A 66150-nucleotide genomic window follows, 5' to 3' on the forward strand; every position below is an offset into this window, starting at 1 on the left:
CCCAATATTGTTGCTACCAACATTGACTTTTTGGAGGTTTTGTTTATCACCAAGAGAATGTAAGTGTGTCATCAAGTTATTTGACAAATACAACTCCTCCAGATTTGTCATGTTTACAAAAAGTCCTTCAGGTAGTGTGTTCAAGCTGTTGCTAGTAATTGACCTGTTCATTAAGAATTTAGTTTTATTATGTATAGACGTATTTACAGCAATGTAATAAATTTGATTATTTGAGTTTATTGTAAAATGTGTTAACAAAATATAAGGTAATGTATTAATTATACATAACGAAGTACATAACGAAATTATTTTTTTTATTTTTATTATTATTTTTATTATGAACAAACACATTAATTGTTTAATTTGTAATAAGGCATGACTCTCCAAATTTTCTAAAATTATTTATATAATTATCTAATACAAGAATAATGCAAAAAAAATAACATTCAAATCTGAAAGAAATGTAACAAAGTTTCAATCTGATAATAAGAGCGCCGTTAACAAAATAACTCACAGAATACGCATTGCCACCAAATCACCAAACACACCATCTTCTAGGTATTCTAGTTGATTATTAGCCAAATATAGTTCTCCAAGAAAAGTTTGTCCAGCAAGATAGCCTGTCGGAATCTCTGTTATATCGTTATCTGTCAAATCTCTTCGAAACAAAACAAATGCAAGGCATTTATTAGACTTTATTATTTATAGACAACTCGTTGTATACATTAATGCGTATTTGATGGTTTTTTAGGTAGTTCCATCAAACATTTTTAATTTTCAGTCCTATGGCAATAGCGCAAACACAAGTATATTCATTTTTTTGATTATTTGATATGTATGGTATTTGTGATTCGATTATTCTATGTCGTTCCCTCATTTGCATGACGGACACACTTTTGTTTTGAATCGTTGTTTATCCGTGTTTAGACAAATGCTGTTAAAAAGTGCTTTTTCTCTTGTTTTTTGACTTTTGTTTAAAAAAGCTGCTGTTTTTCCAAAAGCTTAAAGCATGCTGTTTTAAAATGGGGCTCTTTGTCCTTGGGTTTTAAAGTGGGGGTTTTTTCTTGTTTTTGGGAAATGTTTTTTTTTCCGTATTTTAAAAGGGCAAACAACACGTTTTAAAAACACACACCCGCATGTTTTGAACAGGAAAACCCAAATTTCTGATTTTAAAAAGCAAAAAGCAGGTATTTTGAAAATTCTAACTTGAAGGATTAAATGTGGCCAAGAAAAAACTACAAACTGAAAGATAGGTAGAATAACAACAAAAATCAATATACCATTGATATACCGGCCGATATGGGTACAAAACCTCAACATGAATAGTATGTTGAGAATAACAATTTTTAAATTTTCAATGCAATGTGAAATTATTTCATAGATGAAACAACTAAGTTAAGGTATATTAATATGGTTTACAGTTGCCCCGTTCTTCACTTCTGGCCATTCGGGATAATTGAGTCCAGCACTTTTAAGAATTGAGTAGCGCTCAAGCCGGTGCTAGGGGGCTTGAGGGATGTTGCACTTTTTCATTATCCCTCAAGTACAGACACAATCAAACCGAGTCTGCAATTTTCATGTAATTTTGCTGTTTTTTCATGCTTCCGAGGGATCATTTTTTCCAAATATTAATATAAGTAGAGCATTAAAGTATTACATAATGTACATGTTAGGTTTTTATTTTAATGCAAGCCATTATGTAGGACATTATGTGGGATAATAAGTTATACTTACATTATCTCGAAAAGCTTCGTTTGAATCACTTGTGGGAACAATGTGAAAGCGTTGTTTCCGAGATAAATATCTTTCATGCCACAGTTCTCAAATGCGTCGTAACTTATACCGTACATATTGTTCCCGTTCAAATAGAAATTGTCGGATACGTACGAAGTTCCTCCAAATATGGGATTTCCAATGATGGATAACTGATTGCCACTAATGTCCCTAAAAATGTTTACATAAAACGAATATAAAGTATTGGCATGGTAAAATATTTCTTACATAGCTGTTGAAACAAAAAAAATATCACAATTTCAAAGGAGTGGTGTAAACTGACGTTACTGTTATTATTAGAAATATAGTTCATATCTTAAATGGATATATATTTAAGTTGTGAGCAAGCAGGTTACCTCTTATCTCTATAATCAAACTCTTTTCTGACAGGCGATATCAAGACCGAAAAGAAGCACTTTTAGTCGGAATATAAATTAATTACCTTTTGAGCCATTTTTTTATAAACTGGTCTTAAAAAGATTTATAACTGGTATTGTAAGATGTTTATAAAAACACAAGACTGACTGTATTCTACTCACAGATTTGTAACCTGGGAAATCGTTGAATGCAGTTTCTTCTATGTCTGATATTATACCAGAACCTAAGTAAACATTTGCGGCCGTTACCGAAGCAAATGCCATCGTTGGTATGGTTGCAAAAGATAAGCCTTGCATGTTTATATTGTTTGAAATTTGTATGTTATGCAAGGAGTACGAATTCAGTTTCCTTAAAGGATTGTCTGTAAGATGAAGATTCGAGGCCGTTAAACCGTTGAATGCATAACTCTCAATTTCTGTGATCTGGTTCCCAGATAGATCGCTAGAAATGGTAAAAATAAAACATTTTATTACCCCATTCGTATATAAAATTGATTTATTTCATCAGTTACATTGAAGGTGAACTTTGATCAGGAACGATCTGTCAACATCTCGTTTTCTTGTCCTGATTTTAATAAAGTTTGATCCATGTCGTAAGTTAATGGATTAAAGGTATAAAAATGTTAAACTTTCGATGGGTTTAAGATTATGAAAACAAAATGAATTATATTGTATATAGTTTTTGAATGTTTGAATATTCATTTGATAATATTTCCCGACTACACAAATATACTTACAACGAATCTCCAAGAACTAAGTTTTTGAAATTATCTGTTTTGAGAACATTGATTCTATTGTTGGACAGGTCCAGCCAGAGTGTGACAGTAAGGTCGTGAAAGTCACCTCCATTTGGTAATAAAGTCAGCTTATTATTTGACAGATCGCTGAAATAATTTTGTTTCAAAATTATTACATATATTATACTCTCTTTAAATGTTGCGCAATAAAATATTGTTTTAGATGTAATGTAAGAATCAATCAGTTGACGTTAAAAAGGATAATTTTGTCTTAATTTAAGAGCAGCGAAATATTTTTCCATTGTTTTTAAGTGATGTTTAGGCTAAAAAAGCGAGTTCAGGGTACAAGGAATACTTTAATAAATTATCTCACAGAAGGATATTTAAGCTCTATATAGGAATAGTTTAATAATGATCCGCTGTATGCCTTAATGATAAATGGCAAGCTAATAAACATACAAAGTTATGAAAAAGTGAATTTTTAATAACCTAAAAGCACAATTAGTATATCATTTACCACTTGCCCCTCACCGCTGTGGGTTCGAATCCCGACAGGGACTTTGGATTCTTTCATGTGAGGAAGCTATCAAGCTAGCTTACGGAATGTCGGTGGTTCTACTCAGGTGCCAGTTCGTGCTTAAAATAATGCATGAAACGGCACCTGAGGTCTTGCTCCTGAAGTAAAGCTGAAACGTCGCCATATGACCTATACTGTGTCGGTGGGACGTAAAACCCAATCAAACAAACAAACAAACAAAAGTATATCATTGATGGAAAACACGTTTTTAAGAAGTATATCATTGATGGAAAACACGTTTTTAAGACAATGAAATAAATAAGAAAAAACATACAACAATGCGGGAAAAATTATAAATTACAATATGGAAACTGGTACAATACAAAAGTTTCATGGATTGATATATGTGCAAATGTCCCATCCTCTATCCACCCGATATCATTGTTTGCGGGCAGAAAAATTGCCTTCCAAGGGTGCGTCTTCAAAGAAGTTTTTCTTCAACTGAGCTATGTTGTTATTGTTTATATATCTGTAATGCATGTAGATAAGCTAATTAACATATTTTTCTAACCAATGTTCAAAACTTAGGCCAAAAACTGAGTAAACATTTTTTGTATATGGAAAGACTCTAATGTTATGAATCATCAAAATTTACGTTTTTAAAATAATTCGACAGTTCAATTTTTTGACACCCATGGGGTTTTATAGACTTTTCCAAAACAATAATTTAAGTTATACAATTAAAATTTAATTATACCATTATAAAAAAAAAACTCTGTAAACTTTATCAGAAAAAATTGATTATAAAGTTATATTGAAAGTACAAAAATTTAATGTAAGGTTTAAGGAGAAGTGCCAAAGGACCTTTGTAAAGCAAATTCCCGGTAAAAATATTATTTAAATTAAAAAAAAAATGAGATTTTTAACATTTTAAAACATTTCTATACTTTGTTGGCATTTAATTATTTTAAAACTTTTCTAACTTTGGCAATTCAAGAATTATTTATTTCACTGAATTAGTTTGGGTCCATTTGTACAGAAATTACAAATAAAAGTAATGAAATTTAATATTAGGGTATGTTTTGTTTTCCCTTTTAGATTTAAAAAAAAAATAAAAATGATTATACTTACAAATAAAATCCAAAGATGCACATCCCATAAAATGCATAGTCTGGAATGTATTTTATTTTCCGTTACTATGGTTAGCGTTTAAAAATGTAAAATTTTTGGTTTTCAGGTTTTTGAAAAGGGATTACTTGTGAAAAAATCCGGAATTCGTTGTTGTTCAGTCTCCTGAAAATAATAATTTACATATTTATTTATTTATTTATTTATTTATTAAGAATTGATACAAATAAAAATTTCAGCAACCACTTATCTACAATGATGTCATTTTGGTGTACAAATAACTATAGTCTGTCCCAACAAATCTGAATATTCCATTTTTTATTAAATATACATGTAATAGTAAAATCATTTAAATTAATGTCATGTTAACCCTGACGCCAATATCTCTAGGCATGTTTTTCATTTTTTCCATAAAGTCAGTAATATGGTCAAAATGTTAAAATTATTTTCCCCGTTGACTTACGTTGTAACCTGACGTGACGTCCATTTCAAAATGGCGGCGCCCATACAGACGTCATTTAGGGTTCGTCACATAATTAGCGTTAAATGTACTCGGTAATTATAAAAAAATATTCTTATTTACTTACTGATCAATAGCTAAATGTTATCATTAAAATGAAAAATGAGAACAAAGTTGGTGTCAAAAAGGCAATTTTACTAGCAAACCATTATTTTAAATAATCAATTTAAAATCATTTGATGTGAAATATCAGTAACCGCTTTATAAATTATAACACACAAAGATTTATATAATTATATAATTACCATGATATCACATGTATTTTATATTCTTTTTAAGAGAAAAAGAGCAATATTATGAAGTGATCTGATTAGATAGCTTTTCAATCAAGCGCGTATGTTGAATACCGCAACGCGGAACACTAGCTAGAAGACTAAAAAATGGTTCTTCGCTAATGTTTAATTTACATAATTCTGTAGTTGTCTGAATTTTGTCCATTAGTATGTATCACGTCTATTTAAAAATAATTAAATTAACCAGGTCCGATGGGATACAAAAATATCTTACCCTTCTTATTTTGGGTGCGATGTTCGTGCGCTAAAACTTTTCGTAGGTTTTAACTTTCACAACAGAAACCTGGCGTTAAAAATCGCCAACAAATATTATATTATCATGCAAATCTGACAAGAAATATATAAAAAGGGGAACTGATTCACTGTTTGTTCAGTATTGGTTTGCACAGTGTCTACTTCAACTAGCTCATTCGCTAATGAGAGAACACAGACTCGCGTGCGAGGAAAAATGTAAATTATAAGAATATAAAAATGCTTTTTAGTTTGAGCAACCAAACGTAGGCCTATACACTTAAAGCTCGTAAACACAGATTAATTTTCCGTCTCATAATTTAACAAAATGTCCAGAAATACCGACAGTGATTTGATATTATTAAAAATAAGATTGGTTTGGAGCGTTCAACAAGGGACAATAAGTTGTTTGTCTTTTGTTGTTGTTGTTTTTTTTTGTTGTTGTTTTTTGTAGACTCAAAGTGTTCTCGATGTTCTTGTTGCTTTTTATTTTTCTTTTTTTAATTTTCTATCATGCATTGCAACGAATTTGTTACATCTTGTAGATCCAGCTTTGTAAAATAATCATGAAACGACCACGAGAACATGTACATTTTAGAAACATTGCAGGTGCTCTCCCCCGTTCATCTTCAAATGAAAAGAACTTCGGCATTGGCTACGGAAAATAAACAACAGAGACTTGCCGTAGAGAAATGGAACTTTGCTTTTACAAGAAAATTAGACACTTTAGTGAAAAATCCTTAAAAGTCTCGAGGGTGACTTTATTTAGTTTACAAAAAAGTTTTAATTTTTATTCAACGTCGTTTTGTTAATTCATACCAGGCAGTTCATTTCCATTTTTAATGGGACAGACTATAATGGATGATGCATTTATCATGTGATTTATATATTACTTTGCAATCGTTAGCAAACGCTGTTCATGTTTTTGTTGAATGTGATCACATGTTTTTGTATCTTTCATTTCTTAAACATGATTTTACATTGAATTGGATTCAAATGGTTAATATATATCTAGTAATCTAATAGATTTTTCTTCCCTTCACTGCGATTCTTGGCGAATGGCGTTACAACTGTAATAATGTGACGTCAATTATAAAGTAATTGTGTTGAAATTGCAAGTGTAACAGGCTCAATCAATCCGAGCCTGCAACATTTACGATTTCGTCGTTTCAGGTTTTCTCTATACAATACCCCATATAAATCCCTTTATGCTTCAGTCTCCGCTATATACACATGCACCTAACAAATCTTATAAGTGGGCATCATTTGTGTGCCAATTTTGGTAAGATCCTGCTGAAATTTTCAATAAATACAGGTAAAGACATGATATAATATTCCAATTATTAAATTTCATAAGAAACACAAATTTGATGAATATGCCGAATAAACGTGATATTGTGTTATAAGCAAACGTCACAAAATTGATGTATCATTGAAAATTATTCTAATAATGTATGCCTGTCCTGACTGTTGATTACAACCTGGCAGGGTTGTCGTATGGATGTGAACTAATATTTTTCATAATATTGGAGTTTATTTATTCACTATTGGACACTTTTCGCATATTTGTAGGCGATGGTTTGTGACACTGCACCGAAACTTCTTATGAGGATGTTCATTTCACCCCGTATATCTTCTATTACATTTAAGTAAAGCTAGAAATTTTGGTGATATTCCATTACGTTGATGTTAAGAAAGATTGTTGGCGCTTTGGATGTGTGTATCTGTTAAATGACATCATGTAGAAACTGCAATCATATGTTGTTCTTTAGACATTCATAAAATCTCAGTATGAGGTTCATCATATTGGTGGTGATTGACACTGGGATAACCGTTAATGAAAATATTGTTAGTGACAGCAGTCTTCCTGAACTTCCCTGTGGAGTGCAATTTTCAGACAATCGCCTAGTAACGAACCAAGATTTCTTAAAACTAAAATCTACCACAAAATCATATTTACAACGATAAATCAGACTGCAGTGTTGCTTTCAAAGCCAAGGTAGGCATACGTTGATTTAGAATAAAAATCACAGATGTAATAATGTTGCGACATTTACTTTTTACGCACCGTCACATTTATTGGGCATGTGTGTTGAATACGTGTGTGTTATGTAATTAAATAACTGGAATATCATACCATGTCTCTCTACTGTATTTGTGAAAAATTTCAGCATGATACGGTCAATATTTACTCACATTATAAGATGTTTGTACATGCACACTTATAAGATATATATAATTCGTATGATACAATTTCATTTGTCATCAAATATTAGATGTTTTTAACTTACATCGGTGCATTGCAATACACCCAAAGTTTCATCTTTTAGAAGGTCAGTAAAGATAAGAGCAAGTACCACTTACACAGTGGATGAACTAAATTCCTTTACCATGTCCATCAAGCCCACACAATTCCATACATAAATTGTCTGACAATTACAATCACCTTTTAATTTCGATCACCGTAGCTTTCTTGCGAAAACAGGATATGAACTCATACGATCACAGTTATGTTAATTGGTTTTTTTAATTATATCAGACGCGAATTTTATCGTTTAATTACGTGTTCTTAATTGATCATTCGAAAAATGGTTTATTACTTTGAAATGCCGTTTTTAAGTGCTCATGCTAAAAAAGGTGAACAATTATATACAAGTATAAATTGTCATTTTTTAGCAAAATAAAAGCACAATATAATATAATGTAAAAGCTAGAGACTTACAAATGGAATACGTTTGTTGGAAACACATCGTTTTCTATGGCAAGGATGTTGTTGTAAGTGATGTACCTGATATGTTAAATAGAAACAAAATTTGAACATGAATAAAAACTTTTATAAAGAATTACAAAAAGCATGCTCAAATGCAAACTTTGTCTTTTTTTTTATTTATCTATTTATTTATTTTTTTTTTTTTTGTATTTTAAAAAACACAAGTTATCAAAGAAAGTTTTGTTTTCTTTTTTGGTACTGTACATGCATGTAAAATTGTCAAAGCGCTTTTAACAATGTCTGTCAGTGTGCTTGATTTTAACAATTCAGACAATTTTGTTTTCTTTAGGTGACGGTGTATTTTGCAGTGAAAACAGTGTCGCACTTTTTGTGCTGCTACACTGAAGACACATTGACATTTAACCCGGTCTTGTCAAATAATACTGGCATTGGGCTGACAAGTGTTAGAAATAGATCTATTTCCATGATGCTGCTTGCATATGAAGCTTCTAGAATCATTTTAATGATTCTAGAAGCTTCATATGCAAGCAGCATTATGGAAATAGATCTATTTCTAACACTTGTCAGCCCAATGCCAGTATTATTTGACAAGACCGGGTTAAATGTCAATACGCAGATGCGCAGGCTGGTCTGGATCCATGCTGGTTGCAAACGCATTACGTTGGTTTTGTCATGACTCGGCTCCTATGCTTTCGGTATAACCAGGCAGATGTACGTGGCTTGTCTCTAAGCAAGCATTTAAGACTACTACTTCTACTACATGCAAGAACACCTATAAGTAGTCATTGCAGACGACGAGAGTCAAACTTAAGATATTTTAATTGTAAGAAAAATTCGATGGTGTCAGTTAGCAATTATGACCTGGAAATACTTAAATATTATTATGTGGTCACTTTTGTAAATAAACTATGCTATTTCCAGGTATAAGTTAATGGTTTATATACTTACAGATGTGTAACTGTGGTTAAATTCGTGAATGCACCACTTTCCAGAAATGTAATCTTGTTGTTATTGAGTATAAGTACCCCAATGAAAGGGAGCACATCTGAAGATTTGACACAATCTGGCACGTACTGTATCAAATTAGCTGCTAGTTGTCTACAATAAAATCATTCTTCTGTTATAAAGTACCGGCTAAAATTGGTCAAACTTCGCAAGATAGCTCTACCACTGAACGCATGAAGGAGTGTTAGCTTTAAACGCACTTGCTAAAGTCCATTTAAGAGAAGTCGTAGTTTAACATTATGAGGGCTGGTTAAATGATAAAGTGCGTGACAGTTACAAATTTGAATTATAAGGAGACGTTTTCAATATATAAATACTCTACTGTGGCATGATTCTGGAAATAGAGACCTCTCTAGTGCAATGAAAACAAAAGAAAATAATTGAAAATCACACACTCGGTTTTGTTGAGTGTGTACATCATAGAAAGTGAAGCATCTCAAACACTAATAAGCAGTATTCGACCTTCAAAACAAAAGTATTGGAATCAATTATCTAAAAACATACCATAAAAATAACAATACCAGATTTTCTAAAAGGCCAACCTTTTTATATGTCACACAGAAATGGCATTTGCTGTTGTGAGTATAAGACGTAAAAGACGTATGGAAATTGAAGATTAATTGATAGAGAACAGAATATTTTGTTAAATATCAGCGATGCCCCTTTTTAGTGTCACAGTTTAGAATTGGTCACCATATAGGGAAGAAGATTTTGTAAGCGACCGCATAGCTCAGACGATAGAGCCACGGAATAATATTCCGAGGGTCCCGGGTTCGAGTACCGGCCTGGTTGCACATTTTTCTCACTCTGTGACATTAGCAATACCTGTCTATTTCGTAATGCTCATTTGCAGTCTTTACAAAAAAGAGTTACCATTATAACATAAATTTACCAAATAACATATGCTATGTCTTGCTAAACTATGATAGTAAAAAATGATAATATACAAATGGAAGCCTTGTAAAAAAAACTCCTTAATACTAAACTGGAAACTCATCAGATGGGATATTATCAATAGTATCCGATATTAAGCATAATATAAACGGTACAGGCTTGGAAATTTTCGCATTGATTCACTGCGTACGTAGTTAACCAAGACTGTTGCATTATTATGTAGTTAACCAAGACTGTTGCATTATTATGAAACACGTCAACAGTACTTAGATTAATAATATAGGGTTGAGATCCGCAGCTTGGAACAAGCATTCACTTCAACACATGCACATATCATACGATATAAGGGTTCAGTATGTGTCTTTTCTCAATCATCTGAATGTAATTAAAGCCATGAATTCAGCACTAATTAAAAGTTAATAAAATATTATTCAAACATGCTGAAAAGGATATCTTACAGCCTGTAAAGTACTGGAAGACACGCAAAACAGTCAACATCCATCTTGGATTCTCGTAATAGATTGTTCTGTAAGTACAGTTCTTGTAGGCTTTGTAACTCACATAGATCAGTGGTGTTGATAGTTGTTATTAAATTGCCGTGGAGATAACTGGATAGTTAAAAACAAAATATTCTATATATTAAGAACAATAAATTAATAATTGATATTTGTCAGTGGTCTGAAGGCAACAGATAAATAAGAAAATCTTCTTTTTTTCGTAGAAATGTCCTAAATTTAAATTACCTTAAATTTAATGTGTGCCCCTTAAGAATAGATTATGGTGTCCCATACACTAATAATTACTTCATTTGACCCGCGCCATGATAAAACTAACATAATGGGTTTGCGACCAGCATCCGCGCAGTCTGATCAGGATCCATGCTGTTCGCTTACAGTCCCTATTACAAGTAGAGAAACTGAATTTATAATGTCAAAATTAATAACATTGACATACAATGTCAGTTTAATAAGAAGTTAATTTCAAGCAAACTGACAAAAAAGAAAATCATTTAATAGCAAGCCAAGTGTAAATGAAATATTGATTCAAGATTAGATAAATAAAGAAATAAAGATAAATGAATAAAACGACATGTTTTCAGTTATAAGCTGTCGCTAAACATCAATTTTATAAATAAGAAAGAAATAACAAATGAGAATAAGGATCGACCAGTCGGTAAGATAATCTAATTAAACTTCCTGTCTGATTTGATTGACAGGTCAAATTAGCCAATCAAATAACAGCATTTATTATATACCTATAAATTTTCTCCCTAAAATACACGCAAATATTGAAGCGCAAATACGCTTCAACGGATAGAAATTTCTGACAAATACGGTACCATATATGGTAGTGCCGGACTATTTTTGACGTTGGTTCCAATCTTAGCTTTGTATAACGTTGCATTTGGAAACGGGAACCAAAATTATTAAAGGCGTGGCCTATTTGCAAGAATTACATATTCATCCGTAAGTCATGAATTTATTTCTTGACAACTACATTTCATTTTCTGAATAAAACGAAAAGGTATATAATAAAAGGAAAATTATGTTGTAGTAGCTTTCTGAGACTATGTTTTTTCTACTCGCAACGTTAGAAAAATGGTATCTCGCTCGACCTTCGGTCTCGCGAGATATTAATTTTCCACCGCTGCTCGTAGCAAAATACAGAGCCTCAGAAAGCTAGCGAAGTTTGAACAAGTAAAATGGTTTCCTGCGGTGGACATTTTAATGATATAAAGATATTTCATTTAACTATTTTCAACATTATTTGGGGGGGGGGGGATAAATAAACGTTTGTAACAGGAATATAGTTGACAATAATCGAACAATATAGAAGAAGGTCTTTGGAAACTGTATGTGACCGTTGAAGACCGGAGAAGGTCGAACATAAAACAATTATTTCTTTTTAAGAAAATGATTAAATAGGCCTACCATTTTATGAATAATTCCGAGCAAAAAATAAATAAAGTACACACACAAGTTTACGCAGAAAATATCTCTATTTATTATGGCAGATGCCACTACGAATATTTTAATTTTGTAGATTTTCAGTATAAACAATTTATTGTTTGTAAAATTTGAGATAGATATTGAAGAAACATTGATAATTTTCAAAGACATCATTCAAGTTTTTCCACCTTAAACGGTAAAATAATTATAGAAAATTAGAAATATCACGTAATAGATTTTTGTTCTCAATTAGGTATAATTCGGACTAATTCCCTACAGGCAAATCCGTAACGTACCGGCAAACGGTATTTAGCTGGGTTTTCGAAAAGGTCAATTAACCAATCATATACGGTTTACAGATCACATGCTCCTCCATGTACCGAAAACAGGTCACGTGCTCCTCCATGCCTCAAAAGTTAAACGCGTACCAATACCCTGCGGTCTCCAGACCGCAGGGAATAAGAATCATTAATATGTGACGTAGATTCGGGGTATGTAAAAGCGACTTACAGATATTGTGTTGCGGGAATGGCTGTGAATGGTACAAACGTCGTGAGTCTTTGTCTGTGTAGAGAATACTGGTTTTCTGGGAACGCTTCTTCTCCATATTTTGTTATGTTTGTTATTAGATTATTATCGGCATGCCTATATTGCAAAAATAGTATAGAATTATCATGGGAGTTATATCAGAATGGTTGCTTTGATGATATTTTGTTGTATGTATGCACCTACTTTCGATACATAAATCAGGGTCTTTCATAAATTTTTATATTTATAAATTTTTATTTTATATTGTATTTTATAAATGCATCTTAGTTTATAATACATGTATTTCGTTTTTTTAAATACATCTACATCCGACACTTATTTAATGATATTTCATTTCTAAATATTTCTACATCCCACACTTAGTTTTAAAATATGTAATTGCATAATTGTTCGTACAAACGACACTTTATGCCTTGTGGAGGACGTAAATATCGCCCCGTTCTGAACATACAGTAAACTATGTTATTTTCTCAATCTTTCAAGATCTTTCACCACGACATAATTGTTGTGTTTTTGGTACTTTAGTTCCTCCAATCGGATCTTTTTCTTGTTGGCTTGTTTCAATATTCTCACTAGAATACTTTTCATTCACATTTTAATTTATCTTTTGACATGTATGATTTTTTAATCTTACAATATATGAGTAAACTATAATATTGAGCCGCGTCACGACAAAACCAACATTATGAGTTTGCGACCAGCATGGATCCAGACCAGCCTGCGCATCCGCGCAGTCTGATCAGGATCCATGCTGTTCGCTTACAAACCCTACAGCAAATAGAGAAACTGATAGCGAACAGCATGAATCCTGATCAGACTGCGCGGATCGCAAACCCATTAGGTTGGTTTTGTCATGACACGGCTCATATGATTTAGCCAAGCTACTTGATAGCAGAAAGTGACATGTCTAAATGAATCAAACTTCAAAAATACGATCATGATTAATTCAAAGAAAGTAAATGAACAAAACTTACATCTTTACTAGATTAGGATAAGTTGACTCTGAAAGAACTTGGTGTGGAAATGTCGCCAAATTGTTACTACCAACAAATCTGTAAATAAATATCTTTGCTGAATATAAATCATCAATTGTATACATATTATGATTATGATTTATATTACGATGTATAAGTTATGAAATAATGTAACTGCACCATTTCCTTCTATTGACTTGGACCGAAAGTTTAAAGGGACTACACTGGGGTTTTTTTTCACATGAAGGGACTTGAAATACCTTTATTCGAGACTTATGTAACATTTGATATAGGTCTTGAGTAGTAGTAGCTAGTGTACAGATTTAGAGATTAAAATCTCATTTCGTTTTCCAAGATTAATTGTACAAAATGACAAAAAATGAAAAGCATTACAAGGCCTTTGACTCAAACCGGGCTAAAATCGAGCCAAAATCGATTTTCAACTAACTCTTGAGTATATTTCTTATCATCTTTTGCAGATAATTCTATTTCAAGTGCATCATTTTATATACACCATGATTTTAAATTTTATGTTTGTTTAGGCATTTTGGCTTCAGTGGAGCTCCTTTAATAGCGCTTCTTCTTTTGCCCTTCGTGTTCGGTCTTTCATTTATTTTTGCCAACGAGAGTTAATTAGGAAAGTAAAGTTGAAAACACCGGTTTATATGAAACATACTCACAGCTCTATAAGATTATCAATGCCAGACCAAGCATTGTAAGCAATTGACTCCAGGGGCGTGTTCTGGGAATGCAGTCGTAGCTCTTTGAGTAATGGAATGTTCTCGATTGCTTTACTTGTAAGGTGTTGTATGTTGTTGGCGTGCAGGTCACTTTAAAAAAGATGAGCATATTTTAGAATCCTCCTTGATTTGCAGTAAATGAAACACTTTTATAAAAAATCCAAGCATTGTATATTCAACAAATACTGGGCACGTTACTACTTTGTATCATTTGTTTGTATTCTGTTCTAATGCCGATTTTTACATAAGCTTTGGTTATTCCTCGGCGGTTGATCTATCGAATTGGCGTTCCTGGATAACTAACCCGTAAAAACCAATTCTCCGCATGTGACTGGCTACTAATACCACATGATTTCTGAAACAGCGGTGAGAGACTAATGACCATTACTGTCAATGTCCGAGATCAAAGCCTCGGCTGCAGACCTGGATTTCTTATGTCATGCTTTCCTTATTAGGTTAAGCGGGCGGACATTTTGTATTAAAAAAGTGGTTGAGAGATATGGGCGTGAATGGTGGGGTTTTACTAGTATCCTAATATCTCATATAGAATTATAATATTAATTTAATTAGCGATAAGTATTGATGTTAGCTAAGTAAAAGACCAACACTGGTGTGCAAGCTATTAGAGTAAATAAATATTTATGATTATATGAACCAGTGGTTTTATGTGTTCTTTCAAAATTACAATTACAAAATTTCCACTGATAAATTTATACTATAAAACAATAAGCTTAATATTAATAAGTATGAAGCGATATTTGTATCACCCCTTTACGTACAGATGAACAAGAGCAGGTAAATCTTTGAAGATGTTAACATTAATTGTGCTCAGTGAATTCTGGTGAAGTTCTCTGAAGATAAAATAAACATAAAGATTATCTTTACACGAGTATTTTCTCACATAAAATAAAGGTACTGTAGTACGTGAATATATTTTTACAAATCATGACTAATTCTTTGATTTTTCACTTGATAAGTTCTTCTGGCATTGTTTCCTGTTTAATGCAACCGTAAAACAAAATGATATATTTTACATTGTATATTTCTTTTATAAAAAAAATATTTTGATTTAATATCTAAAGACCTTACATGGCTAGAAAAGTTAAAGTCTACATTAATATTTTTAAAATTATTTGATTATTGTAACATTTAAACGTTTGCATTGACGACAAATTATATAGAAACAAAATACATTCTGTCATACCTTATCAAATCTAAACTCGTTAAATACTTTGTGACATGATTACTTTTCTTTAAGTAGCTGAATAGGAAATGTAACTTACAATATTTTCAATGTTGGAAATTGACTAAATGAGCCTCCTTGAATGTAAGACAATTGATTATTACTCAAGTTCCTGGAAGACAAAATGAACGTAGTTTAATATTAGTCTACCTAGTTTGTTACCAATATTTTTAAGTAAAGAACAAAATATTACATCTTATTCATGCTTATTTCGAAAGACGAATCTATTCATAATATCCATGATAACTTGTAACACCTAAACATTCAACGACACGACTACTCAACGCACATCATCAGCAACATAAATTATTTTATATATCTGATGACAGGCGATTCTATATCCAAACTCTATCCTAAATATTTAATGACACGGCTACTTTTCGCACATCTTCAGCACCATCGGCTCTTTAAAGGTGTTCAATTTACGATACTACATCTATTGTATGGACAAAATGAAGAATTAACTGTGACACTTAATGTCATTTTAAACATTTACGCCATTAAAATATTTATAGAATTAATAGTGTAATACGGGTAAGTACCGAGTCGGCACAGAAAAACAGGAACGATGCTCTAAAAAAGATCCATTTTCACCTTGACACTGCTGATACCAAACTTGATTTGTTATTGCCATCAGTATAGAACATTCCCAGGCTGCACAACTGTGCAATCATTAAATTTTTATCTTCACTTCCCCAAATTCAATAATGGACAATTCCAAAAATGGAAGCTGTACAAGCCCATTTAAGAAATTCAGCAGGTTAAGGGCTATAGTCAAGTCAAGTCAAGTCAATTTGTTTATTTAAGTCTCACTTTTGTACATACATTAACAAATATAACAAAGTTATAAAAGAAATACGTGTACAAAACCACTCTAAAAGAGTTATGAGAGACTAAGAACATGATCATCAATAAAAACACATTTAAAAACAATATTAAGATACTAAAATATTGTTAAAAGCTGAAATATATGGTGGCAATAAAAATTATATTACACATATAAAACAAACGCATACTAACTATTAATCTGACTTTGACTATGATACATATATGTACAGAGTAAAAATTAGCCATTATATGATAAATTGCGCCTCACACATAATATATCAAAGCAGGCTTTGGCAGAATATTTTACAATATTTTCATTTGATAGCAAATATATGAATTTCTCACTATCACTATACATTAGAAATCTGTCATTAGTTTTACATATGTCGATATAAAGCGCCTCTCTTATTTGCGAATAAAGTGGACATTTAACAAGGACATGTAGCTCATCTTCAATGCTATTGAATAAAAACATATATTCTCTCATAAATTGGTCAAGCTTCATAGCGACCAGTCTCGATTTTTAGAGGAGCAACTCCACATCTGAATTTAGATAATGCGGCCCTATAATGTCTTTTTATTATTTCAGACTGTACATAGTGTTCAGTTTTATATTCTTTCTTAAATAGTTTATATTGTCTTAGTTTGTTGCCTTTTGTTCGTCTACTAACACAAGAAGTTGAATTTATTCTCGATGACCAATCATTTTTGAAATCCAGAAACAGTTTGTCTTGCGATAAATTCATAAAATTTGATCTCTCATACTGGCTATAGTATTTGTTTAATATTAAAGATTTATCAAGACACTTTTGTGTAATTGTATCTATATCATAGCACCAATTTTTCATTTTGTTTCGTATACTATATGACCATTTAAATACATGATTATTAAGTCTTATGGATGGCATATTATTTAACATAAACCAATGTTCGAGTGTAGATCGCCATTGTCTTATCCGAGGGGGGAGCCATCCCATGTCGCCTGTAACTGCGTCGTTCGGAGTATATTTGCCTACACCAAGGAAGAATCTGCAGACACGATGGTGAACTGCGTTTATCGCTGAGTATTCTCGGGTTCCCCATATTGCTGCTCCGTAACTGATCACTGGCCACACAATACTGTCGTATAATTTAGTATAAACTGCATATGGCATTCCACCCATGAGTTTGAATTTACTGATGATTAGACCGAGAGCACGAGTAGCTGATTGAGCAACGTATTTTGCTATTTTGGCGTAATCTAAAGTTTCATTGAGCATCAATCCGAGATATTTATATTGCGCTACACAGTTTATTTCGTTGCCATTTAAGGTAAAATTATACTCTGTTTTCTGGATGGATGGATTACGGAAATGCATGACTTTAGTTTTGTCAATGTTTACACACATTCTGTTCTCAATACACCAATTTGCAAGCTCATTCATAAGCGATTGAAGTTCTATTTCATTTTCAGCAATAAGGACCAAATCATCGGCGTATAATAGGTGACATATATTTTTTCCATCGACTTTTATTCCTATATTCATATGATCAAGCTTTACACTCAAGTCATTTATGTATATGTTGAAGGCCGTCGTAGATAGGAGACATCCCTGTTTTAGACCAATATCAACGTTGAACCAGTCTGTGGTATAATTATTGACACGTAAGGCGCATTTCACATTTTTTTATATAATGATTTAAACGCGTTTAGCATATTTACTCTGATTCCAATATTTTCTATTTTGTTCCACAATATTTGTCTATCGATTTTATCATAGGCTTTACTGAAAGCGACGTAACACACAAAAGTTCATTTCTTCATTTTTTTTCCTACAACTGATAATGCTTGTTAAGGTAGATAATTGATCAATTGTACTCCTTTTTTGTCTGAATCCGTTTTGTGAGTCTGATATAACCTCATTTCTTTCACACCATTCAACGAGCCTATTATTCAACACCGAACAATATGCCTTATATACTGCTGAGGTAACTGTAATTCCGCGATAATTGATTGGATTACTTTTGTCTGCGGATGGGTTTTTAAGCACAGGAGTGATAAGACCAATGGTCCACGCGTTTGGTATTTTTCCTGACGCAAAACACGCACAAAACAGCTTGTGTAGGAAATCGATGCAGGGCAAATTTCGTATGGTCTCTGCGGGGACATTGTCGTGTCCAACAGCTTTGTTTTTGTTGAGTGACTTAATAGCATTTTCAACTTCTGTTATTGTTATTCCTTCATTAAGACATTGTCGGTCATTATTTTTTGAATGTGTATTTGTAAATGAATATTCATTTGGAGAATAGTTAGTAGGCTGATTTTCGCCACTAAATAAGTCTTTAAACGCATTTTTCCATTTGTTTAGGACTTCTTGAGTCGATGTACTGTATGTTCCATCAGTTCTTTCAATTTCCATAGGAATCGTATTTGTTCTTTCTGACGCGATTCCAACCTTGCCAATCGTTTTCCAAAAGTCTTTTGAGCTTTTACTTTTGCTAGATTCTAATATTTTTTCCTGCGTTTCATACCAATATTCCCTTTTTCTTTTCTGCACATTTTTATCGAATAATTTTCTTGATTGAACATATTCTTGTTTCAATAATTTTCGTTTATCCTTATTTTTGTATTTAGTGCCCATTTTTTCTTTCATGCACATATTATTCCAAAGCGAACTTAAGTATTCACTCCACCATGGTTTCTTTTTACGACGTTTCTTGTTAGATTTAGGATTTATAGTCACTGTCTTGGGGTTTAAGTGCTTTTACATCTGTTCATCCATTATTTCAACAAACTCTTCGTATGATTTGTCGATGCACTTCTGTTCATTCTGATCTCGTTCAAGAGCGCGAATGGTGTCTAATAATTTCATATGTGTTTCGTGTTCATTCATAAATATGTCCGGTATATTTGATCTATTGTATTTCACAAAGGTTGTTTTTTCTTCAATTTTGCACTGTTCTGCTAAGTGAATCTTTTCTTTCAATTTTATTTCCCACGTTAGCACCGAATGGTCAGGTATTTTAAAATTTTCAATTGTTGAGATGTCAACTGCTTCACTTATCAAATCACTAGTTCTTATAATCTTCATGTCTTTGAAGCGGTGTAATTGTTCATATGGCACGATACAATAATCGACTACCGACAATCCTTTTGAAGATACACTTGTAAAATCATTTCGGGTAAAGTTTCTGCCATTTAATATGCACATATTACTGCTAAGAAGAAAATCAATTAGCGCGTCACTGTACTGGCTCGAGTAATAATCAACAACATCTCGTTCGGAAATATTGTCAACTCCGGGTATGTAGTCTTCATGCTCGCCAATACGAATATTAAAGTCACCTACAATTGTCAATAAAGCACCATCTTGATATTCATATGTTTGGCTTAGTAATGTGTCGAAAAATTCATTTACATTCACTGCTCTTGTCGAGTTGGACGGAGGAAGATAACATACACATATTCGCATGTTTTCATTCGACATTTTGTCTTTCAAATTTAACCAAAGTATATCTTCAGTTTCATTGTCAAGTATATTAATGTTATAATTCTCATATAAAGCTTTCTTCACAAAAATTCCTACGCCGCCACTACCTTTTGGTGCTCGTTTGTGTATTGATTTCCGGTTATTTCCGTACCATTTATAGCCGTCAATATGTAAGATGTCATTATTCTTTAAATGCGATTCAGCGATGCATACGATGTCTAGTTTCAGATAATCAAGACACTGTTTTCTCAATGTATAGTTTTCTGAGTTCATATCTTTGCTAAAACTATTCGGGTTCCAAAACCCGCACCTGACCTAGTATCTATCATAAAAGCCATCTGGTCTGCGGGAGTCATAATTGTTTATATCTCTTCCAAATCTACCATTTCGCTGACTATTGGTATCGCGTGATCTCCTGTCACGTGACTCGTCGTATCCTCGATAATATCTTCCATAATCTATGTGCTCGTTTAATCTGTCTTGTTGTGTCAGACGACGGTTACGGTACCTAACATCTTGCCAATCATCCTCACGGTAGTTATTTGATCTTACACTTTCATATGCGTAGATCCTATCACCCTTCACATACAACCTATCTCTACCTACAACGCTTGCGATCGCCTAAAGATTTGAGATTCTTTTTCTTTCTTCAATCGATCTGAACTCATCAATGTACACATTTTTGTATTTTCTATTGTTTCGCAGACTTTTCTTAGTTTTCATAACTGCCATTTTGTCTTCCTCTGAACCTAATTGCACCATAACTACTCCAGTATCTCTCATTGACTTTGGGGCTTTACGCTCGGCATTTTCTACGTTGATTCTAAGATTCATTCGAACATGTCTTCAACGAGTTCTTTTGTATTTTCGGGCGTTCTTTCTGGAAGATTTCTTATAACAATATCCAGTGATTTGTCGTGAGGGACAGTTGTTGGGTCTATTTCCATTTCGTGTTCGGAACTTGTTTTATTTTTAAGGTTGGATGTTTTGAGCATGTATTTCATTTCAGATCTAACTTTTTGAATTTCTTTATTGAATTCTTTCTTAACTTTCTCTATTTCGGGAGACATTGTTTTGTGTACACACTCTTTGATTGTCTGCTCAAAACTAGATTCCATCTTTGTCATTCTTTCAGAGTGTTCACACACTCCTTTTGTCATTTTTTTGACATTTCGTTCGCGAGTAGATTTATCGCCTTGACAACACACTCATTTTCATTTTCATTGACATTCACGCATTGTGATTTGGAACTATCCGCCGATAAACGCCGTTTTCTGCCTTTATTCTCCTTTGTGGTTTGTGATTGTGATTGTTGATTCACTTTTGTTTGTTTGCCTTTTGTTGATTTAAGTGCTTTGACTGTGCGGCGTTTTTTAGTATGCGGTATCCCGGACGTTGGTGATTCGCCGGATATCAATGACTGCGACTGCGCAGCACTCTCCGCGCCGGTATCTTTAGCAACGCTCTGGTTACTCATATCCGAAACATAGTCCCGACTAGCCATGTCCTGGGGTGGTTGTGTCTCGTCATCTTTCGGTTTCTGGGTCAAATCGTCATCAATTAACACAGATATAGAATTGTCTAATGTCTGAGCCATTGTGAACCAGTTATGATTGCCGGATCGAAATCCCTTTATAATATAGATCTATTATAGTTTGTTCTAGATTTCGCTTTGAATATCACTATAGTATAAAATCATTCAAGCGTGACGAATCCACCGGACAGAGGGAGGTGAGCGATAATCAAATTTGTCCAATTATTCATAAAATAACTAAGGCCGAAGGGCGATGTTAGTATGGACACAATAAATCAATCAGTCAGTCAATTTATCAAAATTGATATACCATTTACTGCGAAATAAATCCACAAATCTGACTTAATCCTATATATTAAGTCTATTATCCACTTATAACCACTTCAATACTAGTATATGCGCCAATGCGACTGAAGCTATAAATCCCTTTGTCTTTGCTACTATTGTCTTTGCTATATGTTTGCGCGATCTACAAACTGTACTGATTTGATAGTTCCTTATAAATGTGTTAAAGTTTTGTGTCTGTACAAGAAAATATTAACTTATCATAACACTTTAGTTGTAAACGATTTAATTACGAATTCTTATTTATACGCAAAATAATGTAATGATATATTGTCGGAGAATAACTGCACAAAATATAACATAAATCATACAATGAATGTATAACAAAGTTATGAAATACCCAATGATATTATGATTTCGAAAAAAAGAAGGAAATATATCAAAATCATGGACAATGTCATGTCACAAAAATATCCACGCATTGTTTATCGGAAATAAGTCAAAATGTTTCTGTACTTATATATTAAACGATATACGACGCTTATGGTACCAAGGTGAAAAAAATGATAAAATAGTAAAATTAAGAATGGTTATTACGATTTATTTGACAGATGTAATAGTAGTTATAACTATTTTTTTTATACTTACAGATGAAGAAAATTGTTTGTTGCTAAGGGAGCAATACTGTTTTTCGATATTCTCTCTATCGAGTTGCCATCCATACCTCTACAATATAAATTAGACGGTTCAACATTATCTCAATGGAAAATACATAAAAATAATGATACATGATGCCATTTTCTCTCGAATGCATTTATTTACAATAAATAGTGCATTGTATAAAATCATTCAGCAAACTAGAGCTTAAATAAACAAATTTATGTATCATATCACCAGTGTCCCATTTTATTAGGACATAAATATGAAATTAAAGATTGAAAAAAAATAAAGGGAAAATGCAGAAAGGAAATATTTCCCGCGTAAATAACAAAATGTAAACCAGTAGATCAGTGATTTCTACAAAGCAGTATGTGTATTGGTTGCATAAAATGTGTGCACGTGACATAAGACATACACATTTAGCTGGTCGACTTTAACAATAAGTTGTGATGAGTGTATTAATATTGCGGAATTCAGCATAACTAGATGTTTCATTCTTTTTTTGACTTGATATCAAGTCTGATGTAATAACTGAACAATAATATAGTTAACACAGGCAAAAATGATACTATTACAGGCAAAAATGATACCAAATAAAATAGTGAAATCAGGGGGGGAAATAAAAATGCTATGTTAAACATGTACATTGGTAAATCAAACAGGAACAAAATGATTATTAAAGATAAATGTACTTACAAGTAAACAAGGGCCGAAGTATCGCCAAATATCTTTTGCTGAATTTGTGTCAATCTGTTATTTCCAAAACTCCTACAAATACAAAATAAGACATGTTGGTAAAGTCGATGAATGCTCTTTGACACCACACTTTTGTCAATATATTACAATGCTAAATTTGAAAATGTAAGAAAATGTGAAAATTGATTTAATCATTATCGTCTTTGACCACTCAATTTATGTTCAAACCAAAAATGAAAGACATTTTCTTTAAATATAAAGACTGAAACAGTTAATATGTAACAAGAAGTACCTTTAAAAAAATACTCGGCCAAATTCAAACTTGCATAAGATAAGCTACTACTAACCATGCTTACCGTAAACATAACATTTTATTCGTACTCAATAGTTTTATTTCAGTTCATTTTTGCCCTCAATGTTTTTCGCCATTAATCGTCATCTTAGATTTAAACAATATTACAAACATTATTTGATTTTAATCAAAATGGAATTTGATTTGCATAGGAATTTGTAATAAAACAAAAAATTAGTAGATACTGTACGAGAATTTTGCAACTGTAAATTAGCAAAAAAATTGGTTTCAATCGTCTTATGCACAGTTCGAGAAGAGATTTCGTATATATCGTATTTATTAAATAGCTGTTAGAAACATCTAGAAAATATCATTATTGTGTTTTATATATTTATTCTGATTTATATCTTTTTCCAACACTTCTTGCCATCGCGCAATCAAACAGACCGCTACCTATAACGGAAGCTCTTCTTAAGTATCAATCGAACAGGTTGTTAGTGTTAAAATGACCAATGAAAATTCTGCCTATATTCATTTCTATACATTTAATTTTAGCTGAAGTCAAGTTGAAATCAGACGGCCTTCAGCCGAAAAATCCATATTAATTCATTAAACATTGATTCAAGTGACCCTAAACTTCACCAAATCTTAAAGACTAACGAAGGAATCCTCCAACCAAATATCAGTTTATTAAATATAAAAAATCTGCCTTCTAATAAAATATAAACATGGTAACAAAATTTAAAACTTACACAATTCGTAGATTTGGTCCAGAAATCATGTTATCTGGTATCCAATAGATTAGGTTGTCCATTAGAGCTCTGAATGACAGACAAATGTTGTAAAAACAAAACAAAATAATAAATCTTAATATCTGAATAAGAAAGAAAAGTAAGTTCTTACATTTAATTAAGATTTGTAAAGTAACTATTCATACATGTGTATAGAATGCTGAAAAGCCCGTCATATTTTCTATTTCAGTTTTTTGAGAAACACCAGGTTGAAGCACAAAATCAATAATATATACATTTTTATCACTGTTAATTTCCGCTATGTCATATGGGAGTTATTCTTATCGTTACTGTAAGTGTACCATCTGACTAAGAACATATGAAGTAATACTTTTTTGAAATATATCTAGCCACGTGGTTTATTTTCTAGATCCATCCGCTAGCAACGGAAGTTAGTTGAATATTTATCAAATGGAACAGGCAAACGATAAAAGCATGAAACAAGAATTAAAAACGTGTGGTAGTCAGATCTGAATACTTTTCAGATGTAAGAAATCGTAGTTGCATATTGTAATAAAGGAAAGGTATAAAAGTTGATAAGAAATAATCTTGAAATGATCACCCTGCTCATAACCTTGGCGTTACAGTGTTTTCCCCATGATATTATAATACTGTTACCATTGGCGTTACAGTGTTTTCCCCATGATATTATAATACTGTTACCATTGGCGTTACAGTGTTTTCCCCATGATATTAGTACTGTTACCATTGGCGTAACAATGTTTTCATCGTGATGATGTTATTACTATCACAAACAATGGACCAGATTTTCGATATACCTAAACATTATATTAATGCACTTACATCCTCAAAGAATATATAATAAAACTTACATTCGTTCAATAGTGGTCGGAAACTGCCAGCCCTGGTGTGTATTAGTATCAATTGATACTTTATTCCCTGCTATGTTACTGTAAATAAAACAACAGATCTTAAGTAATCTTAATTTATTCTTAATTTATTATGAATTCAGAATCATAATTACTATTATTGTTTTAGTATTGAAACTATATCGTCAAAGATCCGTGCGCTCTGATCATGGTGTGCTGTAATCGCTACCTACTCAAAACTCCCTTAAATTGATAAATGGTTATGTTCAGACTGAAAGCTGCACAAGTCCGTGTGATAAACTTAAATATTTCTATTAAACGTGTACATTGTAAATCAACTACAATAAAATTTGTTCGCGTATATATTCAAAAATAGCATCTGCATAAAGATGCGAGTGATGTATATATATAAAAAGGGGTGGTCGCACTTACAGGGTTACAATCGCTGTGTTGGAAAGATCTGGTATATGATTCAAGCTTGTACCTTGGACTTTCCTGAATAAATAATAAAATACATTCCAATTTTAGACATAGCATTGATTCCATATCATATACTGAGCTGTTATCGTAAACTAAGAAATTATTTTACTAGATTTCATTTTATGTATTTTAGATAATGTTTCTGACAATTATAATACACCGTATACGACTAATTAAATATCATTCAAGTACTAAAAGCATGCAGCATAAACAACAAAAGACCATTTGCATATTCATTTATCATGTTTTATTTATCTTTCCTACGCAAATATTGTATAACTGATTTGTTTATTTGCTGAAGATGTAGAGATAAATTGAAATATAAAATAAAATTATAAAAATCTACTTTCGTATTAGTTAAAATTAAATAAAAGACATGTTTAAGCACAATTAGGTAATTGCATGTCAGTATTTGGCCAGGTTTTACAAAAAAAAAATACATCATTTATTACTTACAGATAGTTAAGTTGTGTTAAATTCTCAAAAGTCCTGTCTTCGAACAATGTAAAACTTCCACAGTTCCAAATTTGTCTGACAAAAAAGGAAAATAAATCATTTTTTAAAAATATTTAGCACATTATTCTCATGAAAATTTATTATACTGTACAGTCTAGTGCTTAACAACTGAATATTTTTCACATTTGTTTTAATTTTTTGCAACGTTCCGCATGTCGACAGCATACATATATATAAAAAAATATTAGCTTCAACAATAATCCACATGATCAACGAAAATTTCTAAAAATATCCTTGAGAGTGTTGTTATACAGGTAGGTTTTATATTTTTACATTTTTCATCAATTATTGGTAAATCACCATTAATATAATAGCCTATCTTTTGAATTTTAATACTTATTTAACTCAGCGAAAAGTGAGCACAATGTCACTTTAAGTGACACAGCGAGCAATGAGACATCATCTTTGTTTAAATATCAACTTTTTTTCACATTTGCAGATCATTTTACGTTAAAGTGACATTATGCTCATTTTTGTCATTGTCAAGTTGACCTGAATAGACTATACATTTCAAAAGATTGTCTGTTATAATAGTGATTGACCAACAGTTGATACTGGAAAATGTTTGAGAAAAAATATAAATCTGCCTAAAATATAAAAAGACTGCCAGACTCTTTATTAGGTGTGACATTTACATGTATAATAAAAAAATATTTCAGAAACTTCACAATTTTACTTAAGTACTATTGTACAAGGTCTTTGGACAGTTCGGCCTTGAAATAAGGGGTTTACATTGAATTAGTGTCATTTTTCGCGACATGTCACATTTTTATGTAAACATAATATTGTTATATACAGTAAAGAGAATTAAAAAGTTGTCTCTTTTTCAAAATATAATTTTAAGTTATTATATCTGAATAAACATATTTATCTTCTGGTATCCAGCGCAATTTATGTCATTTCCGACTGCCCGGAATAAAATCAGCCATATGGACTTTAATGTTAATCTTATGTCTGGAATATTAAATGTCCTTTTACAGCCATGGACAAAAATACTGTCAAACCTAATTTCCCTCAGTTAAACGTTTTCAATCTAAGATAGAGTTGTTGTTATTGTTCCCACTGCTAACAATGAGAATGAAAAATTACATTGATGTAGTTGACTCCGAGAATGTCCCCGCTGTGATGTTCGGGATGGGAAGGTTTGCTAACACTCTGAAATTTAGAAAAAAAATGATTGCTTTTACTTTATATCATACAATATATCCAACGTGATATCCCGATCAACAGCAAGAAATCATTTGAGTAATATTCAAACATATATACAAGGATGGGTCAATATGGAATGCAACATGGTCAAAAAAAATAACAAAAGAGCAAATATTTTACAATTTTCCATTTCATCCCTTCGAAATGATCTCCTACAGAAATACAATGTTCAGAAATCTTTAATTAATAGATCACTTAGTTCTTCATTTTTGGTTTTGTTATGGGGGCGTTCTAAAATGACAATTCCTAGCTTAGTTTCAGCGCTCACTTCGCATGGTTAATATAATAGCTAAAACTGATAATACATACACGGAATTTCCGGAACATGACGTAATTAGTCCAGCTGTTTTGTCATATGAACATCCGGAATGAACTTCAGATGTATAGGGACTATCAGGGAGATATCCATCGGTGTCAGAATATAGGCCATGGTCACTATCATCTGTAAATTGATAAATGTGTAAATAGAGACATGTTTAGTATTTACCTTGGCAACAAACTTTATTTTGTTCAAAAATGTAAAACGTTTATTTGCTTGTAAGCCAGGATGTAAAATGAGCTGATAAGGTCATTATGGGAGTTTGGTCACTGCCAAAATGTGTCTTGCTCCGAGCACGGAACAAATTAATTGACACATAAATTTATTAATACCGTTTTGCCTTCTTGTATTTTGACATTGAGCTCCATTAAACTTTTGACTGACTTTTTAAAATTCAAACCTAGGCAAAAACACTAAGAAATGGAACAGGTTAATGGACAAAACTTTGAGGATAATAAAACAATAAACAGAAAAAAAGTTTACAGTGAATAATATTATCTATTTTTATGTTACTTAACAATCAATTTATCATTTATTTATTTATTTATTTATTTATTTATTTATTTATTTATTTATTTCAATGACAATAATACATTAACGTTATAATTTATCGTTAGTCTGATAAACATGTAGTAAATAAATGGTTTGTCAACTTTTCAAATTTTGAAGTTATTGATAATTTGTTTATAATTTGAATATTGATATAACGATAGAGATACTAATTACAAAATTACTCGGATAGAATTGACAATGAAAATTAGGACCATGTTGACATTGTAAATTTAAAAATCAATGTGTCTCAAGAGTTTATGAAAGGAACAAAAAAAAGTTATCGTACGGTGACAGTATTAGTGACAGTTAAGATTTATTTTTAGGTTTTTTTTATATATGTCATGTCATTTATAAATTTAGTTTATACGAATTTATTTTAGTTCGATTGTCCTGGAAGCTATAAGCTCGAATCCGTTCCTGGAACCAACCAGTACTTAGCAATGAATGTAAAGTTATTTGCTCTGAAAGGAAACACCGGATTGCCCCTACCCACGCGGTCAGCAATCCTTAGATTTATAGTCCGACGCGTTAAGTAGTTTAGATCTAACATAACTTTATTAAAGTTTAAAAATGAACAATTTGTAGATTTGTATTTTAACTACTGTTATCACAGGTATAAAATTCAATTTAAAAGGTATCAAAGTCATACTTAAAACACACATAAAACACTTGTAAGCAAGCTATCAGAGAAAAAAATCAATTCAAAGATGAAATACTAGCTGAGATATGTGACTAACTTCTTTTAACTTTTTAATTGTGATTTTCTCATATCTAATGTACATTTGAGTCAGACAAATTAGACTCAAATTTCACTGGCGTCACTCGTCCATACCGTCCGATGAAAATAAATGCTTTACTTTTAGAAGAAAAAAAAATACTTTAATAACCTCTAAATATTAGCGTATTTTTCATTATGGATAACATCGATTAAAGTAATAGGCAAACTGAATGATTGAAAAAGAATTGCAGACTCGGTTTGATTGATTCTGCTCACGAAAGACTATGAACTCACAACATAGAAACCTAGAAAAAAAATCAGTTACCAGTATTTTATGTACTGGCATCTATGAATTCGGATGACTATTAAAGTAAGACAGCTCTGAAATGATGCAACATGTATGCTGCATAAATTACAATTACTCGTCACTCATATTTTTTTGTAAAAATAAAGTGTTTTATACTAAGTCCTCAAATTTTACGTTTTCATAATTGTCATTTTGTGTTCTCTTGTGTATTTTATAAATTAGTGGAGTGTTAGCGATATTTTTTTAAGTTATTCAGATCACGAAATACGTACATGTACAATTAGCAATGGTTTGATATGGTTACAATGTATTTAGTATTATTGCAATATATTTAGAATTGCAGTATTAGTGACAACCAAAAAGAGTTGGTGAACAAGCAATTTACTTACAGAAAATTAAACTTTTTTATATTGAAAAATTCCACTAAAATTTAAGGGAATTATTTGTAGTAAGTCTTAGTCCGGAATGAAATTCGTTGAATGATGATGAATTCTATCAGTCCCAATACTTTTCTTATAAAACAAAATCGAAATTTCGTCGGTGAGATATATTCGTATCATCTATTGATAAATATAACGCAAGTTGAAAACTCATCATTAAATCAAATAAAAATGCATGTAATAACGAATAATGGAAATAATTTGCAAAGTGAATCATATTCAGTTATTGTATAATATTATAATAAAAACCATAGTAATATTAATGAATGTAAAAATAATAAAATTGTTGTTTAATTTGTGTTTATTTTATATTATTTTTTACGTGGGTGTGATTATTTTTCAGATAAGCATGACTTAAAAACTCAAACATGTTCTATACATGAATGTGTTTCGTGAATTTTATATAAATAATTTGATACATGTTATTGATATGAACAATACATACGTTTGATATAGAATGCTTTTGACATTTAAGAAACTAACCTGCAGTATAGCTTATACCATCTACCCCGTATCTGTTATTGTAGTAGGTGTGACCTTTCCAAGCACGTGCACAACCAAAAAGCACGTGCAATATGATATATTTCACGATCGTATGCATATTTGTGTTTCTATGAAAGATATATCTATAAAAATCGACACACACACTCCCTCTTTACAGTAATTCAATACTTTTTAACAAACTATTTCCATTTGAAGCGTCTTTAATAGTATTACAAAGATTTATACACAAATCGCCTGCTTATTAAATCTTTGATTGTTTTTTAAGTAATAAATTCACAATCAGAAACAAAACGTGTACATTTCTATAACAAATATATACTAAAATTCATTTCATGCGCGGAATTCACTTTAAAATGCCAGTAAGAAGAAAACATTTAAATTACATGTAATCAATTATTACCATAATTATGCAGATTCGTTTGTTCTTTTTATTACGAATTCTTCACTTTATAAAAGGATTTTCGATATATATTTCAACAATAGTCCCTCATTATATTTTACTAATTTTATGAATATAATGAGAGAAAAATTCAATAGTCTTATGACATGCGTTTGAAAAAAAAAATGATTATACAAAATTGCTACGATAAATAAAGTATAATGTATCGAAAAAAAAAAGTAAATTAAGTTTACATATGTAGATATTGTTTTTTAACTGTGATGATTCATTTGCTACTACGCAAACTAAATTATCAGGACAGGCTCAATTGAATTTTTTTAAATTAAATTAGTATAGAACAATATAAGTCTGAATATTTTAAATCTAGACATAACCTGGCGTTATTTATTAAACAAAAGTGAAGGGGCCCCTTCATCACATAAGCATGTGATCGATACGGCCTCATATGGCTGGCACTGCATGAGGCGACTCAAACATATATCTTAATAATATCGAAACTATTTATTGAGATATCAAATATATGGCAAGCAGTTATTTGGTCTTTGGAAGAAAAAAAATATATGAGCCGCGTCACGACAAAACCAACATAATGGGTTTGCGACCAGCATGGATCAAGACCAGCCTGCGCATCCGCGCAGTCTGATCAGGATCCATGCTGTCCGCTATCAGTTTCTCTACTTGTAATAGAAATGGTAAGCGGACAGCACTATGTTGGTTTTGTCATGACGCGGCTCATATATGATTGTAAATATGTTTTGGTAAATAGTATAACAAATTAAAACTCAAATAACAAAAATAAGAAAGTCCGTAAATGACAGAAAAAAATGCCGTCATCTTTATACGATTTGCGCTGATATAACGGACATAAAATCATATAAGAAGCAAATTAGTATACAGTATTGAACACAAGTCGGTAGTCACCTTGTATAGGGATACGGTGCATGGCGCACCAATTATTCATTTTGTAAACGTTAAAGGACCAGTATGACTCAGAAAGCTTTTTATTCAAGGAGTTCTGGTATTATAGTTTCCAAAAGGTTAATATAATTAGCCAATTGTCTGAACCATCTTTGACTTTTGTTGCTTTTTTGCCAATTGATAAAGTTTAACATTCGTTTAGTATTTTGTATGTAAGTCAAGGTAATACGAACTTTACTTACATTTTTGTTACAAAAATGTAAGTAAAGTACATGTACGTATAACCTTGACTTACAGTCTTTTATGTACGACACACAATTTTATATTCATCGCTTCTTTCTACATGCTGTGGATTTTTTTTTGTCCCAGCTACAGGTGATAAGCACATAAGAAGCTATAAAACCAATATATTAATTTAAGAGTTATATAATCTCATATAACTGCCCTTTCTAAATAAGGAAAAACTTACTTACATAAAAACTACAGTATATTTGGACAGTAAACTAATAAAAAGTGTATTTTCATGGAAAATGTTCTAGAATTATTGTCGGCTATAATTATTGCTTTATATAATATGGCTATTGTATATTACTGCCGTGATCCAGAGTGAAATCCACCAACACCACCACCACGGCTTTAAATTCAATTACAATAATTAAAAAGAAAATGTTAATGTTTAAAATTGAAGACAGTATATAATCACAGGAACTTAAAATTCTATCAATATTAATGATAATATCCAAAATATACCCCCTATACAGTATAAATAAACATTGTTTAAAAATGTTTAAAAAATGTTTATTTATACTGTATAGGGGATATATTTTGGATATTATCATTAATAGTGATAGAATTTCAAGTTCCTGTGATATAATTCATCAAGGCTACTGGAATCAAGTTTGACTATCCCTAGACCGATCACCGGTTGTTACACGTTACGTAAATACGGATTTTAATACGTTACATTTGCATAGCATCAAGGGCAGATAATTTTGTACACAAAACTTCGAAAAAGGAAACACTGTAAGAATGAAAACTATAAATAAATATGACAATTATAATCGGTTTAGAGTAAATTTACTCTTCAAAACAGTTTTCGATGATGTTTTAGACGGTTAAGTGTAGTTTTACCTCTTGTTAAGCTGTTAGAGATTCATAATCAACAAAAAAGTTTATGAGTTGCTTTCTTTTCGGATATGTGCATTTCGTCTGAATATTTCATAATCTTCTATGTATTATAGCTGCGTTTCAAGGTCTTTTCCACCTATGTTTGTATGATAATATAACCTCTTACTCCTTTTTTTAAAAGGGCTCAATTATTAAATGCATATTAAAACTGTAAATTTGTGGATAGAAAAATCTTTAAAATTCTACAGATTTAGTCATTTTAACAATCCATGTATCTTTAGGGTGGTATCTTTATTGGCTTAATAGGTATGACTTAATACCTAATATGAATCATATCTGCGAAATGACTTTAGATACCGGATTTGACTTGTAATATTTAAACTTATTAGGTTTTTAATGTTTTTTTTTCTTGATCTGATAATTTATTATAATACAATTGCAAAAAAATATCTTTAAATTTGACCTATAAATAAAAAAGATGTAAGTCATATTTGTTGCGCATTCTATAAAAGTCATTATCCATAACGGATAAAAGATACTGATTATGACTTGTTATTTTCAAACAGACTTTTTTCCATTTTTTACTTGATCAAATAATTTATAATGAATGTTAAAATAATAAATAATACATTCAAAAAATTGTTAAATCTGACCCATAAATAAAACAGTTATATAAGTTAATTTTGTTACACATTCGATAAAAGTCATATCCATGTAAAAAAACACAAAAAAACATGTTTTGAACATGAAACTGTTTATTGATATATTATTATGTACAGATCAGGCCAGGTCGATGGAACGCTATGAAACAGTTCACAAACTGGGAAAAGGTGGATGTGGTGCTGTCTTTCTTGTCAGGCACAAGGAGTCCAGAAAGTAAGGCATAAAAAATGCAATGTTAAGATCTAACTTTTTACAGCGGGGCTTATTATACACTAGTATAGAAAGAGATCCTTCTCTTAAAGTTTAGGAAAAGTAACACAGTATATTTGCAAATATATAATGAAAAGCTTGATATATGTTGTTTAAACTAATGTTCCAACATTTGTTAAATACTTGAAATGATGATAACAGAAGGTTAAGATATATATTTTTTAGATATAGATTTTTTGCAGATGATAAAGATTTTAGCACTAAGCTATAAACTCAATCAACATAGCATACACATGACATGTGTTAGGTAAAAATAAACATTTGAGTTCTTATTAGATTTATGAAAAGAACTTGTCTTGATAGAAGTAGCTTTTATAAAAGTTTAATATTAATATCATTATGTTTGACAAACAACATGAATATCACTGTGTTATTATTGCAGGTTGTTTGCTTTGAAGACTATAGAACTGGATGAAAGAAAGAAGACCAGAACTAAAGAGGCTGTGCAGAAGGAAGCAAAGTAAAATGTCCTAATGTTTTCACAGTGTTGTTCCTATTTTTCACAGTGTTGTTTCTATTGACTATATATTTTTGTCAAACTTATAATAGGCTTGACTAAAACATGAAGTGTTCCAAGAGATAAGACTGTTTTAGTTAACTTAATATCAAGTTTTCCCTGTCTCAACAAACTTAATATCAAGTTTTCCCTGTTTCAACAAGTTTTGTTGTACCCACAGCATTTTCTCATGTGTAACATTATTTTGCATTTAAATTTGATGTTATAATGATTCAAATATTTAGAAGCTTAGCCCTTAAGCTATTATTTTATCACTTGAATTGGCATGTTTTGTCTTAGATTAAATGTTTGATGTGTATAAATATTAAAAAAAACCATAGATTACAAAAGACAGCAATTGACAGGTAGTGTCCGACTTGCTATATGCATGTGTTGCTTTTTGTTTTATACATGTATCTCTAAGGCTTTATGTTATCTAAAAGCTTGGGCAATATTGCACCACTTTATGTGTTTATCTTAACAATGCTTAATGTGTGTAATTGGTTCATTTTGATTACATTATAAAACAGTCATTTAGAAGAATTGCGAAAGTATAGAAATAAAAAAGTTCAAACTATAAGTTACCTACAGAACAGTGTTTACTGAAATTTCATGGATGTGCAGGCTGCTACACTGGTGTAATAGAGTTATTCCTATATTACTTCTTGTGATTGAATTGAATAATGTCAAAAGGAGTCACAATACATATATATATACCTTTTGTTTAAGAAATAATATATCCCAAACTGTGATTTTATTGCTCAATAAAATCACTGTTTGGAGTTCGGATGCGAAGAATTATATCATGAGGACGTAGCCCGGGTGATATAACGAACAACAAACAGTGACTTTATCAAGCAATAAATCATCGATTTGGATATATTATTTCGATTTTAACAGGACCTCAACAAATGAATACTGCCATACCGGATATTAAGGTGAATTGCGCCTGATTTGTTTCCGTACTTATTGTCTGCCTATCACATTTTTAGTGGTAACGTCAAGTTTATAATGATTTCGTCACATGTCTAAATATAGAACGTCAAACAGTGATTTTATAGCAAAATAAGACACACTTTTGGTTTAGGAAAAAATGCGGGTTGTGTTAGAATTGATGTTAGAATATATTCTACAAGGTATAAAAACAAAGTACTTTACAAGTTATTGATATAAATGTTTTGTTTTATTCACAGGATATTATCACAGTTAAAACACCCCCATATTGTCCTGTATCATGAATCCTTCTTTGATGCAGACTTTGAGTATCTACATATAATACAGGATTATTGTGATGGTGGAAGTATGGATGATAAAATCAAGGCAGCTGCTGTGGTAAGGTCATATAGTTACAGTTTGTAAGAAGTATGTGAGAGCTACTGTAATCACTTAGGCATTGGCATAACCTTAACTGTCAGATTTATTTGAGAGAATAAGAATAGGTCACTGTCCAAGGCCGGTAAATCAAAGATGGTTTTTTATTTATTGACGCTTTTTAAACGTAAAAAATTCTACATTATCCAGACTTTTGTTTTACTATTAAGCACTGAATGAAGTCAAGTAAGATATAAAAACTACATGAATTTTTCTATATACATACACATATTCTTATATTGCATGCCTTTGGCACATATAGCTTTCTGTTCATTTGAATTGCAATATCATTATCGATTTTACATGTAACTGACTCCAAATTTGTTTTATTTTCAGAAGTCAAGACATTTTGATGAAACACAAATTATGGAGGTAAATATATATAAGACACCATTTTAATTAAGGTAAAGTTAAAACACAGTTCTGCCATCAGCATAGAGTCTTTATAGGCTACACAAACCTCTGTAATCAATTCCAGTGTTCAAACTTGACAAGAAAAAGGAGAAAATTTACTTTTTTCCCTTTATACAAAGTGGAGTGATATTTTCACAAGACATGAAGAAATGGCATTAAAACTATATCAATAATTGTGAATCGATTTTGTATTGATAGTTGAATATCGATGATTTTCAGTGACAGTCCTATTATTAAATATATTTTACCGATTGTATGTTTGTATTTGTTGTATTTACAGTGGTTTATACAGATTATCATGGCTGTACAATACATACACAGTAAAAAGGTGTTACACAGGTAAGTCATTTAATTATATGAATATGCCAAAATAAAACAAACCACAAACCTGAAAGTTGTCAGTTAAAGTTTTCAGTGATCTGTAAGGAATTGAGGCATTTATGAAATCATGAAAATATTGACAATAATTTATATATCTGTGTTTGAAAAAAATCATAGTATTTTCCAAATGCACTTCTAAATAAGATTTGGCACACTGTTAACGTACCTACCTGTTCCCCGGTCCCTGTACAATGACTTACTTATAATATGATTTTTTTTATAGACAGTTAATAATAAATTGAATGATTTCATAGTGAATTTGTTAAACTTAAAGAAGTAAAATGTACATTATTATTGAAATCACAATAATATTTGTTAATTTCTTGCTAACTTGTGAACAAAATCCAAGATATTTTATGTACATGTAATTTATTTTCAATGTGAACATTGTAATGAAAGGTGCATGCCAGTAAAAAAACAAACACAAACAAACAAAAAACAAACAAAAAAAACAGTATAAGTGAAACTATTAAAGGGACTCCACTGAGGTTTTTTGACATGATGGGACTGAAAATATTTTTTTCAGATAATTGTACCATTTAATGTAGGTTTAGACCACTAATCTTTGTGCAAAATTTCAAATCATTCGCGTGCACCGTTTTACCAGAATAATTATTCAAATTGTAAAAAAATGACCCAAACTGAAAAGCGTTTAAACGCTTTTCACTCAAATTAGGCTAAAAAAAGCATAAAAATACGATTTTCAATTTATTTCAAAGTATATTTCTTAACTATCTTTGCATATATTACTGTTTAAAGTGCCCCAGCTCATTTATGTAAGAAATTCAAATGTTATGTTTTTAGACTTTTAAACCTCAGTGGAGTCCCTATAGGAAATATATTAGAATTAAAAATCTGTCTTACCTGCATCCTCAAATTGCATTTCACTTTTGAACAACATATATGTTCACTTGAGGCTATGCAACTCATGAAACAATTGCATCTTGTGTTCATTTGGTGGAATATACAGTCATGTACTTTGATCAAATATCCTCCTTATATAACATTATTCAGAGTGCTGAAACTCATACATATGCATAAAATCTGTTCCATTCTGTGCTGCCATAACCTACATAATTTGCAAATAGTAAATTCAAAATTTAAGGGACTTCAATATCAAAATACAAAAATAAAAAAATTAAGCTGCCAACAGTATAGAGCCTGGTCAAACTGGACAGATGTGCCTGCTGCCCTGGCTCTATATTAGTGGCAAAATTTAATCACTGTCTTTTCCAGCAGATCATGGGTAAAAATAAATACTATGAACTATTATAATGATAATTTTGTGTTTCAGAGATTTGAAAGCTGAGAATGTCTTCCTCACAAAGAAAAATGTTGTCAAAATAGGTAAGTATACAAAATGAAAAAAAAAAATTTATACATATTTGTTTCCTCTAAAATAGTTCACTAAGAAACAAGTTTCTTAGTGTAATGTATTGTTCAGCTGATGCATCGTCATTCTTATCAATGAAATAAAAAGAAAAACATTTATTAAAGAATGCCAGAAACAGCAAAATTAAAAAAATTGTAGGATTGGTTTGATTGAATCTGTTCATGGACAGAAGTGTCCACAAGCAGTATTCAACATTTATATTTGACAGTGCTGAAATTTGGGATCTAGAAACATCCTAAGATGTGCTCATATGGCATTGATGATGGAACTTTCAATGTAACATGTTCATGTTATTACAGGAAAGTGGCATATGGTTACCAAGTTAAAGACATTGCGCACCCTAAATGAGAAAACAATGGGAGTAACTAAATATTAATAAAATGAAATTTTGAAATGTCCTTTTCAGGCAATGCCTTTATAATACGAACCTTTCAAAAGCACTGTTTGGCATTGTCAAAAAATGCCTTATGACCTCTCGTTTGACTAAAACATCATATGACATTGATATTGTCAAAAACACAATCATTACAATGACATTATCTGAAATGCTATATCTTCTTGACATTGTCAAAAACTCCATATGACTTTAACATTGTCAAGATTGCAATATCATTTTGAGATTAACATTGTGAAGTGGAAAAACAGCAACAACAAAGCATGTTTTTATATGTCAGGTGATTTTGGAATCTCCAAGGTACTTGAGAACACTGTTGATGTTGCACAGACTATTGTTGGAACACCAAGTTACCTTAGTCCAGAGTTGTGCCAGGATATACCATATTCCTCTAAATCAGATGTGTGGGTATGTATATATTAGTACCAATTGCTTTTTAGCTCACCTGAGCTTGCTCAGGGTGAGCTTTTAGGATCGGTGAATGTCCGTCGTCCGTCGTACGTCCACAATTGCTTGTGAACACTCTAGCGATCGCATTTTTGCCACAATCATCATCAAACTTGGTCAGGATGCTTATCTAGTTAAAAGCTCGGATGAGTTCGAACATGGCTCATCTCGGATGAAAAACTAGGTCACAAGAGCTAAAAATAGAAAAACCTTGTGAACACTCTAGCGGTCACATTTTTGACCCAATCATCATCAAACTTGGTCAGGATGTTTGTCTAGGTGATAGCTCGGATGAGTTCGAACATGGGTCATCTCGGATGAAAAAGTAGGTCACCGGAGCTAAAAATAGAAAAACCTTGTGAACACTCTAGTGGTCACATTTTTGAACCAATCTTCATCAAACTTAATCAGATTGCTTGTCTAGTCAATTGCTTGGATGAGTTCGAACATGGGTCATCTCTGATGAAAAACTAGGTCACAGGAGCTAAAAATAGAAAAACCTTGTGAACACTCTAGTGGTCACATTTTTGACCCAATCATCATCAAACTTTGTCAGGATGCTTGTTTAGATAATAGCTCGGATGAGTTCGAATATGGGTCATCTCGGATGAAAAACTAGGTCACAAGAGCTATAAATAGAAAAACCTTGTTAACACTATAGCAGTCAAATTTTTGCATCAATCATTATCAAACTTGGTCAAGATGCTTGTCTAGGTGATAGCTCAGATGAGTTTGAACATGGGTCATCTCGGATGAAAAAGTAGGTCATTGGAGCTAAAAATAGAAAAACCTTGTTAACACTCCAGCGGTCACATTTTTGCATAAATCATCATCAAACTTGGTCAGGATGTTTGTCTAGTTGATAGCTCAGATGAGTTCGAACATGGCTCATCTCGGATGAAAAAGAAGGTCACCAGAGCTAAAAATAGAAAAACCTTGTTAACACTCTAGCGGTCACATTTTTGCATCAATCATCATCAAACTTGGTCAAGATGCTTGTCTAGGTGATAGCTCGGATGAGATCAAACATCGGTCATCTCGGATGAAAAAGTAGGTCACCGGAGCTAAAAATAGAAAAATCTTGTTAACACTCTAGCGGTCACATTTTTGCATCAGTCATCATCAAACTTGGTCAAGATGCTTGGCTAGTTGAAAGCTCGGATGAGTTTGAACATGGGTCATCTCGGATGAAAAACTAGGTCATTGGAGCTAAAAATAGAAAAACCTTGTTAACACTCTAGTGGTCACAATTTTGACTCAATTGTCATCAAACTTGGTCAGGAAACTTGTCTAGGTCATTGCTGGGAATAAGTCGAACATGGGTCATCTCGGATGAAAAACTAGGTCACAGGAGCTAAAAATAGAAAAATCTTGTTGACACTCTAGTGGCATCTGTTGTGATCCAAATATTCTGTTAATTGGTCTGAAAGTTTGTTTTGATGATTTCTAAGTCAAGATCGAACATGGGTCATCTTGGATGAAAAACTAGGTCACACCGCCCAAATATGGAAAAACCTTGTTAACATTCTAGTGGTCACATTTTCGACTCAATTATCATCAAACTGTCAAAATCACATGTGAAACTAGGTCACCGGAGCTAAAAATAGAAAAATCTTGTTAACACTCTAGTTGCTACTCTATTGAACCAAGTATCCTGGAAATTGGTCTGAAAGTTTGTTTTGATGATTTCTAGGTCAAGTTTGAATATGTGTTCGGTTGAATGATTCTTGGCTGAGTGATGGCCCTTTGATTAAAAGGTGTTTTTTCTGTGTGTTGCTAGATACACAAAAGCTTGTCCGGACTACTCCTCATAAACTACTGGTGCAATTTTATCCAAACTTTACAGGAATTATCAGTACAAAGTCTAGTTGTGCACTGTCCGTCTGTCCGTCTATCACAAAACTTGTCCCAACATGAAATTGGCCATCATGAGGCGACACATGTGATCACTGATCGCTCTTGTTGTTATAATTGCCTAGAACTTTTTATTTATAAATGGATTGTCTGGGACACAATAATCCTTAGGACATGACCATTATGAAGAGCAAATTCATTTTGAATGACCTTGACCTTAAAGGTAAAATTATTGAATATTGCTTGTTTTCTAGCTCACCTGTCTCAAAGTGATATAGTGAGCTTTTGTGATTACTTTTTGTCCAGCGTCTCTCATCAGTCCGGTGTCCAAACATAAGCCTTTACTTTAAATGACATTTCCTCATAAACTGCTAAGCCAATTTGATCCAAACTTCAAAGGAATGTTCCTTTGGTGGTCTCTTTTAAAGATTATTCAAAGAATTTAATTCCATGTAAAACATTGTAAACTAAAAGGAAAAAACTTGAAATATCTTCTTTTAAAAAAACACATAGAGCTAGAGCTTAGATATTTGACATGAAAAATCTTCTTGTAAGTGTCTACCAAGTTTGTTCAAATAAAAAAGCCCTGGAGTCAAAATTGGCCCGGCCCCAGGGGGTCATTGGTTTTCCTTATATGTATATAGTAAAAACTTTAAAGACATATCCTGGAGTAAGATTCTACGCAGAGAATTTTTTCTTTTTTTGTACATATGTTCTATGGGTTACATAGAACAAAAATCAGGTTTAAAAAATAGGGGTCACCATGCTCGTTTTTTCACAATGTCGCTTTTTCAAGGGCCATTACTCTGTATGTCTTTAAAAAATGATATTCAGACAATTATAATCAATAATTGTAATAAAAGACAAGAAATATACATAAAAGTCATGATTTTTTCTTCAAATTATATTTATTGAGCATTTTAAAATACAACAGATATAAAATATCAGTACATTTTGGGTAAAAAATGATGGAATTTATGTCTAAAAACTTAAACCGAAGGGTTGATAAACAGACAAAATTTTGACATTTTTGTCTGTAAAATAAATTCTAACGCAGAGAATTTGTCCATATTTCTAATTCAATTAGCTAATTATGTATGCTTACAGAAAATATAAAGATATATATGCCTTACCATGCTCGTTTCTGAGTAAAATGGCAAGGTTATTACCTCCCCTTAATAGTAAAAATGTGGCTAAATGATCATTTTCATGATTTGTAGCAATTATAAAGGGTACAGAATGTAAAGTTTTAAAATAATTAATACATTCTTAAAACTGCATAAAAATAGAAGTGGCTGTCTTTTCATACTTGTTTTGGAAGAAAACAAAACAGTTTTATTACCTCCCTTTATATGTAAAAAATAGCCATTTTATAATGTATCTATTTTCCATAATTTTTCAACACCATGAAGACTAGATTTCCTTGTCTTACATGTTTCTTTAAAAAAATTAATTATTATTCTTCATATAAGATAAATAATTAAACATGATTTTTGTTTGTTTCAGTTATTATTACATCTTTCAATGAGATGTTCACAACTTGTATTCATGAGAGAAAAAACAATATGAAATATGATATAAAGCAATTTTTTCTATTCATTACATGCTTTTATACTTTTTTTTTAAATAGTCAAATGCCACATAATATCAACAAATTATGATGTCACAAATGTTTTGGTAGAAAATAGCGAATCAAAATTTTTGATTATAATTTACACTTCAACTTATGTTTGAAAATTCTGCTGAAATTCCTTTCAGTAATATACTTTGTTTGTATATTTTCGTTTGGATTTACACAATTTTATGTGCATAATTGAAAACACTTTCAATAATACGGTCTTTTTTTGTTTACACGGTGACGTTTACTCGTCTCGACAGAATTAGAATCACAGCATATACAGTCTATATATAGCAGAGACCCTTATCCATATCTCACTTCCCTTGAAATGTTACTTAGAATAAGGTTTTCACTGCACTCAGTGCACTTTAACTTGTCTGCTAAATATCCTAGTTCAACTATTCTACGACCTTCTCTCCAAGATGGCACATCGACACCAATTTCATCCACATTGTTGTCAACAGAACACTGAAATGATTCGTCCGAATCAGCGTTGACTTCTGTTAAGCAATCATTTTCACTCTCCGGTACATGCAACTTGGCAAAAAACTTGATATTTTCAATACTTTCTGATCGTTTCTTTGAAATAAAGGAACCTGACTTACTCCTCTTTCGCAAAGACATCTTTAACGGCGATTTATATTTGATTTTAACACTTTAGCTATAATTGTATTTTTTATCCGAAGACTACTCAACTTTAATTAAACCCAACACAAAAAAACGAAATAAATAACAAGTAACGGAAAGTGACATGTGCGGTTTATGTGCGCAGTGACTACTCCCGGAAACGTCTTTAAAAAAACTTCTTTTAAAAAACCCAAAGAGCTAGAGCTAAGATATTTAGCAAGAAACATTTTCTAGTGGGTGTTTACCAAGTTTGTTCAAATAAAAGCCCTGGGATCAAAATTTACCCCGCCCAAGGGATTATTGATTTTCCTTATTGTTTATAGTAAAAACTTAAAAAATCTTCTTTTAAAAGATACTAAAGAGCTAGAGGTTATATATTAAGCTTGAAAAAATCTTCTTAGGCCGTGTTGACCAAGTTTTATTCAAATAAAAGCCCTGGGGTCAGAATTGGCCCCACCCAAGGGGGTCATTGATTATTCTTATATGTACATAGCTTTTGGAACTGTAGTTTTCCCATAGCAAAAGCAATGCACATGCACTATTTCAGATGCAAATATGAACTTTGTGATATCAGTTTTAGATTTAGATTTTATATCTGCTTTTGTTAACTTGTTCCTTGTCATGGAGAGTTTAATATTCAGGTAGAGATTTCAGGGTCATCATGATTCTGTTCATTGAGTTTTGTCAGAGTTATGGCCTTTTGGTGATTTTAAATTTTCAAGTTTTTACTCCTCTTATACCACTGATAGAATTTCACTGAAAATGTAAGGAATTAATCAGTATGTAAGGTATTAATCAGTAGCTCAAATTCTTGTGCATATTACACAAGTTTTTAGGTTGAATAATTTTTGGTCGAGTTATGGCTATCATGACGCAACACGTGATCACTGACTGCTCTTGTTTTGATTTGGTAATATTATGTGATAATAAAATGTAACAAAAAAATTATGAAAGCACATATACTGACATTTGCATCCATTTGTTAGGCACAAGAGATCAGTAGAAATTCAAGTCTTAATACTGCCTGCTTTTGACCACATCTTTTATTGGCCAGCCAATATCCTAGAAAGGAGTTTGCATATATGGATGATTGCTACATTGTTTCTTGCCCTTTGCTGAAGAGAAAGCAGGTAGCATTTAAATGCTTGTTGAGGTCTGTTTTCTTGTTCCATACATTGTCCTAAAATGTTGAGAGCTGTTTCTCTATGTCCGAGGTTTTTATCAGTTACTATGGTTCTTATAAGTTTACTTAATGCTTGTTGTTGATCTTGATGTCTTTGTAGATGACGATAGATCTTGTATTGTAGGAAGTACAGGAGAGGTAGAGAATCAACTACAGCCCAGTCCATCCAACAGTCATCATCTTCATGTCTGTGTATCATGTCATCTTGTGTAGATCTGAACATTTCATATTGTAGTTCATGAGGAACACAGTTGACCTCTTTCTGTATGAATCTGACACAAAATGCTGTAATATGTTTGTTACAATCCTCACTTTGCTCACCACATACCCTCTTGAATATTGCTGTTACTGCTGGTATCTTATCCCAGCAGCCACAGATAGGTACAATAGGATAAGAGAAATATTGTTGTTCAGTGTGTCTCAGAATTAGTTCAGCTTTCTCCATATCTCCTGTACAGTAGAACACTGAAGCCAATTTAAGTCTGCTAGATGAGATATCTGAGTTTAAACCAGCTGATAACCAAACCAATGCTTGAGGTGACACTTGATTATTTTCACCAATACTGAATGATGCTAGGATAGATCCATATGTGGTAAAAAGAGAAGGTGCTAGAAATTTGAATGCAGCCTGTTCTAATCTAATAGCATTAACATTGAAAGCAATAAGTTTACCTATACAATGCTTCATTGTTCTAATGTTTTATTTTGTAAATGGTCTAAAACAAACTGTTGAGCTTGCTTACAATGAATGCTATTCTTAAATATTCTGAGCGCGTATGAACTTCATGCATCGCAAGATAAGATGGATAATAATATGCTCCCTGTGGTACCATGTTCAGTTTAACTTGCAATCTATAGCCAAGATCATCAATATCAATTCTAAGTAACATTTGTCTGTCATTCTGTAAGAAATCACTTATATTTTTTGAAAGTTCATCTTTTTTTTTCAGCTGTAAATTGCCTGCCATCAAATTATTTTCTCCGATAATGAAATGTGAACAATAGTCATTCTGTACACAGCTATGTAATTCTAATAAGCAGTATGTTAAGCATATAAATAAATTGTTCTCTTTCCATATACTTGACTCTGTGTTTTCTATACAGTGTAATAGAACTGTTTTACACATGAAGCTTGATATGTTGATTTCCCCTTGAGGATTAAGGAAGGATTTAAGAATCATTTTCAATAATACATAGCACCTTATTTGTGTTATATTTAGATTGAACATAAGATTTTTTTCTGCCAGTGATGTAGATATTCTCCATTCAAGTTCAGGATATTCACTGACCTTACTTCCAGTTGCAACAACAAAACACCCATTACTGGCTGCATATCTTCTTATGTCTTGTGTTGGCCATCTGCTGAAACCTTGTCTCTCTAACCAACCAGATGCTGATTGAGGCCAGGATTTACATTGAAAAGCTGGCACATAGTCTAAATCACAGAATCCATGCTGTCCTTGTAAAGCATTTGATGGTCCATGACGTACAGCACCCCGAATGACACCATTAAATACTGTGTTTTTAAGCAATACTCTTCCACTTCTTTCAGTTATATGGTGTTCATCAGGAATCACAGTGACAGGAAGAGGTGCATCACATTGGAGCAGTTGTAAGAAACAATACCCAGGGGTAGTGCTCTCGTCCTGTATCATGAGATAGTTTTCCTTGCCATGTTCCCACTCTGACCAGTCTTGTATTATATTGACATTATGACTACAGACTAGTGTATCAAAGTCTGAATTAAGTCCTATGGTAGTTGTACCTTCACTCTGACTCCCTAGATAATAGTCAGTCACGTTTGTATCAGTTATCCTATGTGTGATATTAAACATAGTCTCTCTCAGCATGCAATGTCTTCTCCTTCTTATTACCATTCTTTCATTGACACCAATGTCATTTAAAACCTCTGATAACGCCAATGATAGGTTTTCTCTGTAGTCAGGTTCTTGAAACATTCTGTAATAATATTAGTAAAAAGGAAAAATTGTTTCAGTCAGCATCCAAGTTTATTTTGTCACATTCTTCTTCATGTTACTTATCTGACCTTGATGTCCTAGAACAGAACAGTATGGGATAGCCTGAGTACAGGATAGCCAATTTGGAAAGTTTACATAATTATAAGTAGATATCAATTAATAAATAATATTTCATAGTTTTTTTTCCTTTTATCTTTTTGTTTTGATATTTTCCTACTTTCATTTCATGAACATTTTGATGTCAGTGTATTAATAGATGAGGGGATGTGTGATTAACTAATTTCTTAATACTGAATGTTTAAGTTAATCCTGGCAAATTATAACTGAATATTTTTTATCATGGTGGATTTTCTATCAGTCTATTTTGTGTTACAACTTTTCCAGTATCAATTTATTAAAATTTTTCTTACTTCCATTTTTGTTTGTAAAAAAAAAAACAAAAAAAACCCAACAAACAAACAAAAAACAAAGAGAATATAAAAAATAAATAAAACATTAATATTTTATCAATTATAGTAAATTGAACTTAGGTCCTTTAAAATAGTGAAACATTTTTGATTTCCAGAGCTACATTTATAATATTTTATAATCAATAGATACATGTTTACAGGTGGCAGTATCAGTGTTTGGACACCCACCCCTATCTGCCCCTGGACCCCTAACTACAACCCTAATATTTTGATAGTGGAATTTTTTTTTATAATTTTATCATTTGTTTTGTATTTGGTACCTTATAGTAAGCCGTACAATGTTGAATTACTTTTTTTTCAGGGTTTTAGTAAGGGGTACAGGGGCAGATAGGGGTGGGTGTCCAAACACTGATACTGCCACCTGTGTCAATACATAGTTATAAATTTGATTAAATTTTGTGTCAAAATTACATCATATTAATAAAAATTGTAACGTAAAGCAGAAGCTAAGAAAATGATAGGCCTACTTGAATATAAACATTATTAACTGGCATTAAACATAATTAAATTTTCAATGAAATACTTTGTTAAAATATTATGTGTACAAAAATAAATCATAAACTTACTTTGAAAAGATGATTTGGTACTATGTCGCTGAAACAAATCAAAGGAATTACATGTACTCTGTTTCGCAAGATCGAAAGAAATTTTGCTACTTTTACCTCCTCTGATGATGTGAAGAGGAAAATAACTCATTTCTTCATCCTATTGTTTTATAAGAAAATTTGATTGTTTCCTCTGTTGAAGAAAACCCCAACATACATGAAACTATAAGGACTATAAGGACTTTAATATAAAGTGCTTTCTATTAAAGCAATAAAGAAATTATAATAAGACAACATATGAATTAAAATTATTTAATCTTTTACCTCATATAGTCGGTTTTGACGGCTTTTTGCCCCCCCCCCCCCTTTTTGAGGCCTCAAACAGTGAAAAAAATGCCCTATTTAGCCCCAAAACACTTTTTCATTTCAGAAATGTTGTTAAAAAAAGTGACCACTTTTTTGGCCCCCATCCAAATGTTACATCAGGGGGTTGCCAGAAGGGGGATGTGCCCCCTTCTGTTTGGGGGGTTTGTTAAGGGGCAGTATTCACCCTCGTCACCAAGAAAATTTTGGACATGTGACAGTCTAAAAATGGCCTCAGGTCTATCTTAGGGTAACTAGTAACCGGCGCAGAAAAGCCTTTTACTCTATCTCAATTCATTGAGAAGTTACAGCACTTTGAAATCAGTTTTGATTGGGAAAAAAATGCAAAATAGTGATTTTTGGCAATTTTGAGACGTCCCCCCATTGCCATGGTAACAGGAAATTTACGATTGAGCATGCTGTTACAGAGGCTATGGTCTAGTCAACATTTGTGCCAAGTTTCATCAGTATTGAAGCATTTTTCATAGTTTCATAGCAGTTTGAACTTGTCACAGGAGGCTTTTCAATGAAAATGGCCATTTTTCACAATATGCTCATGGGGTAAAAGGTTAAAGAATATTGCATGTACAACCATTCTTTCAGAGATAAATAACTGTATTTTCATAAGAAAACTTATAATTACATAAAATATATTTAACAGACATGTCCAATCTAGATTCTAATATTGAAAATTTAATAAATTTAGAAAGAAATGCATATTATTTAAATACTGACAAGTTTTCATCATGCTAACTTTGATATGAATATTGTACAATGTATTATGGTTTATAAATTTGAAAAAAATGGAAATAAAGGAAATGAGAAAACATTTATACCACCCTTGCGGCTGAGGGGTGGCCTGTAAGGGTTGAGGCCATCGGTTATCTCTGTGTTATCATAAAAGGGGACTAAATGGGTTTGAATTATTTGAGTCTTTCTTAGCTCCAGCAGGTGAGGTGGCTTTGACCATAAAGGGTTATCCAAATTCATCTTTCCTGTTTCAGCACCATATAACCTTACTTAAGTCGGTGCCCTGTAAAACCAAACCAAACAAAAACAAACAAAACAAAAAAATTAAAAAACTATATAGGTATTCAAAATAATTATATGGCAATAGATCTTCTGATAAAATGTTGTCCTATATGTTATTAGTCTTCGTAACTGGTTTAACTGGAGGGGACTTTAGGTTTACCCTCTGTCTGTCTGTCTGCCTGTCTGTCTGTACAAACATGTAAATTCTTAGAGGGCTATTGGAAGAGTAAATTTCCTTTGATACTTTTCATTCAGTAAGCTCTTATTTGACTACTTTTTAGCTCACCTGTCACTTTGTGACAGGGTGAGCTTTTGTGATCGCTTTTCATCCGTCGTCCGTCCGTCATCCGTCGTCCGTAAACTTTTACTTTAAATGACATCTCCTCATAAACCACTGAGCTAATTTCATGCAAACTTCACAGGAATGTTCCTTTGGTGGTCACCTTTGAAAATTGTTCAAAGAATTTAATTCCATGCAGAACTCCGGTTGCCATGGCAACCAAAAGAAAAAACTTTGAATATCTTCTTCTAAAAAACCCAAAGAGCTAGAGCTTAGATATTTGGCATGAAACATCTTCTAGTAAGTGTCTACAAAGATTGTTCAAATAAAAGCCCTGGGGTCAAAACTGGCCCTGCCCCAGGAGTGTCATTGTTTTTAAATATGTTTAGAAAAAAAATTTAAAAATCTTCATTAAAAAACCCAACAAGCTAGACCTTAGATGTTTAGCATGAAACATCTTCAAATAGGTGTCTACCAAGTTTGTTCAAATAAAAGCCCTGGAGTTTAAACTTGCCCGCTCCGGTGGGCCTATATACAGGTGAGCGACTTCAGGGCCATCATGGCCCTCTTGTTTAACTTGACTATTTGAAGAATAAGGAGAGCTATTGTACTCACCAAGGTGTTGGGATTGATATCTTACTTTGTTTAATTTTTGATACCTCCAAAACTACTGAAGGGAATGACTTGAAACTTCACACACTTATTTGATAGCATGATAGGAAGTCACTAATCAGGGCCCATAACTCTTACATGGATTATGACAGAATTATGGCCCTTTTTCGAACTTCTACATTATCCACGCTCTTGTTTTACTTTCCAGCACTTAGAATAGTCTAGCACGCTGTCCTACCAACAGCTCTTATTTAAATTGGTATTTACATCTAGTTTATCTGCTAACAGTCTGTTGAATATCATTTACTCTATGCATCTACAGTTAAACTATGGCCTGGATCTTCATGTTTTCAGTAGTTATGGCCTATGGTTTATATATCATATAAAGAGGTAATAAAAAGTAAAATCACCTTGCTAAAAGTTGTCACCTTTGTATAAGAAACAGAGAAATGTGTTAAACATAAAAATATCCATACAAACATGGAGACAAATTAGATTTAAGAAAAATAGATAAAGTTCCACTAATATTATTTCTCTGTAAAAAAATCAGGTAGAGTGTAGTATTAACCTGGTACATGCTAAATATCTTAATTTGACTTGCTCATGTTTCAATCTTGACAAACCCATTCATCAATTCTAGGAAAATTTTAAAATATATACCAACTAAATAAGATTGTGCATATCATGATTAGATGGCACAGATGTGCCGACTGTTCTTGGTCTGTTCTGATCCCATGGGTAAAATTTTGTTGTTGAATTAGTTGTTTTTCTTTCAGGCTGTTGGATGTTTGTTGTATGAATTGTGTGCGTTGAAGTCACCATTTGATGCCCAGAATCTAATCAGTCTGTTCTTTAAAATTATCAAATGTGAATTTGAGGTATGCAGTTTTCTTAGTTTTCCAGCAGATCTATTTAATTATGTGGTCTGCAGTAAATTATAAAGGGAAATCGTACATCATTCAAACATAATTCCCATTATATTACTCTAATTTTATAGGAACAGACAGATATGTATTAAGGTCATATGTTCATAAGCCTATTTATAAAATTAATTTCTATAGTTTCATTAAATGCGTTTTACAGATGGTATATTATATATTTAAAGCAAAATTTCATACATGTAAGTGAGCTATTCTAGTTGATATTATAACTTGTTGATTGGATATAGTTGGGCTTGACAGAATGTACATATATACATTTTAGTAATACAACCCATCAAGCAGTATATCACAATCATGCAATATTCCATATTAAATATTTGAAAAAGCCACACTGACCTTTGCAGTTGATCTGTGTTGACAGATATATGTTCATTGTTATTGTTTTATTTTTATTTTTTAGCCAATACCGAGTATATATAGTAAAGAATTACAGGAGATAGTTAACATGATCCTTGTAAAATCTCCTGATGACAGACCTAGGTAAATATGTCATATTATCATATTTTACATTTTAAGTGTGCCTGTTCGTGCCTGAAATAATGCACGGAAGGGCATCCGAGGTGTTCCTTCACCAGTATAGCTGGAACGTCTCAGTATGACCTATACTGTGTCCGTGTGGCATAAAACCCAATCAAACATTTTAAGTGCTATCCAGATATGCCTTGTTATATTTCCTCATCAAATAGATATGATGCTGTAGAACATATTATATTGATATGCTTCACAAGAAAACCTGACATAACTTACTCAATTGTGCTTTGAATATAGTATTGTGTAAATAAGTTTAAAAGGAGAAATGCTGTGCAAATTCATTTATCAAGCTGTATTGCTGGTTTCTCCTTGATATATGCTGAAGAAGTAACTTTTTTGGGGCCTCTGTTGCCAAGTGGTCCAGGTGACTATTTTCTGAATCACTTGCCCCTCATTGTTGTGGGTTCAAATCTCGACATGGACTTCGAATATTTCATTTGAAAAAAGCTAACCAGCTAAGTTTAGTGAAGGTTTGTGGTTCTACGCACATACTCATTTTTGCCTGAATTTGTGCATTTAAGGGCAGATAATGCCTTCCTTCATTTGTTAAGTTTGGAAAATCACAATTACATTGGTCTTTTACCATGTTCATTTGGGGAGCATCTGTGGCCAAGTGGTTAAAGTCTTTGACTTCAAACCACTTGTCCCTCACCGCTGTAGGTTGGAATTTCCACAGGGATTTAGGATTCCTTCATGTGAGGAAGGTATCCATCTAGCTTACGGAATGTCGGTGGTTCTACTCAGATACCTGTTGGTGAAAAAATGCAAGGAAGGTAACCTGAGGTCCTACTCCATCAGTAAAGCTGGAAAGTCACCATATTACCTATTCTGTGTTGTCATGACGTAAAACCCAACAACAATTTTCATCTGACTTACAATTAAAAAGAAATAATGATGCTTAATAACCATATAACCATACAAATATTTGTGTGACTATTATCTTAACATACAAGAATACATTTAATATAGTACATCACCTTTTCTTTCAGTGCCAGTGCTTTGCTGAATACACAGTTAGTGAAAAAACATTTAGCTATGTTTATAGAACAGAAAGAGAATCTACTGCAACAAAAATCTTCCAAAGATGACTCCCTATCTACCCCACAACACACACCTACAACTGTACCTAAACTGAAACAACAGAAAAGGTTGAACATTCATACATTATATAATTCTTATCATACCTATATTAATTTACAAATATCTTAGATTTTTATTTGTATGTATACCGCCTCCGTGGTCGAGGGGTTAGAGTCGATGACTTCTAACCCAGTTACTTTTCTGGCGTGGGTTAGATCCCCGGGAGATGCTTTGGTAGTTTAGCGTGGAGGAAGGTAGTCTAGTACTGGTGTAACTCTCCAGGAACGATATTTGGGAAATTACCGGCCTATATGACTGAAATACTGTTTGGAAAAGGCGTAAAATGAAACAAACAAACAAAATTATTTGTATATATTTACCTTTTATAGGCCTCTATCTTTAAAATTAATGGGCTCAAATTCATTAGGATTTTTTTTATTGTATTCTGATATTAAAATACCTTAAACTTTGAATGAAGTCTTCTAAACTCAATATAGGGCAAATCCATTACACAGAATTAAACAGGTTTAGGATCAAAGCAATAGTTTATCACTATAAGTGTTTCTGTCAAGAAAGTGAAATTTTCTCTCTTTTTAGCAACATGGAAAAACCAAGTCCAAGTTTAAAGAGAAATAAATTAAAGATATCAACACCGATGTTACAGAAGTCAGATTATTTACAAAATGCAGAGTTGACTAGCAGGGAGAGGTCACCTCATGGTCAAGATAGTGGATTAGGTGTCAGTGCTGAAACAGGTATGGTGACCACTGGATTAGTGTAATGGGCATATTATAGTTAAAGGAATTAAAATGATAAAATTGTTTAGCTAGCATTACAGTCTCTCAAGACTCAGATATATCATTGATGGTTGGCCAGATTCTTTACTTGCGGTAAATGTCTGTTTTTCTACCAAATTATGAATACCATTTATTTTTATAAAGAAAACTTGATCAAATTGAAGAATTAAATTAGATTGGCATTGCAATAGAGTACTAAAACAGCATTTTATCTAGTAACTGTTACTTTCTTTGATTTCCTTTATAAATATGTTTCTTTTCCAATATGAATTATTGAATAGGGGATGTGGTGGTTTTCCTGCATCAAACCTCTGATGAGGGGAAATTTTACCTCAGACATTGACTCTAATGGTGCTTTGTCTCTCACCAAATGATTAAGAAATCATGTTTGATTGTACTTGTTCATTTGGGGTAAAATTGGTAAGTACTGGTTAGTTAGCCAGGAAAGTAGGTTAATTAGACGGACCACGGATATATGCCCACAAAATGTGGGAAAATCAGCATTAAAAAAACGAAATTAAGAAAAACAATGATCATACAGTATTAAAGTGATGTTAGTTATGTACTTATTTTAATAGGTAATGTCACAATTACAGATATAATTAGAGAGTAAGGCCCCCACGGTTACACATGTTTAAACGGATTCGTTTTGGATTCATTTCGATTTTCATTCGTAAACGTTTACGATATTTTTTACCGTTTAATCGAAATGACCATATTGTCATACAAAATATCTTAATCATTGCCTGTTATCATGGGTTTTATCAATTCTAATTGGTTTATTCCAAAGTCAAAAACGGAAAATGGGTGTTTACAACCTTCCAACAGCATTGCCGTGCAATAATCGCTCGTGACATAATATATTTTTTGTAAAGTTGATTTTCCTTTGATCTTTCAAAAGAGAGAAATGGGGATACAATGCAGAAAATGTGTGCCGACACAATCGTGATGAGCCCTGAACATTATTTATTTGTTTATTTGTACATTTATTAAAAATAGAAAGTAAGTCATCATCTTGGGATTCGAATACATGGTGTAGTATTGTGCATAGAAGTACCACGGTGACTGTTAAAACGGTATCGTTTCGGTTCTTAACAATCATGTAAACGTTTACAAAATATTGTAAACGTGGGAGCCTTATTAGAGAGTGATGTTAGTTATATATTTATTTGAAGAGGTAATGTTACATTTACAGATATAATTAAAGAGAACAGATTAGACATTCCTAAACCAGATGCAGATGCTGCCTCAGATTATTCAGATGACTTTGATGATGCTGATGAAGCAGATTCTGATATTGAAGAAGGTTGCTTTTTATTCCTTGATATTAATATTTGTGTAAAATATGTTTGTTTACCTACTTGGTCAAAGTACTTTATTGCTTTTGTGGAAGATTTTCTCAAACAAGTGTCAGGTCAGTTAAATAGTGTTATTAAAAGAATACCTTGATTTAGAACTAATATTGAACTTGATTGGATTTTACTATGGAAGGATCTCACACACTGAAGTGGTGGGCAAGTGTAATTCAACTGTAATGTAACATTTGCCATACCAATAGCAACATCCAGCTAGCTTACGGAACATTGGTGGTTCTACTCAGGTGCCCGGTCGTGCCTAAAATAATGCACGGAGGGGCACCTGAGGTCTTCCTCCACCAGTAAAGCTGGAACCTCGCGATATGACCTATACTGTGTTGATGTGAGGTAAAACCCAATCAAACAAACAATAGCAACATCATTCTGGATCACACTTAAAAACATAATTGGTTTCGGATTGGCTTGCGAAGTTTGCAGTTGATTCCAGCACATAAGTGTTAAGATTTAGTACTGCTTAAGTCTGAGCTAGGGGGCCTGAGAGATGTTAAACTATTTTACACTTTCTCTCATGCACAGACTCAACCAAATCGAGCAATTTTCTTATAATATTATGGTTTAACTGCTTCTGAGGGATCACCTCTTTTCCAGATTTTCATTTTATTGTGAAATACATGCCAAGATTGATTAAATTGACTTTATGTTATATTTTAAGACATAAAAGAAGAGATAGAATGTGTAGAGAGTGATGACTCTGAAGATGAAATAGAAGATATCACAGAAAATAATGATGAGGCAGAGTATGCTGATGATTTTGAAGAATATGACTCCAGTGAGGTATGCTTTATAAATATATCTCCTCCTCATTGTATTTTAGCTAGAATTATGGGAATCTGAGAAAGGCATAGAAATCTCAGGTTAACAAGTTGGTATTCTGGGTGGTAGCATTATGATTCTCAGTAACAGAATAGTTGACAAAAATGTATCTTTAATGTCATCCACAACTGTCTGAGGGGAATGTCAGACATAAACCCCTTTGGACAAAATCCCCTTCTCATACCCGGACAAAGTCCCCTTCATGGGTGGACATATTCCCCTTCATGTTTTTGCAAGGCTGGACAAAATCCCCTTCACTCCCCTTGTTTCATAGGTTTCTAATGTATTATTATGCTCCATAAAAATTGATGAATAATGAACTTTTGTTTTTTAGCTCGACTATTCGAAGAATATGAGAGCTATTGTAGTCGCCCCGGCGTCGGCGTCAGCGTCCGCGTCGGCGTCTGCGTTGGTTAAAGTTTTTTGTAAAGTCAAATATCTCAATTATTACTTGAGATATTCAATTGAAACTTACAATACTTATTTATAGTAACAAGGTACATCAGATTGACAAGTTGGATAACTCTGCCTACAATATTGACAGAATTATGCCCCTTTTTAACTTAGAAATTTTGGTTAAAGTTTTTTGTAATGTCAAATATCTCAATTATTGCTTGAAATATTCAATTGAAACTTACAATACTTATTTATAGTAACAATGTTCATCAGATTGACAAGTTGGATAACTCTGCCTACAATATTGACAGAATAATGCCCCTTTTTAAACTTAGAAATTTTGGTTAAAGTTTTTTGTAAAGTCAAATATCTCAATTTATTGCTTGAGATATTCAATTGAAACTTACAATACTTATTTATAGTAACAATGTACATCAGATTGACAAGTTGGATAACTCTGCCTACCATATTGACAGAATTATGCCCCCTTTGGAACTTAGAAATTTTGGTTAAAGTTTTTTTGTAAAGTCAAATATCTCAATTATTGCTTGAGATATTCAATTGAAATTTAAAATACTTATTTATAGTAACAATGTACATCAGTTTGCAAAATTGCATAACTCTGTCTGCAATATTTGCAGAATTATTTGCCCCTTTGAAACTTAGAAATTTTGGTTAAAGGTTAACGGTCTTCAAAGATATTTACTTGAAACTTTACACTCGACTTAGGGTCATAATTGGAGGGTCATAATTGTAAGTCACTGACCAAGTTCCATAACTCTATCTTGCATTAAGACTGATTCATATCCCCTTTTCTACTTAGTCTCTTGGTTAATGTTTACATGCAAGTTTTACATATCTCAATAACTATTAAAGATATTTATCTAAAACTTCACATATGCATTTAGGGTCATAATTGTAGGTCACTGACAAAGATCCATAATTCAATCTTGCATTAAGGCTGATTTTTCTCCCCTTTTTCAACTTAGAAATTCATGGTAAAGTTTTGCTTGTAAGCTGTTATCTCAATAACTACTGAAGGGTTTGTGCCTTTTTTGGGACAATTTTATGCATTCATAATAATAAAGCAGTAATTTACTTGATAAAACATCTTAATGACAAGCCTTTGTACCTTTTCTGTCAAATTTATGTATTCATAGGTAATTAGTATTATTATACTCAATAAAAAAAACCTTGTGACATTACCTTCCGAATAGTCAAGCCAATTCTGTATAATTAGACTCTCTGTAAGGCCTATAACATGAATTTATAAAAAAAAATTAGCCCTTTTGTGAACTTAAAAAATTTAACAATATCAAGGCTCTTTTACTATCAAGCACTTAGAATAGTCGAGCATGCTGTCCTACAGACAGCTCTTGTTTTATTTATAATAATGTATCAAGTTAACCTTTATTTAGTTTAGAAGTTGTCATTAAAATTATTATTTATTTAAAACAATTCTTATAATTTCAAAAATTACAGTTAAAATTGTTTGAAACTACATGTTATCATATTTGTAGTGTAATCATATTAAATTTGTATTTTTAATAAAAAAATGAAATAACTCAACATTTGCCAATAATTGTTTCATTGATTGTATAATTTCATAATTCTAATTGATAATTTTTATATACTTTTGTCCTAGGTAGCAATTTTATGAAGGGGATTCTGTCCACTATGAAGGGGATTATGTCCACCCATGGAGGGGATTATGTCCAGATATACAAAAATACATGAAGGAGATTTTGTCCGAAGGGGATTATGTCCGTACACAGTCTGAAGTGTATATCAATGAATAACTGTATATCATTTATACTTGAAATGAGTAATGTGACTGGTTACTTTTTTAGTTACCGACCTGTATTTTTTTATGGTTTATTGGTTTTAGTAAAAATGAATGATTTTCACCTTTCATTTTGTTTAACTATAGTATAATCTTACACAGTTTGTATTTGTTTTTATATGTGTTCAGGATCTAGATGCCATGGTACATCTAGCAAAGGAGGCCCAGGATATTGAGGCGGTAGACGACTGGTTTGCAGACAGTATTTCCGACCTACACAGACAACAAACTGCCATGCTCAGACAGTATGTCTTACCCTACTGTATTTGCATCATGAACTTGTCCCATTTGAAATTTGAAACTGTCATTTATGAGATAAAGGAATGTCAGTTTAAAAAGAAAGAAAAAAATAGCAATCACAAGTTGGTTGTTCAGCTAAACAGTCATGCCAGCTTGGTGGGTTTTTCACTGTTGGTAAAGAACAGTCATTATACTAAGTACTGTAGTATTCTAGATATGTATTAAAAGTGTTTATTGATGTTTATTATTATGCTTAAATGTTTAATCAAAGGAAAACCACAATTACTTCAAGCTTGTAACACAGAAAGTCAACAACAAAAACCTAAACCAAATAATTATATCAAACCTTATCCCATCTCAGCACTTGCAAAATTTTTCGATTTTACAAGAAATCTACAAGTAATTTTCGTTGGAAATTTGGGAGTGTTGAATTTGAGCCTTGCAAACTGATAATGTTAAGCATATGCAAGACAAGAAGTACTGTGGTAGCTATTGATGGCCATTTTTGTGTTTTGTAGACAATGTAAGGAGGCATTGGGAGGTAGAGGGTTGAAGGAAGTGGAGCGTCTAGTCAGTGATGGTACACTAACAGAAGAGGATCTTAGGTATGATCTTATACAAGTGCTTTATATGTGTAGTAGTTTGATTGATAATGAAACATTTTAATTTTCTAAAATAGTACAGCCCTCATGACTATGTGTATCCGTACTCAAAAAATTGTTAATATATGCGATTTTTATGTAAAACATCCAAGACTTAGTAGCCGGCAGTACGAGTATTGCCAGTCTTCATGTATGTTCTTATTGGCCAGCTTTATACTGTTTGTACACACAAGTCGATACCAGTTCTGGCATATAAAGATTTAAGATCAGTATTTGTATGGAGGATGTGTACTGAATATGTCACAATTGCATTCAGATAAAAGGAATTTATCAATTGTAAAAAGACGCCTTGGATTATACCCAGCTATGATGATACATGTATTGCTTAATGATTGACCATTAATTCATATACATGTAAATAAGATTCCGTACTTTATTTCAGAACAACCAAATATAAATCATTTAGGCCTGATGGGGTTTAAATAATAATAATAATATTGGTTTTGATTTTATATTTCTCTCATTTATCCTAAATATATAATATTGTCATATCTTTTCAAGTGGTTGAAGGCATAACATAATTATGTGTCAGTAGCATGTTGTAAGTATGTTGTTTAGAAATCCTTATAAAATTAACTTGTCTGTTTTCTTTTAATAATTATATAATTTGAATTACAGAACTCATAAATTTTAGGTGGGTATTTCATCACATTATTGAATATTCTGAGACTGGGTCCTACACAAAATATAAAATAATTGCACTTTTTTGTTTGTTTTTTCACTTGGTTTTGTCCATTTATTCTTAACCTGCGAAGTAATCTTAAATGACTTTCCCATCTTTCAATTTAGACAAAACCATTCATATTATTAAGGGAATGTTCTTAAAAATGTGCACTGACTAAGGAGAAGGGCAGACCATGACAGGACAGAAAGGATTGGTCAGCTGTTTTTTGTCTGCACTGTTTGCATTGGTTGATTTAGTTGCTGCATGTAGACTAAGGATTATTAAGGAGATAAGATTTATAGTAAGTAATTGGCATAATGGTCTGCAGTTGGAAACTTCACTTTTAACTTTCTCTTGGTCTATAGTTGTTTTGTAAGGGGATTCAATACTATGAAGTAGAATTTAGTATACACAGTTTTTCTATGACTTAGGTTCTGTGTGACTTAGATATTGTGTGAAATACGAATTTTGGAAAAGGTGTGGTAAATTTTACATTAAGGTAATTGTTTCAAAGTTCATGCTAAAATGTGCTTCCTACTAAGGTATGCTGATATGCTGAACACTTAAAGGCCCATTATGCCCTAGAAATGGTTTTATTTTTATTCCTAAAAAAGCGGGGAGGGTCCAAACGGCCAATCACCTGAAACATATTTTGCATCTGTTACTTTCTTGGAATAAGTTTAGATTTAGTGATTTAGTATTTTGTATGGAAGTCAAAATACTACTTTGTTTACACTTTGATACTTTTATGACAAATAATTTCACAGCAGGGTGACTTTCTTTAGGTTATAAGCATGGAACTTATTTTAAAACCATTTAAATTCATGTTTGCCCTTGTAAAAAAGGACAAATTTATTTGTTTCTTAGGCGTAATGTGCCTTTAAATTATAAACAAAGGCTTTAACTATGTTTATATTTGCTTAATGGTGTAGAGGACAAACTTTACTTTTAGATGAATGTTAGACGAATAGGAAATTTTCTTTCAATATTCTTGAATGGACATTTATGGAATTTTTTATAAACTTTTATGGAAGGCAAAACTTATTTGCTCAATTTAAGATGAGACACAATTTTGAAAACTTTCTTCATTTGCAAGGAAATACAAAGTCTTTGATCAAAATTTTGATATGTAGAGTGAATATAGGGGAATAAGACTTTTAGAATGATAGACACGCACAAGGGCCAATCTCCTATACAGTGATCTCTCCTTATCAGTACAAAGTACAATCTGCCAAGGGAAGTAATCACTGTGAGAAGTTTGGAACAAGGGAATATGTTAAGAATGCATTTATTATCTTGCCAGTACATTATTTTAGACTGTTATAAACAATATGGATAGGTCAATAAACTTGTCTTGATGATTTCCAAGTTAAAATGGTTTAGATTTTTTTTACAGTTATTTTGGTTTTATATTCTTACAGCTTATAAGTGAAATTTTAATTCACTTAGTTTTCATTTGAAATAATTTTGGTCAAGGACCTCTAAAGTTGTAAATCATTTGAGCCACGTCACGACAAAACCAACATAATGGGTTTGCGACCAGCATGGGTCCAGACCAGCCTGCGCATCCGCACAGTCTGATCAGGATCCATGCTGTTTGCTTACAAACCCTATAACAAGTAGAAAAACTGTTAGCGAACAGCATGGATCCTGATCAGACTGGTTGCAAACACACTATGTTGGTTTTGTCGTGACGCGGCTTATTTATTTGTTGTAATTTTCAGCCTTACATTACTTCTGAAGTTGATAAAGGTTATGATACATGTTTCCATCTACTGTGTAGAAAGGTTTTCATATAATTTAGACACTTTTGAATAATTATTGACATGACTGATTTTGTGAAAAGTTATTTATTTTTTATGCTTTAATTATAAGGACTAGGCTTAAAAGGCTTTTAATTGTTTCTCTTTTTTTAAACTTTTTTTCAGCCCACAATTTGCATTGCGAAGGTCCATTGGTGAAGATAGTGCTGAAATCTGTCATTTAAACATAGATGACCTTGAACTTGGTTGAGCATTGCATCAGTTTCTAAATATAGAATATTCCCCAGTATGCAAAGGGAAGGTGATGTGCAATATCCGTCCAGCATGTTTACTTGTGATAATCAAAGTTAACAATCAGCGAGACATTGTTGAGATATAAGATTTCTGTGTGCTGTGGTTTTGCTAGAGCTAGAAGGGACTCCACTGAGGTTTTTTTGACTTGATGGGACTGGAAATATTTTTCCAATATTTTTGTACCATTTGATCAATGACTTACATAAAAAATTTCAGATCATTCCCTCTCCCAGTTACTTTTTCAGAATCATCAAAAATAATAAAATACTATGCAAAAAACAAATGAAAAGCTTATAAACTGCTATAGTTTTCACTCAAATCAAGCCAAGAATCGCACAAAAATTAATTTTCAATGTTTAATTCTGAGCATATTTATTTATCATCCTTTGCAGAATTTTCCATTAGTTTTAAGTCATATATATTTGATTTATGGTAAGAATGTTCAATTTTATGTTTTATGCTTTTTACCTCGGTCGGGTTTCCTTTAAAGTTGTAGAATTTTAAGATGGTTCATGTACAGTTCTTTTTTAAGTTTTTATATGAAGATAAATTATTGATAATAACACGTTTGTTAATTTTCCTTTGGTTAGAATAGTTTTAGACATCAAGTGTAACTCTTTTCATATACATGTAGTTTAAACTAAATCAAAATTTCAGCCTCAGACAAACTCATTTTTAGATAGTTTGTACATGTTTAGCTTGATTTATTTCTATGGTCTCTTGCATAACAATCAAACGGAAATTAATGGAAATTTTGTATTATGAAATGATTAATAATATTATTGATATCTTTAACCTTTGCCATAACATATAACATATAAACCTTAGCAAAAACCTTTATCCAAACTTGCATAAAACACATGTCTTGAAATACGACCTTGACCCAGAGATGGCTATGACCTTCAAAGTCAAATAAATTTCACGATAATTTTGTTACATATTTGGGAAGCGGACATTTGTGTTAAATAATAAACACATTTTGTTCTTGCCCGTTTTTATTTTTAGCTCGACTATACGAAGTATATGGAGAGCTGTCCTACTCGCGTCGGCGTCCGCGTCCAGATTTTAGATTAAAGTTTTGGTGCAGTAAAATATTTTTCACTATAACTTTGTCATTTCTTAAGGTATCAACTTCAAACTTCAAATATATGTTCCTTATCATCAACCACATCTTATGTGACAAGGTTCATAAAACTCTAGCACCAATATTTTCAGATTATCTCCCCTTGAACTTAGAATTTTCCTTAAAAAAATACTATTTTTTTACTGATACTTCTTTATTTCTTAAAGGATCAACCTCATACTTCAAATATATGTACCTTATCATCAACCCCATCTTATGTGACAAGGTTCATAACTCTAGCACCAATATTTTCAGATTTATCTCCCCTTGAACTTAGAATTTTCCTAAAAAAATACTATTTCTTCTTTATTTCTTAAGGGATCAACCTCATACTTCAAAATATATTTACGTTATCATCATCCCATCTTATGTGACAAGGTTCATAACTAGCACCAATATTTTCAGATTTATCTCCTTTGAACTTAGAATTTTCCATACAAAATATTATTTTTTACTCTAACTTATTTATTTCTAAAGGGATCAACTTCATACTTCAAATATATTTACATTATCATCATCCACATCTTATGTGACAAGGTTCATAACTCTAGCATCAATATTGCAAGAATTATCTCCCATAAACTTAGATAAATTTACTAGAAAAATGTTATTTTTATTTTAACTTTTTTATTTTTAAAGGTATCGACCTCAAACTTCAAATACTTATTCCTAAATAATCATCAATTACATTTTATGTGACAATGTTCATAACTCTTGAAGCAATATTTACAGATTTATCTCTCTTTGAACTTAGGATTTTCTTTAAGAAATACAATAACTTCTTTATTTTTTAAGGTATCTACTTCAAACTTCAAATATATATTTCTTATCATTACACAAATGTTGTGTCGGCAAGGTTCAATAACTCTAGCATGACTATTTCTAGAATTATTTCCCTTGATCTTGGAATTTATGTTAACAAAATGTTATTTTTTTTACTATAACTTAATACATAATTATACATAATTGATTTTTCTTTCATAGTTTTGTCCTCCTTACTGTGTCCAGTATTTTATTAGTCGAGCTTCGCTGTCTCCTGTGACAGCTCTTGTTAAGAGAATACTCATATTTTGTGATTTATTTGATGGCTCACTAGGTTACAATCGTAACCATGATTTGAATACATTTGTTGTTAAATTTGTTTATATTCCTGCCAAATGTTTACAATGGAAATGATGTAAATTTTTAATGATATAGTAATGTATTTTTGTAATTGATTGGTGCATTATACTTTGTTTTAATCACACACCTATGCCGCTTGTGACTCTCTGTTATAACGGTATTGCACAGCTGTGCATATATTTTGACGGACCATCATTTGTGTTATACAAACAATAGCATAAAAAACATGCTAAATGTTGGTGTTACAGTATATGCAAACATGTCAATGTAAAAGTGATTCTTTTCACTGTAAACAGTTCTGATTTTGGGTATGTGATAAATAGAATATTATTTTTGTGTAGATTCAATATTAAAGTTATTGATCTTGTTGAATAAAACAATATTATGCTCGCTGAACTTTATTAAACTTGCTCTGGCGAGCATCTTAATATTGTTTTATTCACCTTGTTCAATTAAATTAAGTTTTGAACCCACACACATTGATATTCTTCTATTAATTACCTATATTATTTGTCCTTAATGTTGTTAAAAACCTTGGTAACAGTAGTATTTGTTTTACATTAAAAACATCCTTCATCTTTACTTTGAAGACCAGTGTCAAACTGGATAATTATATAGATAAAAATTTGATTACTGCTAGAATTGAAAACTTTAGTTCAGGATCACAAAAAATTTAACATGGTTTGTGCATTTCTAACAGTTGCAAACATCATAAATCTAAATAATTTAAAAAAACACTTTATAATTTTGCATTTAGTATACAAAAGAAAAAATTGTAAATAACACATACAAGCAATATATTAAAATTTTTTATGTTTTATTTGAAAATTTTTTTAAATCAAGCATTAAGCACGCGTCATTAGGGGCACTTTTCCTTTATTGATTGCCTAGCCCTTCATGAAAAAACCGTCCTTGAAATCCTTTTATTTTTTATATTTCCCAAAAATTGATTGAAGAAACCCCCCATTCTTATAAACTGCTAATTACATACATTTTTTATTTATTTTTTTTTGTAACTTCTTGTTTTTGTCTTTTTTTATTTTTTAAAAAATACGTATAAATATTCAGTTTAAACATTTCTCATAAATTAATCCTACATTTTAGTTTATATAAAAGGAAAAAATGGAAAATGGTTTTAAATAATTTAAAGGAAAAATGAAAAAACAGCATCCTAACTTTCTAAAGTGCGCAGAGAAGTTTGTTTCCCAAACACAGAAGATTGGGAAAAAAAATTGGGTTTGCCTTTTCCCCCATTTTTATTTAAAAAGAGCGGACTATAGATTAAACAGTATGGAGGGGTTTATTATTGGGGATTTAATTTAATCAAAACGTTTCATTTTATACCTTTTAAATTTCCTTTGGGTTTTACCCCAAATTTTTTGAAACGATTTATTTTAAATGGAAAACTATTTAAGGCTCTCCAAACTGCAGTTTTTAAAAATTTTGAAGTGGCAATTATTGCCAGTGATTGTACTCTTAGCAGAAAAAAAGCATCTACTTATTTGAGGTAGAGTGTTTGTATGTAGAATTTTCTCCAGTAAAGACATTGTTTTAAATGAACAAATACAACTAAATCAAGCTAGTTTAAGAAGAGGTACTATTTTGTTAAGTATACTTATTGGTATGTAAATGGTATTTGTTTACTAAAAAGAATAACTTAACTGTCTAGCATACTTAATATTTTTAACCAGGTTTTCCAAGGGAAAAAACTTTATTAGATTGAGGTATGTCGGCGGTGCGGGCGGATGGGAATCAATTTCTTCTTGCGAACTCCTCCTACATTTCTCCCCAACGGATTTTGACAAAAAACTTTCACAGAAGCTTTGTTATCAAAGTGCCCTGCGGGCATATTGTCGGTTTTGTGGATTGGATAATAAATTTGACCTAATTTATGGCCCTTTGTTTTTTTTTCCTTATATAGAATATACACGTGAACAATTTTCTTCTGTGTGCAACTCCTCCTACATTTCTGCCAACGGAATTTGTACCAAACTTTCAAAGAGGCTTGTCATCAAGTGCCTTGGGGCATATTGTCAGGGTTTCGTATTGTATAACTATTTGACCCTAAATTATGCCCTTTGTTTTTTTTTCCTCCTTACTACAATATATATATGTGAACAATTTTTTACCATGGCGAAATTTCCCCTACATTTTCTCAACGGGATTTTTGACCAAACTTTCACAGAAAGCTTTTTATCAAGTGCCCTAGCGCACATTATTGGGGGTTTTGTGATTGGAAATATTTGACCTAATTATGGCCCTTTGTTTTTTCTTTCTTTATATAGAATATATAGTGAACAATTCTTTACCGATGCGCAACTTCTCCTACATTTCTCAACTGGGATTTTGAACCAAACTTTTCACAGAAAGCTTTGTTATTCAAGTGCCCTGGCGCACATTATCGAGTTTTTGATTGGAATAATATTTGACCCTAATTATGGCCCTTTGTTTTTTTTTTCCTTATAGACAGAATATATTAGTGAAAAAATTCTTCTGTGCCTGATCTCCTACATTTCTCAATGGATTTTGTTTAAACTTTTACAGAAGCTTTGTCATCCAGTGCCCTGGCGCATATTGTCGGGGTTTTGTGATTGGAAATTTTTTATCTAATTATGGCCCTTTGTTGTTTTTTTTCTTATACAGAATATATAGTGAACACTTTTTCTGTGCGCAATTCCTCCTACATTATTCATGTTACATTGCACATAGTTACATTGTTTGTTGTTGTATTTGTATTTCAAATACAACATATTAATCTACAATGGTGATAATTGAAAACCTGGTTTCATGGCATTGCCATGTTTCTTGTATATTTTGTGTTGTATATTTTTAAATGTTTAAAATGGAAATCATTAAAAGTTTTTATACGGAACTTGTTAGCTTTTGTTTATTCAAAGAAAATAATTATAACAAGTAGTTACACTGTTGGAAACACAACTGATTAGGGTTTTCCACCAGTACAGAACAAGGGTAACAAGTGCATAGGTGGGGCGTCCGTGGCCGCTTGGTTATGGTTGTTGACTTCAAACCACTTGCCCTTCCCCGCTGTGGGTTCGAATCTTGACAGGGACTTTGGATTCTTTCATGTGAGGAAGCTATCCATCTAGCTTACGGTACGTTGATGGTTCTATTCAAGTGCCTGTTTGTGCCTGAAATAATGCATGGAAGGGCACCTGAGGTCTTCCTCCACCAGTGAAGCTGGAACGTCGCCAAATGACCTATACTGTGTCTGTGTGACGTTAACCCCCCCTCCCCCATCCCACCCCAAAAAAAGTGCATATGTGCAGTCTGAGAAAGCACCTTTATTTTGATAGGCCCAATTTTTATATGGCCAATATTGATAATGAACAATACCATTTAAATCTTCTATTCTGATATGCCCAATATTGATAATGTCCATTTAAATCTTCTATTTTTATATGCAAAAATTTATAATAACAAGTCCCTTTAAATCTTCTATTTTTATATCCCCCAAAATAAATAATGAAAAAAAAAGGGGGGTTTAATTTATTAAAATCTTTTTTTTTTTTATTTGAATGCAATATTAATAAAAGTCCATTTAAATCTTTATTTTG

The 66150-nt window shown here is 32.0% G+C and overlaps 3 protein-coding genes across 3 annotated transcripts in view; 1 reads left to right on the forward strand and 2 right to left on the reverse strand.

Annotated features, from left to right (window-relative positions):
- Positions 1-1931, reverse strand: part of LOC132753665 (carboxypeptidase N subunit 2-like) — a gene marked incomplete at its 3' end in the record, with an annotated part of 2512 nt that extends 581 nt beyond the window's left edge. Inside the window, exons 1-3 of the mRNA XM_060744158.1 lie at positions 1735-1931; positions 515-658; positions 1-163 (exon numbers count right to left, since the gene is read on the reverse strand). The exon at positions 1-163 is cut by the window's left edge and continues 47 nt beyond it. Of these exons, the coding sequence (XP_060600141.1) occupies positions 1-163; positions 515-658; positions 1735-1850 (423 nt within the window). The remainder of the gene's footprint in view (positions 164-514; positions 659-1734) is intronic.
- Positions 1932-3842: 1911 nt separating this feature from the next.
- Positions 3843-30405, reverse strand: LOC132753662 (leucine-rich repeat-containing protein 15-like). Its single transcript, XM_060744156.1, has 18 exons — positions 30072-30405; positions 27562-27694; positions 27133-27198; positions 25984-26058; positions 25480-25542; positions 25051-25128; positions 24179-24247; positions 23135-23206; positions 22427-22504; positions 15702-15773; positions 15198-15269; positions 14359-14508; positions 13679-13756; positions 12666-12800; positions 10665-10814; positions 9256-9405; positions 8299-8364; positions 3843-3933 (listed from the first exon to the last, which is right to left on the reverse strand). The coding sequence occupies exons 1-18, from the start codon at positions 30187-30189 to the stop codon at positions 3843-3845; spliced, it is 1716 nt and encodes a 571-aa protein (XP_060600139.1). The 5' UTR covers positions 30190-30405.
- A 1971-nt stretch (positions 30406-32376) lies between these two features.
- Positions 32377-60718, forward strand: LOC132753664 (uncharacterized). Its single transcript, XM_060744157.1, has 17 exons — positions 32377-32433; positions 33318-33414; positions 33854-33931; positions 35161-35299; positions 35675-35710; positions 36033-36091; positions 37428-37480; positions 38201-38328; positions 49707-49808; positions 50272-50351; positions 51392-51550; positions 52080-52237; positions 53475-53585; positions 54308-54429; positions 56837-56952; positions 57466-57552; positions 60202-60718. Exons 2-17 carry the CDS (start codon positions 33332-33334, stop codon positions 60284-60286), a joined length of 1596 nt encoding a protein of 531 aa, XP_060600140.1. The 5' UTR covers positions 32377-32433; positions 33318-33331; the 3' UTR covers positions 60287-60718.
- Positions 60719-66150: the final 5432 nt, after the last annotated feature.

The sequence above is a fragment of the Ruditapes philippinarum genome, unplaced genomic scaffold (genome assembly GCF_026571515.1).
Source record: "Ruditapes philippinarum isolate M1 unplaced genomic scaffold, ASM2657151v2 ctg4387_1_1_1_1, whole genome shotgun sequence".
Lineage (NCBI taxonomy): Eukaryota > Metazoa > Mollusca > Bivalvia > Venerida > Veneridae > Ruditapes > Ruditapes philippinarum.

What these genes read in the sequence shown, in the direction of transcription:
- LOC132753662 (XM_060744156.1), bottom strand. Translation starts at nt 30,189, where the DNA reads ATGCATACGATCGTGAAATATATCATATTGCACGTGCTTTTTGGTTGT. An exon ending in TCATGTTCCGGAAATTCCGT is followed by an intron (nt 27,199 to 27,561) that starts GTATGTATTATC and finishes TCTAAATTTCAG; the next exon opens with AGTGTTAGCAAACCTTCCCA. An exon ending in ACTTCGGCCCTTGTTTACTT is followed by an intron (nt 22,505 to 23,134) that starts GTAAGTACATTT and finishes TTTATATTGTAG; the next exon opens with AGGTATGGATGGCAACTCGA.
- LOC132753664 (XM_060744157.1), top strand. Translation starts at nt 33,332, where the DNA reads ATGGAACGCTATGAAACAGTTCACAAACTGGGAAAAGGTGGATGTGGT. An exon ending in GCTGTGCAGAAGGAAGCAAA is followed by an intron (nt 33,932 to 35,160) that starts GTAAAATGTCCT and finishes TTTTATTCACAG; the next exon opens with GATATTATCACAGTTAAAAC. An exon ending in AAGAATATGACTCCAGTGAG is followed by an intron (nt 54,430 to 56,836) that starts GTATGCTTTATA and finishes ATATGTGTTCAG; the next exon opens with GATCTAGATGCCATGGTACA.